This window comes from Notamacropus eugenii, chromosome 1 (genome assembly GCF_028372415.1).
Source record: "Notamacropus eugenii isolate mMacEug1 chromosome 1, mMacEug1.pri_v2, whole genome shotgun sequence".
Taxonomy (NCBI): domain Eukaryota; kingdom Metazoa; phylum Chordata; class Mammalia; order Diprotodontia; family Macropodidae; genus Notamacropus; species Notamacropus eugenii.
The window spans coordinates 715,188,445-715,241,374 of record NC_092872.1 but is presented as its reverse complement, the minus strand read 5'-3'; the positions used below and the strand labels follow the sequence as shown (position 1 = coordinate 715,241,374).

General features: G+C 39.9%; 1 protein-coding gene across 2 annotated transcripts; it reads left to right on the top strand.

Annotated features, from left to right (window-relative positions):
* Nucleotides 1-20,416: 20,416 nt before the first annotated feature.
* CMTR2 (cap methyltransferase 2) lies at nt 20,417-51,163 on the top strand. 2 transcript variants are annotated; one of them, XM_072636614.1, is made up of 2 exons: nt 20,417-20,562; nt 45,411-51,163. In XM_072636614.1, exon 2 carries the CDS (start codon nt 45,430-45,432, stop codon nt 47,716-47,718), a length of 2,289 nt encoding a protein of 762 aa, XP_072492715.1. In that variant the 5' UTR covers nt 20,417-20,562; nt 45,411-45,429; the 3' UTR covers nt 47,719-51,163. The 2 variants fall into 2 exon arrangements, with proteins under 2 accessions (XP_072492715.1, XP_072492714.1); XM_072636613.1 differs by lacking the exon at nt 20,417-20,562 and adding an exon at nt 43,830-43,958.
* The last annotated feature ends 1,767 nt before the right edge of the window (nt 51,164-52,930 follow it).

Below are 52,930 nucleotides of genomic sequence, written 5' to 3'. Positions count from 1 at the left end.
ATGGCTCTCTATGCTATCCATGCTGCCTTTCCTTATCTATTTCCCTTAGTGCCTAGCTTAGGGACTCTTACAGGGTTGATGCTCAATAAATGTTTATTCAATGAATGAATGAATGAATGGCATACATTTATTTTACTATTTGGGAATATAGTGTTGATGATTCCTCATCTCCATCTCACCTTTATCACCTCTATCCCACAACTGATTAAAATAACAAAATGGTCTGAGAGATACTGTAGGGTCCTGTGGGTGTTTAGAGGTTATCTTAATAGGAACTATTCTTTTAAAGGGACTGGATAATCAAAGGCCTGGAGCTGGAACATGGAGTTTTTCATTTCTAGGTCAATGGTTTGAATCTAGCTAAAGCAGTGCTGCCTGAAACCTGTTAGCATCTCACAGTGAAGTCTAAGTGTGATGGGTGTTAAAATGTAGTAGAGATCTCAGTTCAATCCCTACGATGTCTACACTATTATTTTTACTATTATTATTTGTTTTCTATAGTACTTTATAACTATACTTTGATGCCAACTGTCAAAAACAATTCTGTGGATAAAATCTGGACTGTCATCCCCATTTGACTGATAGGGAGGCTGAGGTGCAGGAAAGTGAAACATTTTGTTTAATGGTACACACAAGTCAGATATAGAGCTAGGGCTAGAACCCACATCTCTTAAATCCCAGTCTTTTTCTCATGCATCATATCATGCCACCAAATGACAGCTGATGCTCATTAGAACTTTTGTTACTGAGGAGCAAACAATGATAGGGCTGGGAAGGTTGAATTTTTCAGTTGCAAGATAGCTGAGAAAGTCTCTCTGGGTCTAGGCAATTTATGTGGAACAGGAATATGACCTTCCCCATCAATTATCAGCAGGTGTTTATTAAGGACTTACTATGTGCCAGGCACTGATCTAAGTGCTGGGGGTACAAAAAGGCAAAAAACTCTGTCTTTTCTCTCAAGAAGTTCCCATTATAATGGGGGAGAAAACACACAAACAACTAAGCAGAAACAAGATCTATACAATTTAAAAGTGGGGATGGGTGTGTTCGTCCTTCATTGCCGAAGAAGACCATGCCTTCAGATAAATGATGACATGACTTGCACTTGACTTTGTGTTGAGTGAGGGAGGGCTGTGCAGGTCACCAGCCTCACTTCTCCTTCAGAGCCATCTGAATCCAGTGACCAGATATTCATCAGGATGACTGGAGATGACCCAGGATGGGGCAATTGGGGTTAAGTGACTTGCCCAAGGTCACACAGCTAGTGAGTGTCAAGTGTCTGAGGTGATGTTTGAACTAAGGTCCTCCTGACTCCTACAATGAAGCCCTATCCACTGCACCACCCAACTGCTCCAGGGATGGGTAAGTTCAGAGGGAAGGAACTGGGGGTGAAAAGAAAGGCTTCCTAAGGAAGTTGAGATTTGAGTTGGGTCTTGAAGGAAGCCAGAGGGAAGCCAGGAGGCAGAGCAGGGGAGAGTGAGCATTCCAGGCATGGGGGACCATTAGAGCATATACCAGGAGCTAAGAGATGGAGTGCTTTGTGCTTTTGCTCTGAGGAGCAAAGAGACCAGCATCAGCACTGATCAAAACTGGTTGGGTTTTGATTCCTACCTCATGATATATCCAATGGAATTGCCTCATAAGCCAGGAAAGTTGTTGAAGGCCCTTGGAACTATTCCTACATTGAGAAAAGAAAATTCAGATAGGAATAAAGAATGACCTTTGGTTTTGGTCTGTCTTTACAGAGCTGGGGGTGGGGTGCAAAATAGCATTTTGTTACTGGTAAAGAAATATTGTATAAATGGAGGAAGATGAATTTAACTATGAACAATAAAAGTGGAGAATAGCCAGTAATGTTTGCTCCACTCACAATGATGAGACTGTGGCAGTAATAAGGTCTCTAGCTTAGTCACTTTCCATGTTCATATTACTGGATTGTACCATGAATATATACACACATGTAGACATATATAGTCATTGTGTATATACTCATATCAAGAGAGAGAATATTCAATAATGCTTTAATGGAAAGAGTAGTTGTGGTTATGGTGATAATTTTTAATTTTATCATTATGTTTACTCCAAGAACTTAACATAAGAAAAAGAAAAGCCCAACTTGAAAGGAAAGATTGCTAGCCTTGAAATCAGGAAACATGAGTTCCATTTCCTGCTCTGACACTGATGTGAACTTAGATATGGCACTGAATTTTCTCATCACAATTAATCATTAAACGTTTATTGAACATTTACTATATGTGAGGCTCTGTGCTAAGCATTATGGATATAAAGACAAAAATGAAATGGTTTGTCCTCAAGGAGATTATATTCTAATGGTGGAAACAATGTATGTCTATCTGAGCATCTACAGATTATATGTGAAATGAATACAAGGTGTTTTGGGAAGAGATACCTTGTATTCATTTCACATATAATCTGTGTGTTGGGGTGTGGGGGAACTGGGACAGACTTCCTGCAGAAGGTGATGATGCTTCAGATGAGTGCTGAAGGAAACCAAGGATTCTAAGAGTGCATTCCAGGCACGAGGGCAGTCGTTGCAGAGAGGAGATAAAGTCTCATGTACAGAACAAGGAGTAGAGGTGTAAGAAGTCTAGAAAGGTAGGAAGGAAGGGACCTCTAACAGCAAGCACCCTAGCATAACCAGGATGACCCACTAACATAGGTTCTTGGATCTGCTTTTCTTAAAGGAAAATAACTTTTAAGGGGTCAATAATCTTCTTTAATTACGTTCACTGGTTCAGGGGAAAAGTCAGCACCCTGAAACATCAAAGACAATACAAGCAGAGAAATCAGCATAAAGACCAACAGACAGGGCTATGCCTGCCTGAATCAAACAATATTGCCATACTCTTTACTTACATCACTTAATTGAGAGAGTCTTTACATCTGAGTAGTTGGGGGTTTGAACATATGGCTACTCAGCATCTCGACCAGGAAATCAAATGATCCTTCTCACAAGTGAACTCCCAATGCAAAATTCCAGTCACCCAGAATATATAACAAAGATTCAGCCCCTGACTGGCTGAGAGCCAGAAGGCATGACACCTGCATGACTTAGCCCAGCTGTGAATTATCAGGGTTTGAAGATCAATCCCTCAGATTTAGCCTGAGCTTGGGAAACTGAACTCCAAAAAGAAAACAATAAAAAATCCCACTTTGCTTGGGCTTTCAGGACCCCATTGGAAAGAGCTTTAAAAGTGGACAGAAGAATTTATATATACCCCAAGGAAAGAAGGACCTACTAGAATTGGTTGAGTTGAGAAAAGGTGTAGCATGATCAAACTTGCACTTTAGAAAAATCACTTTGGCAGTTGTGTGGTTGGGTTAGATAAGATTCCTTCCAGCTCTAAAATCCTATTGTTCTAAGCTAATACAAATAGCAGGTTTTTTTCCCCTCCTGTGCTGATATTTATTTAGACTGTGTTCCAAAAGCAGAAGGACCTTTTAATTCACAGGCAGGTCTGTACATGTTGGAAAATTGAGTAATTCTTAAACTTTGTCCCCACCACTTAGACAACAACCAATCTGTCATAATGGTTATTTGGCACAATTCACATTTCAGTCCACTACACACAAATACACATCCATATTCCCTGACTTAATAGAAGTTTTGAAATATTTGTAGTAGCTTTCTGTAGTCAACTGTATTCTGATAGCTGCCTGTCCTGTAGATAAGGAGGTGAAAAATTGTTATTTAACTTCACCTAGAGGAAAGAATGATGTTCTATCAAAACAAAATTGGACAGGCATATAGTGTTTTTTTTTTAATTACCTTACTTGGAACCAGGCTTTATGTTCTCATCCCCCTACTCATTTCCACACTTCCTTTTCTGAGGAACTGTCCAGAGTGCTGATCATGGCTCACTAGGAAGTGTTTAATAACAATTTTCTCAAAACCCTTCATAATCTAGTTCCCTCCTACTTTTCCGGTCTTCTCATACCTTATTCTGTGCCATGTACTCTTTGATCCAGTGACACTGGCCTTGTTGCTGTTCTGTGAACAGCAGTTCTATCTCTTGGCACCAGGCATCTTCTCTGGCTGTCCCCCATGGCTGGAATGCTCTCCCTCCTCATCTCTGCCTAAATTCCAATTAAAATCCCATCTTCTACTGGATGTCTTTCTCAAACTCTCTTAATTCTAGTTCCTTTCCTCTCTTAATTATTTCCTGTTTATCTTGTATATAGCTTGTTTGTATATATATATTTTGATTCCCCCATTATACTGTGAGCTCATTAAAGGCGAGGACTGATTTTGCCTCTTTTTGTATCTCCAGCACTTAGTACACTGCCTGGACATAGTAGGCACTTAATAAATGCTTATTCATTGTTGTTGTTTAGCCACCAATAAACCTTAACTTTGTTTTTGGTACTTGTCTTGTCCAGTGACCAAATGAGCAGACATACTACTAGAAGAACAGACCGGCATAAATCTCAACATTCTCACTAGAAGTGAAATCAGAAGACATAGGAAAACTGCAACTAAATGAAGGAGGGTCCCTGGTTTTACTTGCAGAAGTAAATAAAAGAGTTGGCAGTCAGTATTAAAATGTGTTCAAAGGCAACAGGAAACATGGTTTCATGGGGCATTTGGTCATCATCTCAAAACTGCAGTGCTCATGACAAGCATTTACAAAAAAGATCATCATGAAAATAATTGTAGCTTATGCACCAACATTTGTTGCAGAGGATGAAAAAGTAGAAAAATTCTATAAAGAGCTTGATTAGACCTTCCAAATTAAATCAATCTCTGCTTTAATACTCAGTGACTGATGAAAAATGCACATGAGGAGAATGGTGAATGATATTTTTGAAAATATAGTTCAAGCAGGCATAAAGGATTTATAGATTTATAAATTATATGAAATTCTCATGACTGTAGATCAGGAATGCTTCCTTTGATAAGAGTTTTGTGAGGTAGTGAGTATAATAAACACCAATAATTATGAAAAAGGAAATATTTTAACAGACAGAAAACATCTGATTACTGATGTGAGAGTCATTTCTGAAGTAGATGTCTGCATATAATCAGACCATTGGTTTGTAAGAGTAAAGGTCAAAATCTTAAGAAAAAATAAAAATGAGAAGACATGGTATACAATTGAGGCAACTCCAGTCTAACCTATGTAAACAATCTGTTTGTGCTTAAAAATTAGAAAAAGACAACAGACACCAACAAAAACAATTACTATTTTTCTTTTTTCTGTAATCATACTCGTAATTTTTATTAATTTTCAAATGCTTCTTTTCTTTTTATAATGAATTAATTAATCATTTTCAACATTTGCTTTTATGAGATTTTCAGTTCCAAATTTTCCCCCTTCCTCCCTTCTCCCCTCCCCTCCCCATATTAAACAACAATTACTATTGTTCAAGAAGATATCAACTACATAAATCAGCCTTCATAATTAGTATATTAAATGATCATGAGTTCCTTGAGTGGAGGGACTGGATTTTTTTAATCTTTATTTGTATTCCCAGTGCTTAGCACAATGCCTTGCACTTATTAGGTGATTAATAAAAGCTTATTGATTGACTAAACAAATTCAGAAACTGCAGTCTACTGCCAAGCATACAGAAATGGCAGCTAAGGTAATACTGGTTTAGAGTATAAACTTGTTTGTAAAATCTTTTGGAAGAAGATGGTGGAAGATTATGAATATTATCACCTCATAAAACAATGAGAATCAGGTAAAAATAAAGACATGTTTGCAGAAAACTTGGTCAGAATCCCAATTAAGCTATGACAGTGACAAATACCTTTGGTGAGCACATATACAGGAGCATTTAAGAATGGACCTGGAAAGAGGACAATAATTAGATAAAAATGGAAAAGATCAGTCAAGATTTCTATAGCAAATTATATTAATAACAATGGAACCACCAGATTTGGACCCTAACATCACAGTCCCCAATGTACTAGATGAGGAAGTAGAAGTGATGTTAAAGAAAACAAAGAAAGGAGTTTAATTGAACTAAATTAAGTACACACAGAAGAGTTCTATGCTATCTGTGACACAATTTGAAGGTTGTTGAGGGATGAATTCCCCAAATATCTGAAAGAGGTCAGAATACCAAGTGTTTGGTATGGACTCAAAAACATGGACTTTAATACTAGTAAGTCCACTTTAATGTGTGGACTTTATAATTATCTAAAAGATTGACTAAGGAAATAGCCATAACCACCAACCCATATGCCTACTTCCATATCTCTTTGATAGAAAATCTTGCAATAATAATCTATAAACATATCAAAGGCATTCTTGATTCCAGAGTCAATAGGCTATAATTAGAGTGACATAGTGAGATTTGTGCTTTAGGAACATCAATTGGTCATCTGCGTTGAAGACTGATTTGAGTGGGAGGAGACTTGAGGCTGGGAGATCAATTAGGAGGCCATTGCAATCATCCAGAGAGGAAACGAAGAGACCTTGAACTATAGTGCTCTCTGTGAATAGAGAAAAGGGAATGGATTTTTGAGATGTGGGGATAGAAATAATAAGATTTGGCAACTGATTGGATATGTGGGGTAAGGAAGAATGATGACTTGAGAATGACACTGAGGTTGTAAACCTGGATGACCAGAAAGACAGTGATGCCTTTTGACAAAAATAGGGAAGTTCAATAGAAGGGTGGGTTTTTTGGGGAAAGAAAGATAATTTAATGGCATATACAGTGTAGTACACAACCCATCTATGCCTAGTTGTCTTGTGTGACTCACTCTGTGCCACCGAAAGTAAAAAAGGAGGGGACAGGGCTCTTACTAACCAATCACTGCATTGGAGTAGAGAGGTGATCTGGAGACAAAGTCGTGTGCACTCAGAGTGTGTGTGTGTGTGCGTGTGTGATTTTGTCTGTGCAGTTGATGCAAGGGCCTGGATTGTGTTTAGCTTAGAACCATAGTAGGGGCTGGTGTGGGAATTGGTGGAGTGGTAAACTTTTGAGTGATGAATAGTTGAGTTGGAGACAAAGTTTGTGCTTAGCTGTGGCAGGGACAATGTAACATGAGCCATCTTCTCAACCTCTGACTGGTTGATTATATACCTCTTAGGGTCATGCTAAGCTTGTATTGGGTGGCAGGGTCCACCACTTCCATAGAGGATGTCAAACACAGAATACACATGAAAGGAGGATTTCTTATAGATCACAAGGTCCTCCAGATGCTCCTGTTTGCAGGTTTGCAAACTAATTGAATTAAGCCCCGAGACATCACAACATCTCCTAATTAATATTTACAATCACTCAAAAGTGCTAAGCGTAAAGCTCCACATACAAGAAACCAAGTAGATAAAGACTGATTTTGTCAGGATCAATTGATCAGTCAACAAACATTTATTAAGGACCCACTCACAGACCAGGTGCTGTGCTAGGCAATGTTGATCCAGGGACACAAATGAAATGCTCCCTGCCCTCAAGAAGTTTATATTCTATACGGGGAGACAACAACATACACATAAAAACACATTGGAAACAGATTTATGCAAAATATATTTTTTAAACTAGATTTACTGGAATAGGAATCTCCCAGTAAGCAAACTCCCTCTACCAATGCATATTGTAGCCTCTGCAACTCATAATCTTATTGAGTTGCCTAGGGTACCAGGAGGTACCAAGAGGGCCAGTGTGTGTCAGAGACAGGACTTAAGCCCAAGCCAACCTACATCTTTCTTCCCTTTCTCAGAAAAAGCTGCCTAGATTCATTTCTGCTACTTCGGCCCCCTTAATTTTCAGTTTTGCCTTCTGGGCTATGATCTCATCACTCAAATGAAACTGCTCTCTCTATAGTTATTAGTGAACTTATCATAGCCAAATCTGATGTTTTTTTCTTACTCTATACAACCTTCTTGGTTTCTCCTTGACACTCTTGACTACCCTCTCCCCTTGGATACTGTTCCTTACATTTTAATGACCTTCCTCTTTTGTGGTTTCCTACCATCTCCCTTGCTGCTTTTTGACTGATATCATGCAAGATCCAGCTATCGGTGTACACTGAGGTTCTGTCTTTGCTTCTCTTTCATCCTCTCTCTCTCTCTCTCTCTCTCTCTCTCTCTCTCTCTCTCTCTCTCTCTCTCTCTCTCTCTCTCTCTCTCTCTCCCTCCAGTTGGGTAGTACAGTGAATAGAGTGCCAGGCCTGGAGACTTCTCTTCCTGAGTTCAAATCCCACCTCAGAAACTTCCTTTGTGACCCTGGGCAGATCACTTAACCCTGCTTGCCTTAGTTTCCTCATCCGTAAAATGAGCTGGAGAAGGAAATGGCAAACCACATCAGTATCTTGGCCAAGAAAACCCCAAATGAGGTCATAGAAAGTTGGATATAACTGAACACAACCACATAATCTCACTTGTGACCTCATCAGTTCCCATAAGTTTAATTACTGTCCCTGTGCAGATGACTCCAAGATCTATATACCTACCCCTTTTGGTGATCCAGGCCTGTGTTGACAACTTCTTGTATTTTTCAAACTGAATGTCCAGGAGATATGTCAAATTCAACATATTCAAAATTGAACTTAACTTTCCCACCTATGCTCATTCCTCTTCTGAGCTTCCTCAGTTGTGTTGAGGGCACCATCATGTGTCTGGTCACCTAAGTTTACATCATTGGGAGTATCCTTGACTCTTAACTCTTTCTCATCTCACATAGTCACTAATTTGTAAAATTTTGCTCTTTCTACCTCCACAACATTTTTTACATCCCTTGCTTTCTCATTACTCATGTAGCTACCACCTTAGGTTCTCATCAGCTCTTGCCTGGGCTGTTGCAATTGCCTCTTAATTGATCTCCCTTCCTGAAATCTCTCATCTCTCCAGTTCCTTCTCTACATAGCTGCCAAAGTGAATTTCCTAAAGCACAGGTCTAACTGGGTCACTCTCTTACTTAATAAATGCCAGTGATATGCTATTGACTCTGGGATCAAATATAGACTCCTCTGTTTGGTTTTTAAAGCCTTTGTGACCTGACCACTTACCTTTCTAGCCTTATTAAGCATACTCCCCTGCCTGCACTCAAGTGTCTGGCCAAACTGGCCTTGCTAGTATTCCTCACAAATTCCATTCCTCCTTTCTTTAATTGCATCTTTGCCCTGAAATGCATTCCCTTTGCCACTTTGCCTGAGAATCCCTTGCTTCCATAAAAGTTCAAGTCCTTCCTTTTTCATGAAACCTTTCCTCATGCCCCTAAAGGCTCATGTCCTCTAAACTCCCTTGTCTTTACTCTGTTTATATTCACCCATATACATGTTGTCTCTCTTGATAGAATATAAGCTTTTTGAAGGAAGGAACTATTTCCCTTTTTGTCTTTGCGTGCCCACACATCACCTAGTGCTTGACACTATTAAGTGCTGGATTATTGTTGTTTGTCTTTTGTTTTTGAAGAGGATCAATGACGTCATGGAGAATATCGTGATTGTGAGTAATTTGGACTTAAGTGAGACAGAGCTGCCCAAAGTCCTCAGCCTCTTCCTGAGTTATTGAAGTCCAGTAGCAGGACAAAAGTGTCCTTGATATCTTCAATGTCTGACCAAGCTCTAAGCTCTCCACACAGCCTGCCTTCAGCCACCTTCATGGCATTGGAACAAATTTTTATCATCCCCCTATTCCACCAGGGAAAGTCTTCACATGCTTGGGGTAAGACATCCCCCTAAGTTGCCAATGGGTTTGAGGTCTGTTAGTTACTCTTCACCTGGTTTAGCCCATTTTCTGAGATTGTTTAACTGTGATGTGGTCACTGCACATGCTACAGCTTCTTGGAAGCACTGGTGAGAGTTGGTTGAAGGCAGACACCAAAGGAAGGTGAGCAGCCCTCACACCAGAGGTGCTAGTTCTCCTTGAACACCTCATATACCCCTTGTGGACTGGCTTCTGGAAAACTATATGCAAAATAAAAACAATGCAGTTTTTAGAGAGAAGCACAAGCAGCCATGCAGATCAGGAAAGGTCTTATGGAGGAGGCAGCTTCTGCATTGAGCTTTGAAGGAAACTAGTCAGTCTAAGAGACTGAGAAAAGGAGACGGCACATTCCAGGTATGGGAAAAAGCCTCAAAAGAATTAAAGTCACATGTCACCCAAAGTACAATGGTGAGTTGTATAGTAGGTGTTAATAGGCTGAAATGTATTTTAAATGATGAATTGTTCAGGACAAGTGGTGTAAGCTAAGGATATCATCAGAGGACTTGTGGGCCCCTCGAAGTGATATCAAGGGATAGACATCACAAGGACTCCATTGGGTGGATCCCTTGTGAAGGATTCAGAGGAAGATATGGACAAATACAGAATAAGAAGGTGTGGATGACTTGGGAGCCAATTCTATTGGTGGGATTCTACCTTGATAAGATTAAAGATTCGTCAAAGCAAAGCATTCTTGGTAAAGCTTTTCTTTTACAGAACCTTTCCTCCATCGCAGCTAAGTCATTGGATCATGGCATTTAAAGGTCAAAGGAACTTTAGTCTATGCACCCTACTTCTCCTTGTCTGTCTTCTACCTTTGTGAGTCCTACCACTCTGTGATATGATAACTCATTCATCCTGACTCAATTCAGGAACATTTATTTAAAGATCAATTTCTGGGGGAGTTTTGTTCTTGTAGAGTTGATAGTCTAGTGGAGAATGTTAGTGACACAGTGTATTCCCACAGCCTCTGGGACAATTTTCATTTTAAAAGAAGACTCTAGGAAATGATTGATACATAATCCCAGGAAAGATTACATAATGGTTGATTTTAGTTACCATAGAAGGTCAGTATAAGATCAACTTTGAATAGGGAGCTCTCTTTGTTGTAACTGGAATCACATGCATAAGTAATTCTACTCTACCAGAGGGAGGTTGACCTTGTGTGTTACACACCCAGTGCTCTGTCATATGGAATCTTTGTCCCTGAAGCATACTAGTCAACCTCCCCTCCCTCTCCACCTACTTTTCCTTCTCCCCATCCCCCATGTTGAGTGGGCTAAATATCCTTTAGGCTACACACCCAGGGCAATGCATGTTTCTTTCAGTCTAATGCATCCTCTGTAGAGGGAGCAGTTCTATACCCTTCTCCCTAAATGTTGGATTTGTCAGTGCAGAATTATGTAAGCACTGATTCCCATGGAATGGTGAGAATTAATTGATCTGATTTTATGGACCTAAGATTTACTTTTGAAGGGAGGGGCCTTAGCATTCAACTAGGGTAGGTGACCTGTAAGAGAGTTAACCTCAGAGGCTTGAGCTGCTGCCAAACTGTCACAGTACATAACCCCAAATGGTATGCTCCATGTGCCTGACTAGTGTGGGTTAGTGATTGAACCAAAGCATCAGCTTAAAATACATTCTTTTGTGCAGTGAGTATCCCCCACCATCTGGAGAAATACTTTTCTTACAAGCCAAGAAATTGCCAAGTAGTACAGCAGGCCTTCTGTGGCAGCAAAGCACACCTGTCACATGCCTAGATGCTGGTTCCAAGTAAGCCAGCCTAATAAAAATGCTATCAAATAGGGATAACAGAACCGTAGACCTGGTTCAGAGGTCATGCCTCCTTGCTATTTTCGCAATTCACACAAATGTTCCAGACTGAATATTTGAAAATAGTTGGGTGAGTGGCCCATAATGCATTAGTACAACCTTTCCCAAGGTCACCTGGGCATTGCAATATTTCACAATCCAGACACCTGACATGAGGCAGATGGCCCTATCCTTCTTTCATAATAATGTGTTTACTTCTCTTCATCTTCTGCCTGACATTTATAGAGTATCTGGTCAGGAGAACAAAGCAAAATCAAGGGAGGCTTGTCTGCTGTTGGAGCTGATGCAATCTCTTTCCTCCTGGAGCTGCCTTTTATGGGTTTAGGGTCTTGCCAGAAGCTTCTGCCTGGCCCTTTCCTCATACCTTCTTCTTCCCTTGAATAACGGCTTTCACGCAGTTCTTTGCCTTCCTCAAGGGTGTGCCCACCTTCAGGCTGATGGGCATGAAGAGACAGCTGTGATTTCATATCTTTGCCAGCTGAAAAGTGGTTTGAGGAATGGACACATGTTGGTACTCAAAAGGAGTGAAGTGTTAATGAAGGGAACAGGCCTGAGAAGCAGGGCCTAGAAATTCAACAAATATTAAGCACCTGCTGCAAACAGCACTCTACTAGGCACAGGAGGTGATAGAAAAGATAAAGAAAATGCCACCCCTGCCCTCAGGGAACTTCTGCTCTAGTAGAGTGGATGTGACACATAAATCTCTCCAGGACTCATTAAAAGAGAAGTTGAATGTTTTATGTAAAGTCTGAGGCAGGAAAAATAATTTCTGAGTAGAAAATCAGAGAGAGCTTGATGGAGGAGGCTCTCCATGGTCACCAGGGCTATCCCAAGGGTGTTGGGTGGGAGGCTTGGGGAATCACGACCACACACATACATGTTTACTTCATGTAACATGCATATGCATGTACATATGTCTGTAGGGGATAGGGACTGGATCTAAGATTTCACTGTTAAAGGGAATTTCTTGTGGAAGAAACTCCCTCCCTCTCCCAATGTAGGTCAGCCCCTTCTTGGCAGTTCATAGAATTAAACAGTCATCCAGGGTGCTGAGAACTTGAGTGACTGTCCAGGATTTCATAACTAGTATTTGTCAGAGGTGGGATTTGAATCCTGGTCCAAAGCCAGCTCTCTGTCCACTGCGTCAGGCTGTCTCTCAATTTTATTATCTTTATATAAATAGCATTAGTTATGTTAGTCTGTAGTGAGTCTCAATGAGTGTTTTGTAGCCCTTCAATATTAATGTGATATTATGATTATTGTCATATATTTGTGGTTCCCGTCACAAATATGACTAAAGGACCTTAGACTACCAAAATCATAGCCCCACCCTGGACATGGATCCAGTGTGGCCATAAATTAATGTCTTTATGTCATCAGCAACATATTAAACCAAATACTATTTACATATAGCTTGCCCATTCTGAGCACAACATCATTTCCATGTGTATACCTCTCAAATTCACTTTTCCTCCATAAAGACAAGTTATACTTTATCTCATCACACACATACACATACTCCTCTTTTACTTTTATTTATTGTGTTCTCATCATCCATGTGGTTTTCATCACTGGTCAGCAGCGGGAGGTACAGCCAATGGATCATTTACTATGTATGAGGGAGGGGATGACTGCTTAGCACATTAGGAGCAGGGGCTGGATATGTGCAACAAGCTACTCTTTCTGTTGAGCCACCACTGAGCAGAATCTTCTGCCTCTAAATATTTTAAAGTATTTTTAAATTAAGGATGTAAAGTATATTTCATTTCTTTCCTTTACCTTCACATTCCTATTCTAATACTTCTTTTCCTTCTCACCTTTCGTCTGCTCCCTTCAGCTTTTCCCCTATTCCACTGTACCTTTGATCACTGTGATTCTTGCTTTCTCCTCCTGTAATACCCTCTCCACTCTCCTCTACCAACCCAAACCTACCTAGACTTCCAACCTCCTTCATGAAGCTTTCTCTGATTACTTCAGCTCATCATGATTTTTCCCCTGACTCTGGATTGCTAATCTCTTACACCAAAAACAGACCACTGTGTTGTGGGTTATTCACCTGTTACCCATGTATCAGTCTTCTCTCCTGCAATGAGAATGTCCTCAGGGGCATGGATCACATTTTCTGCTTCTTTGATCTCTCCCATGATATTTACCACAGTATCAGGTACACTATTGAACCTCAGTGACTTTCATTTGGATTGCAAAAACCATAGAATCAAAGCATTTGAAGGGACTTCAGAGTTTATACAATTTCTACCTCAACAACACTGACAAGTAGTCATCCAGTTTTCACTTGAACACATCAATTGATGGTGAACTCACTCTCTATGATAAAGTAGTCTATTCTGTTTAATAGTAATAACTAACATTTATATACAGCAGGGAATCTTAGCCTGGGATCCATGGATTCCTTAAGAAGTCCATAAATTTTAAAAGCAATTTTGATAAAATGTATTTTAATATATTGGTTTCCTTTGTAATCTGTGTATTTTATTTTATGTATTTAAATTATTGTTCTGAACAAGAGCGCTTAAGTCACTTCACCATGGTCACATAGCCAGTAAATGCCAGAAGGAGTATCTGAGTCTGGGTCTTTCCGACTCCTAGCCTAGCATTTTACCCTGTTACTGCTTTGTCTGTTAGAAAGTTCTTCCTTTTGTTGAATTGAAATCAGTTTCCCTGTCTCTTCTGTCCATCAATTTTAGTTATTCCCTCTGAGGCTGGAGAATTTTCAGCTTTCCCTCTATATACTGCTGCCTAATTTCCTGAGAGGTCTTCACCCTGAGGCCTAACCCGTAGGGATATTGATAATCTACCCAAACTCATTTCTCTCTGATGAACAAACTTCTACCCAGTCATACCTCCTCCATCTCTCCATAAACCTTTCTTATTTCCCCCTTGAACCACTTGCTCAGCTGAGAACTTTGACTCATATTACACTGAAAAAATCAAGGTCAGTCACTAAAAGCTCCATCTCCCCTCCTTATCCTCATCTTACATCAAATGACTTCTGCACTCTCTTCACCTGTTTCACAGGAAGAGGTGACCTTTCTCCTTGTCAAGGAAAACCCCTATACATACACAAAAGATTCTGCTTTACCCCATCTTTTCCAGTAGATTACTTCCTCTATCATTCCCACTCTCTTACTTATCTTCAACTTCTCCCTATCTATTGGCTCCTTCCCTCCTTCTTACAAACATTTTCATGTCTTCCCCATCCTTAAAAACAGTCCATCACTTGATCCAACCATCAGTGTTGGCTATTGTCCTATATCTCTTCTCCTTTTTGTGGTTAAACTCCTTGAGAATTTACACTCAGTGCCTCCACTTCCTTTCTTCTCACTCTTAATTCTCTGCAGCCTGACTTCTGAGATCATCATTCAATCGAAAGTGCTCTCTCCAGAGTTATCAATGATCTCTTAATCGACAAATCTGAATGGTCTTTGCTCAGTCTCCATCTTTCTTGACTTCTCTGCTGCCTTTGAAACAGTTGATCATTCCCTTTTCCTTGATATTCATTTCTATTTGGATTTTTATGACTACTATCTCCTGGTTCTCCTCCTACCTGTCTGACTTCTTGTCAGTTTTTTAAAAATTTTTGCTGGATCTTCACCCAGGTCATGCCCATTAATTTTGGGTGTCTCCCAGTGCTCTTCCTGATTCCTCTGCTCTTCTCCCTCTATACTATTTCACTTGATGATGTCATTAGCAACCATGGATTCAATGATCATCTCTTTGCTAATGATTCTCAATTCTACTTATTTAGACTTAATCTCTCTCATGACCTCTAGCTTCATATCTCCAGCTGCCTACTGGTCATCTTGAACTAGACATGTAGTAGACATCATCCACTCAATGTATCTAAGACTGAACTCATCTTCCTTTCCCCTATTAAGACTCTTAATTTTCCTGTTGCTGTTACAGGCACCACCATACACTCAGTCTTGCAATCCCCTTGTCCATCTTGACTCATCATTTTCTCTCACCCCCCCCCCCCCAATATCCAGTTGCCAAGTCCTGTTGTTTCTACTCTCTTTCCTCTGACCCTGCCACCAACCTGGTGCAGATCCTCATTGCCTCACGCCTTGATTACAGCTTGCTGGTGGGTCAGCCTGCCTCGCGTTTCTCTCCCCGCTCCAATCCATTCTGCATTCTGTTACTAAAGTGATTTTCTTAAAACACATCTGATAATGTTATATTCCCCTTCCTTGCCCCTCACACCCCAAATCAATAAACTCCATTGACTTCCTATTGTCTTCAGAAACAAATAAAAACTGCTCTGTTTGGCATTCAAAACCTTTCATAACCTGGTTCCCTCTTATCCTTCCCGTCTTCTTACACCTTTCAGTTCAGTCATTTTTCAGGCATGTCTGACTCTTTGTGATCCCATTTGGGGTTTTCTTGGCTGAGATACTGGAGTAGTTTGCTATTTTCTTTTCTCCAGGTCATGTTACAGATGAGGAAATGGAAGCAGATAGGGTTAAATGACTTGCCCAGGGTCACATAGCTAATAAGTGTCTGAGGCCAGATATGAGCTCAGGAAGATGAGTCTTCCTGACTCCAGGTCAGATGTTCATCCATTGTGGTACCTAGCTGCCTCATTTACATCTTACTCCCCTACTATGTACTCTGCAATCCAGTGATGCTGACCTCCTGGCTGTTCCTGAACAAGACACTCAGTCTCCTGCCTCTCAATTTTCACTTACTGTTCTTGATGTCTGGAACTTTCCCTTTCCTTGTCTCTGCCCCACCCTGACTTCATTGGCTTCCTTAAAGCCATAGCTGAAGTCCTACCCTCTTCAAGAAGCTTTCCCCAATCTCCCATAATGGTAATGTCTTCCTTCTATTAATTATTTCCAATTTATTCTGTATATATCTTCTTTGTACAAAGTTGTTTTTTAATGTTCAATTTTATTATTATTTATATTATTATAATATATGATATATATTATAATATTATTATTAGGTCCACCTTTTCTCTCTCCCGTATCTCCTTCCCCAGCCCTGATCCATTGTGAAAGCAAGAACAAAACCTGTTACAACCACATGTAGTTAAACAAAACAAATTTTGACATTGGCCAGAATATGTATATGTATACACACACACATACTATACATATGTATGTATATATTCTCTATATATGTATATATAGTATGTATGTATAGATTCATATATGTATAGTATATATGTATATAGAATGCACACACATTATATATATATTTCAGGCTGAACTATAAGTCTATCACCTTTCTCTCAGGAGGTTGGTAGCAGTACACAGTTAGATTGAGAGCAGAGGTAGATTTTGCCTTTCTTTTTCTCCCCAGCACTTAGCATAGTGCCTGGAACATTGTAGATGATTAATCAATGCTTTTTGACTGACTGATTTATGATCTTACACATCACAGCTCTTCAGATAGTTGAAAAGAGTGATCATATCTTCCCAGTCCCTTAAAACATATCTGAGCATTGGTGATCATGGCACACATGGCAAGGGGGGAGGGAAACAACAGTGTTAATTGCATCACCCAGGGTTAATTGCATCTTCCCCCCTAACACCCCCCCCCACCCCCCCACTTGTGGTATCTTTGTCATCCTTAACTACAGGAAGCTGTCGCTAGTAAAACTCTAAAAAACAGAGAAGAGTTATCAGGATTAGTCACATTCATTTAGTTCATCCCTATATGCTAGCCAGTGCTACGAAACATTTTAAATTCCTGGTTTAAAAGGGACCTTTGAGGTCCTCTGTTCCAGGTCATCCCTATTCCAACATAGTGCAATGGAAAGCAGTCACAACTTGGAGCAACAGGAGCTGTCTGTGTGACCTTGGAAAAGTAACTGAAACTTTCCAGGCCTCAGTTTCCCCATTTGTAAAATGAGGGCATTTGGATTAGATGATCTTTGAGGTCCACTTTGACCTTAACAGTCTGGTCCTATGATTCTAAGCATGAATCTCTTCTACATTTCTACTTCTTCTCAAGCTTTCACACTAACAAGTAAACTTTTGAAAATAAAAGGGGTTCCAAAATATCAAGGGAACTATTGAAAAGAAATGGTAGGGAAGGTGGCCTAGTCCTACCAGATCTCAAATTGTATTATAAAGCAGCAATCATCAAAACCACTTGGTACTGGCTAAGAAATAGAGGGGTAGACTAGTAGAATAGGTTAGGTACTCAAGACACCGTAGTCAATGAATATAGCAATCTCCTGTTTAATAAACCCAAGGACCCCAGTTACTGGGATAAGAACTTACTGTTTGACAAAAATTGCTGGGAAAACTGGATAATAGTGTGGCAGAAACTGGGCATAGACCAATGCCTGACACTGTACACAAGAATAAAGTCCAAATGGATACATGATCTAGGTATAAGGACTGATACTATAAATAAATTAGGGGAACAAGGAATAGTGTATTTGTCAGATTTATGAAGAATCGAGAAATTTTTGACTAAACAAGAGATAGAGAGTATTATGAAGTGCAAAATGGATAATTTTGATTACATTAAATTGAAAAGTTTTTGCACAAACAAACCCAATGCAACCAACATTAGAAGGGAAACAGAAAATTGGGAAAGAATTTTTGCAGTTTAACTAGTGTCTGTGATAAAGGCCTCATTTCTAAAATATATAGAGAACTGAGTCAAATTTACAAGAATTCAAGTCATTCCCTAATTGATAAATGGTCAATGAATATGAACAGGCAGTTTTCAGAGGAAGAAATTAAAGCTATCCATAGTCAGAGGAAAAAATACTCTAAACCACTATTGATTAGAGAGATGAAAATCAAAACAACTTTGAGGTACCACATCATACCTATCAGACTGGCTAACAGGACAAAACAGGAAGATGATAAATGTTGGAGAATATGTGGGAGAGTTGGAACACTAATTCATTATTGGTGGAGCTGTGAAATGATCCAACCATTCTGGAGAACAATTTGGAACTATGCCCAAAGGACTACAAAAATGTGCACACCCTTTGACCCAGCAATATTGCTTCCTAGGTCTGTATCTCAAAGAGATCATAAAAATAGGAAAAGAAACCACATGTATTTATAGCAGCTCTTTTTCTGGTGGCCAAAAACTGGAAATTGAAGCTATGCTCATCAATTGGGGAATGGCTGAACAAGTTGTTGGTATATGAATGTAATGGAACACTACTGTGCTGTAAGAAATGATGAATAGGAAGACTTCAGAGAGACCTGGAAAGACTTATATGAACTGATGCTGAGGTAAAGGAGCAGAACCAGGAGAACTTTGTGCATAGCAACGACCACAGTGTGCAATGAATTTTTCTGGTAGACTTAGCCCTTCACAGCAATGCAAGGACCTAAAAAATTCCCAGTGGATTCTTGAGGCAAAATGCCTTCTGCATCTAGAGAAAGAACTATGGAATTGGATCACAGAATGAAGTAGACCATTTTCTTTTGTGTTATGCTTTGTTTTGTTTTCATGATTTTTCCCATTCATTTTAATTCTTCTATGGAACATGATTAAGGTGAAAATGTATTTAATAAAAATGTATGTGTAGAACCTATATAAGATTGCCTACTGTCTCGGGGAGTGAAGGGGGAAACAGAGGAGAAGGTGGGGGAGGGAAGGGGAAAATCTAAGATATATGGAAGTGATTGTAGAAAACAGAAAACAAATTAAAAAAAACTTTAAAAAAATAAAATATATGTATAGTATTGTAAAAAAAAAGAAAAGAAAAGGGGTTCAATGTGATGCTGATGCTGCTTATACACACAGGAAGTCGGATCTAAAATACCCTTTGGATATGAATTAGGCTTTTATAGAAAATGCTACCAGTACAATAGGCTGGTTCATCTAGGGCAGGTTTGGGGAACCTGTGGCCTCAAGGCCACATATGGCCCTCTAGGTTGTCAAGAGTGACCCTTTGATTGAATTCAAACTTCATAGAACAAATCCTTTTATTAAGGGAATTCTAGGATTCCTAGATTCTAGGGAGTATATTTGTTTAAAGCATCTATTAGTATTGTTTTCAACAAATGTTCCATTGCAACTATGAAAGGGTGGAATCTTTGATGCTAAGGCCGTGGAATCCTAGCTCCAGGGCTGGAAGGGACCTCAGAAGCCATCTGGTCCAACTCCCTCATTTTACAGATGAGGAGATTGGGGCCCAGGGAGAGGAAGCTCTTTGCCAAAGGTCATTCACCCAGGGAGTAAGCATCAGAAGCAAGATTTGAGGCCAGGTTCTGTGACTTCTAGAGTCAATGAATTTTTCCACTGTTGGCAACAGTACTTCATGAGTGTTCTGTTTAAAAGAAGAGCAGTGCTGGGCATGGTGGCATCAGTCTATTACTGCTGCATCAATTGAGGAGGCTGAGGCTGGTGGATCTCTTGAGCTCAGGAGTTCTGAAATGTGATAGGGCTAAAACTGATCTGGTGTCTGAACTAAACTGATATGGAAAGATACCTAAGAGCAGAGGGCAGAGGGGTCTGCCAGACTTCCTGAGGAGGGGGTAACTGACCCAGGTCGGAAACAGTGCAGGTCAAAATGTCCATGCCCATGAGTACTGGGGTGGGCCTATGAGTGGGTGCTGTATTTCCAGCCTGGGTAAAATAGGGAGACCCAGTCTCAAAAAAAATTGAGGAAGAGGAAGAGGAGGATGGAAGGAAGAAAAGATAAGGAGGGGAAGGAAATGAAGGTGGTGGTCATGAAGCCTGCATATATCAGAAGCAGGGCTTGAATCCAGGTTGCCCTGGCTCAAAAGCTGGTTCTATATCCTTTCTATCATGGTGTCTTGATATACTGCACTATGCTATGCTCTGTATGCTAGGCTACCTGATCTGGGTGGCAGGGGGGACTGACGAAGCTGTGCAACTGGGGTGGGAAATGATTGGAGTTTGATAGTTGGTTTCATCTTGTAGGATGCTGAGTTTATGGATATCATAAAGTCCAGGAGAGCAATCAGGTGGGAGATGAAGAAGTGAATTCCCTTCTTAAATGATGGAGGGTCTGGGAAGAGCTCTCCAATGTCCACCATCCACATCCAAGAAGGGTTGCAGAGTCATAGAGTACCTAGGAGATGTAAGTATATTTTTATATTACTTGAATCTAGTATATTACTATGCTATACTATTACTATAAAAAATAGATCTTGGAGGGGGAAGACCCTCAGGGTTTCTGGCCAAAACAGAAACAATTTTTATTTACATTCATTCTAAGCCAATCAGGGCCCAGACAGTGACCAAGTAGGACTTGTTCTGGGATCAGAGTGATTTGGGGTTAAGGCTGATCTTTAAGAGAAAAAAATAAAACAACAAAAAAAGTTTCAGAAATTAAAGTTTACATTCTTTTTGGGCAGAGCACTGGTAGGCAAGGGTGTGATACCCTATATGGAGAGAAAAGAAAGAGAAGAGAGTGTATAAAAGCGTATACAAAGAATGAAAGGAAGCAAGGAAGAAAGGAAGAAAAGAAGGAAGAAAGGAAGGAAAGAAGGAAGGAAGGAAAAAAAGAAGGAAAGAAACAAAAGAAAGATTCATGTTGCCCAGGAAAGGGCTCTACTCACAGACGTTGTTTGTTCTCAAAGAGGACCATGACATCAGGAAAGTGATGCCATGACTTGCAAGTGAATTGTATTATAATGAGGGAGGGCTGTGCAGAGTCACCAGCCTCACTCTCCCCTTTGGAATCATCTGGGTGCAATGGCCAGGTATTCATCAGGACAACTGGAGATGGCCCAGGATGCAGTGGGGGTCCTTAGCCTTTTCAAGTTGAGGTTTTAACAGGTCTCAGTTTGACTGAGGCAGTGCCCTTTCAGTGATTGAGACAAAAAATGGCCTCTTCTCTTTCTTTTCTCTCCACATAGGGTATCACACCCTTACCTGCCAGTGCTCTGCCCAAAAGGAATGTAAACTTTAATTTCTGAAATTTTTTTTGTTATTTTGGTTTTTTCTCTTAAAGCCCAACCTTAACCCCAAATCACTCTGATCCCAGAACAAGTCTTACTTGGTCACTGTCTGGGCCCTGACTGGCTCAGAATGAATGTGATTAACAATTGCTTCTGTTTTGGCCAGAAACCCTGAGGGTCTTCCCTTCCCAAATCTATTTTTTTTTTAAAGAGGCCATTATTTGCTTCAATTATTGAAAGGCTCTCAGTCTAACTGAAACCTGTTAAAGATCTCAGCTTGAAAAGACCAAGGTCTTCCCACTGCATCCTGGGTCATCTCCAGTTATTCTGATCCGTATTTTGCCACTGGATGGAGATGACTCTGGAGGAGAAAGTGAGGCTGGTGACTCTGCAGAGTGCTGCCTCACTTAAATCCAATTCACTTGCAAGTCATGGCATCACTTTTCTGACATCATGAACCTCTTCTAGAATGAAGGAAAAACAGCAGCAATTATTACTATAGTATTATAAAAAATGTTTTTTATTGTTGTCTTCTTATGTCATCGTGGTATCTCACTTAAAGTGAGAATGCTATAAGACCTTAGCCTGAAAGGGCCAGGGTCTCACATTGCATCCTGGGCCATCTGCATTCATCCTGATGAATATCAGGCCATTGGACCCAGATGGATCAGGAGAAGAAGGTGAGGTTAGTGACCTTGTACAGCCCTCACTCCCTCAAATCAAAGTCGACTGCAAGTCATGTCATCATCTTGACGTCATGGTCCTCTGAGAACGAAGGACAAACACAACCACAACATCATCCTTATTGCCATTTCCCCTACTCTTTCTCCTCCCACAGAGACATTCCGTATAACAATATTTTTGTAAAAGATGAAAAAAAAAATCAGCACAACTGTTCAGTACTTGGAAAAAGCCTGAGAACCTGTGCAATACGTAACACCTGTGTACCTCTCACCTCCATGAAGGAGTGGGTTGCGTTTGTCTCCTCATATCTATCCAGATAAAGGATGGGTAGAGTGACCAGATATAGATTAGGACAAGTGGAGAGTCCAGCAATTTTTTAATATCTTTACTTTTATTATTATTTAGCTTTATTTGTTGGCTTTCTAATTTTTAAAATGCATATTAAGGTCATTTATTCTTTTTTTTCATTTTTTAATATATGTTTGTAGAGATGGTTTTTTCCTTTGAGGACTGCTTTATCTGCATCCCAGAAATTTGGTATGTTGTTTCATCATTACCATTTTCTTTCACATAATTATTGTTTCTATGATTTTATTTTATTTTATTTTTTTTGTTGTTCAGTTGCTCAGTTATGTCTGACTCTTCATGACCCTATCAATCATAGCATGCCCTTTGACCTCTACTCTCTTCCAAAGTATGTCCAAAATCATGTTCATTGCTTTCATGACACCATCCATCTCATCCTCTATTATCCCCTTCTCCTTTTGCCATAACTTTTTCTCAACATCAGTGTCTTTTCCAATGAGTACTGTCTTCTCATTATGTGGCCAAAGTATTTAAGCTTAAGCTTCAGTATTTGTCGTTCCAGTGAATAGTCTGAATTAATCTAAGAATTGACAGATTTGATTTCCTTGCTGTCCAAGGGACTCATAAAAATCTTCCCCAGCAACACAAATGGAAAAGTATTGAATCTGTGATATTCAACTTTCCTTATAGTGCAGTTCTCACAGTCATACATTACTACTGGCTTTGGCTATATGGACTTTTGTTGGCAATATGATGTCTTTGCTTTTTAGCATGCTCTCCAGATTTGCACAGCTTTTCTTCCAAGGTGCAAGCATCTTTTAATTTCATTGCCATCTGCAGTGATCTTTGAATCCAAGAATATAAAATGACTTTGTTTCCATTTCTTCTCCTTCTATTTCCCAGGATGTAATGGGACTAGTTGCCATGAACTTAATTTTTTTTTTAATAATAAGCTTCAATCCAGCTTTTGCACTCTCCTCTTTCACCTTCATCAAGAAGCCTCTTAATTCTTCCCCACTTTCAACCATCAGAGTGATATTGTCTGCATATCTGAGATTGTTTTTCAACCTTAATTCTGGCTTTTGAGTCATCTAGCCTGACATTTCACATGAAGTACTCTGTATATAAGTTAAATAAATAAGGTGACAATATGCAATCTTTGTTGTACTCCTTTACCCATTTAAATCCAATCAATGTTTTCAGGTTTGGTTCTATCTGTTGCTTCTTGACCTGTATACAGGTTTCTCAGGAGACAAGTAAGATGATTTGGTACTGCGAGGACTTGCACATTTTGCTGTGATCCACACAGTCAAAAGGTTTAATGTCATCAACAAAGTAGAAGTAGATGGTTTTTTTGGAACTCCTTTGCTTTCTCCATAATCCAGTGAATGTTGACATTTTGGTCTTTAATTCCTCTACCTTTTTGAAAACCAGCCTGCTCTACTGGTAATTCTCTGTTCATGTATTGCTGAAGCTTAGCTTACAGAATCTTAAACATAACCTTGCTGGTATGGGAAATGAGCGCAATTATTCAGTAATTTGAATATTCCTTGGCGTAGTCCTTCTTTAGGATTTCGATGTAAACTGATCTTTTCCAATCAAGTGGTCACTGTTGAGTTTTCCAAATTTGCTGTCATATTGAGTGCAGCACTTTAATAGCATTATGTTTTGGGATTTTAAATCGCTCATCTGGAATTCCATCACCTCCATTAGCCTTATTGACTAAACCCTCTTGACTTCATTCTTTAGGATGTCTAGGTCTAGATTGTTACCATACTTTTGTGGTTATCAGTGATATTAAGATCTTCCTTGTATAGTTTTTTTTGTGTGTATTTTTGCCACCATTTCTTGATGTTTTTTGCTTCTCTTAATTCCTTTCCATTTTGTCTTTTAGCATGCCTATTTTTGCATGAAATATTTCCTTGACCTCTCTAATTTTCTTGAAGAAATCTCTTGTCTTTCCCATTCTATTTTTTTCTATTTCTTTGCATTACTTATATAAGAAAATCTTCTTATGTCTCCTTACTATTCTCTGGAATTCTGCATTCACTGCATTCATCTTTTCCTTTCTCCTGTCCTTTTTTGCTTTTCTTTTTTCCTCAGCTGTTTGTAAAGTCTTACCAGATGCCATTTTGATTTTTTACTCTTCTTTTTCTTTGGAATTTTTTTTTTGGGTTGTTGTTGCTGCCTCCTGTACATAGTTTTTCAGGCATTCTATCTACCAGATCTAATCCTTTAAATCTGTTCATCACCCTTACTTCATTTTTGTTAAGGATGTTATTTAGATCATTCCTATAGGGCCTGATGATTTTCCCTACTTTCTCCAATTTAAGTCTGAATTTTGCAATGAGTGGCTCTTGATCTTTGATCCATTTATTATTTGGAATTTCATTATTAAATCTCCATTTGATCCTGTATTTTTTGTTTGTGGTCCCTGAGACCACAAGGACAAGGATATTGTGTTATGATCTGTAAAAGATATATTTACTATTTCTGCCATTTTACATTTGTTTGCAATATTGCTGTGCCCTAACCCTATGGTCAATTTTTGTTAAATTTCCATGTAGTGCTGAGAAATATGTATATTCTTTTATCATCCTGTTTAGAAGATACTATAAGTCTTTTAACTCTAATTTCTCCAGTAATTTGTTAATCCTATATTTTCTCTTTTATCTTTCTTCCAAAACTGAGAGACATTGAAAACTCCTATCACTCTTGTGTTACTGTCTGGGTCTTTCTATTGCTCTGTTAATATTTGGTTTTTTTTTATGAATTTGAATGCTAAGGCATTTGGAGAATATAAGTTTATTACTCATATTGGTTTGTTGTCTATGATTCCTTTCACCACAATGTAGTTCCCTTCTTTATCCCTTTTTATTTTTTGGATGTTTGTTTTTGATTGCATGATTGCAATTCCTACTTTCTTGGTTTCAGTTGATGCACATTAAAAATTTTTCCCTTCTCTCAGTCTTATTTTGTGTAAGTCTTTTTTTTTAACATATTTATTATAAACAATAGATTATAGGATTTTATTTTATTGTTCAATCTGTTGCTCTTTTTCATTTTATTGAGTTGTAAACAGTGCATTTATATTTAAAGTTGTGAGTTATTTTTGTATTTTCCTTCATTTGTTTCTGATATTTTTTTTCAAGTTGATTTTCCCCCCTGCTTTTTGCTTCAAACACAGTACTATGTTCCTTTAGTTATTTTAGCTTATTCTTTTTTAAGGTGGCCCTAGTTCTAATATTTCTCTTCCCCTCACCTTTCTACTTCTTTTCCCATTAATTATCCCTTTCCCGTTAGTATTTTGCTTATTAGTTCTTTTTTCTTTTCTACTTTTATTTGATTACTAATTTTTGCTCTTAGTTTTTCCACTTAGTCAAGTAGACTTCGCTTTCTCCTCCCCTTTAACTGGTAGTGTTTATTAGTTTTTAAAATTTCCTTTTAGTGCCCCTTTCCAGGAAGATTTTCTCTTACCCCCTTCATTTTCATCTTCTCTTTCTATCTACTCTAGACCCTCATTGTCTAGTTCCTGGCCCCGAAATTGTCTAATCTCTGTCTATTTCTGCATTAATCATGGAATCCTCACTTCCAAGGTCCCCATTCTGAACTCTTTCTTCTTGGTAGTTCCTGCCACTGGCTTGTGGAGCTTACTCCACAGGTTCCTCATTTCCATTGTATTTAACTCTTGGAATAAAGACAATTCCTAGAGGTGACAGGAAAGATATTGCTCCACATACTTGATTTGTATTCCACCACTGATCTCTACCTTCCTTCTGGTTCCCTTCTTTTCTCCACTTGCCTCAAAATCTCTTCCCACAGTCCATGCCCTTCAACCTGAGGTTGGATGAGTGGCCTTTTCAGATCTTTTAGATAACATGCAGCACAAGGTCCCCATCTTCCTTCACAGAACATCTGTTGTCACTTATAGTAGCCTTCATCAGTGGAACCCCAACCTGGTATCTTTTCCTCCCTTTTCAATCCTTCTCTCTTCCTCCCCATCCACTTCCCTAGGTTCTTCTCTTCCTGAGCCCGCCAGGATCATTTTCCCCTCATTGTTAATGCTCAATCTGACTCATGTACATCATCCACTCCCTTTCTCCCCTCCTTTCCTTTCACACACCCTCCAATTTTGTAATGTTCCACAAAAAAATTGATTTGCCTGTAGGTAGAGTATCATCCAATTCTGTCCATAATGTTTTAGGTCTACCTCTTTACCGTTATCTACACCTGTCTTCTACCTCGATCCTTGTCACATTTAGAAACAAGTCTCTTCCTCATCTCTCTGTTCTCACTCTGTTGCTGCACTTGGGTGCTGTGTTTGTTCATCCTTCCCGCATTTCTGTTGTCTGGGGCATTTGAGAAACAAGCAATTTCTTCAGGTCTGGTTTTCTTTCTAAGAATGTTTCAAATGACTCTTTATTATTGCACATCTGTCTTTTTTTCATTTATGGTTAAACTCAGATTTGTAGGGCATGCTACTCTGGACTGCATTCTGAGCTCTATTGCTCTTCAGGGCACATTATTCCATTCCCTCCTACATTTTCTGGTGGGCACAAAATAGTCTTGTGTAATTCAAGTTTCCTTTCTTTTGTATTTGGAGGTCTTTCTCTTGATTGCTTACACAACCATGTGCCCTGTAGTTTGCAGCTTTGTTTTTTTTTTTTTCCTGGAGGGGATCTATGAATTCTTTCAATTTCATTTTCTATGTTCCTAAGTTCTGGGTAGTTCTATCATATTAATATAGTATGGCATGGGATAGGATGGGATGGCATGGCATGGCATGGCATGGTACTATATTATACTATACTAATATTATGTTTTTACTCTTTCTATACTGTTAACATTATTATAATATACACACTCTATATTACAGCTATTCCTATATTATTAACATATTATATCATAATGTATTATACTATGTTATTAGTATTCTATACTATACTATAACTAGACTAACTAAAATTATATTGTACTATACTATGCTATGCTATGCTAAGCTATGGTCTTCCTCTAGCTGAGATACGTGCCATATTGTTGGGTCTACCCAACCAAGGAAGTGGTTTGAAGGGAGACTGTCATTGGTGCCAGGCTCTGGGGATCAGGGGGAGACAGCTGTAGGAAGAGAAAGGGAACTACAGGTAGCAAGGTAGGTCCTTCTCACTCACCAGGGACCCTTCCATTGGTTGTATCACTTTGTCACGTTGCTGTCTTTGTCAATAAGGAACTTAGTAGAGTTTGACTTTATTACTCTTTCCCAAATCCTCCCTGCCCCACATCCTTGGGTTATTAGAAGCATCAGTACTTCATGACCCTATGGTTTCATGAATAGTGTTGTCTCATTCGCTGCTGCCCATCATTACCTCAACAATCCCTTTTCAATTTTATCAGCAGCCTTCAAGAGTTGCTACAGCATAAAATTTGCCACCTTATAGCCATTCTCATGATCTTCTCTGAGCCTTGAAAGACAAACATTGAATCTCTGAGTTAGTCCTCAAAACCCTTCAAGCCCGAGGGTCTCTCCCTTTATGGGTTTGGTACTCTTCAGTCATAGGCTTCTGCTAGCCAGGATCATCTCTAAACCAAGGATGATGAGGGATCAGAGAATGTTGATGGAGAATATAGGTACATTTACATCTATTCAGAGCCTAACAAGAAGTTTACAGATTTGACTGTGTACCCTTATGTGGCATTTTTCCTGGTGTATTAAATTTCTATCAATTCTGAACTGACCTTTGACCTTAAACCTTTCTTGCTCTACCCAAAAAAGGATATCTTTGGGCACTGCACCCCTAGCCACAGATGGCTATGAATGCAGAAAGATAGAATGGTTTGAAAAAGAGAGGAAGCCCAGGGTGAACCTCTATTTCTGCTTTAGCCCACTGTTCATCAAACACAATTCAATTGTTCAGACCCTTAAGAAGTATTGTGTTTCACTCAGTGACTCAAATTTTTCTGATTGTTCAGGTGTTGGCATCACTTTTGGTTAACTACTCACTTGCAGGAATGCTCACTTCAATCATATTTGACTAAAGCTCTGGGTTCAATATGGGGGCATCTCAAAAAATCCCTTTTTTTGACTTATTACTCCATCTAGGGTTTCCCCTGAGAAAAGAATTTGGCTTATTCTTTACCCCCATGGAATCATGTCCTTGGGATAACAGAGTAGGGCTCATTTCTAGTTCTCTACAGTTAGTCACAAGCACTTATGGAATGCCTACTATGCATCAGGTACCACCCCCTATCTAAGGGGAGGGAGAGAAAAGGAGGGGTAGAGAATGGCACCTCATTTCTTCTACCATACCCAAAGGGTAAAAGCACTTGAGATCATTACAAAATCAACCCTCTTTCCTCAGATCTGTAGAGTTTTCATAACTCACAGTAAAATCTCAGTTTATTTCTCCACATCATTTTGTCCTTTCCTGCCTCAATCTTGACTTTAGCACCTCTAATGACAGGAAACTCTTTACTTCATGAAACAGTCCAGTTGATTTTGGGACAATTCTAATTGTTAGGAAGTTTTCCCTTCTATTGAGCTAAAACCTACTTCCCTGTAACTTCCACCCACCAGCCCTTATTCTTTGGTGTGAAGGCCAAGCAGAATAAGTCTAATTACCCTTTTCTACATCTGTTGCTCTTCAGATATTTGAAGACAGAAATCTTGTTCCTTCCCATTCCCCTCCCTACACCAACACACAAACACACACACACACAATCAGTGGAATAGGTTAGGTACACAAGACACAGTAGTCACTGACTATAGCTATGAATTGTTTGATAAACCCAAAGACTCTAGCTTCTGGGATAAGAACTCACTGTTTGATAAAAACTGCTGAGGAAACTAGAAAATAGTATAGCAGAAACTAGGCATAGACCAACATCTTACACTGAAGTCAAAATGAAGTCCAAATAGGTACATGATTTAGACATTAAGGTGATACTATAAGCAAATTAGGAGAACAAGGAATAGTTTACCTGTCAGATCTATGGAGAAGGGAAGAATTTATGCCCAAATAAGACAGAGAGAACATTATGAGATGAGAAATGGATAATTTTGATTGCATTACATTAAAAAAGGTTTTGCACAAAGTCAATGCAACCAAGAAGGAAAGCAGAAAACTGGGAAACAATTTTTAGAGCCAGTGTCTCTGATAAAGGCTTCATTTACAAAATAGATAGAGAACTGAGTCAAATTTATAAGAATATAAGGCATTCCCCAATTAATAAATGGTTAAAGAATATGAGCAGGTGGTTTTCAGATGCAGAAATTTAAGCTATCTATAGCTTTATAGAGAAATCCAAATGAAAACAACTCTGAGGTTCCACATCATACCTATCAGTTTGGCTAACATGACAAAACAGGAAAATGATAAATGTTGGAGAAGATAATGGAAAAATTGAGACATTAATGCATTGATGGTGGTGTTCTGAACTGATCTAATCATTCTGGAGAGCAATTTGAAACTATGCTCAAAGGGATATAAAACTGTGCATACCCTTTGATCCAGCAATACCACTACTAGGTCTGTATCCCAAAGAGACCATTAAAAAAAGGGAAAAGGACCCATATGTACAAAAACATTTATAGCATCTCTTTTCATGGTGACCAAGAATTGGAAATTGAGGGGATGCTCATCATTTGGGGAATGACCGAACAAGTTGTGGCATAGGAATGTAATGGAACACCAGTGTTTTATAAGAAGTGATGAGTAGGCAGATTTCAGAAAAAACTGGAAAGATTTATATGAACTGATGTTGAGTGAAGTGAGAAGAACCAGGAGAACACTGTACCTACTAACAGTCACATTGTGCGATGACCAACTTTGTTAGACTTAGCTCTTCTGAGTAAAGTAAGGTTCTAAGATAATTCCAAAAGACTACTGATGGAAAGTGCTATCCATATCCAAAGAAAGAACTGTGGAGTCTGAATGCAGATCGACATACACTATTTTCTCTCTCTTGTTTTCTTTCTTGTGGGTTTCCTCTTTTGTTCTGATTCTTCTTTCACAATATGACTAATGTGGAAATATGTTTAATATGATGGTACATGTATAGCCTATATCAGATTGCATGCCATCTTGGAGAGAGGAAAAGGGAGAGATGGGAGTAAAATTTAGAACTCAGTCTTACAAAAGTGAATGTTAAAAACTGAAAATAAATAAATAAATGAAAATTCCTCCCCTCTCTAAGCACACAGTTCCTTCTAGCCTTCTAGTCCCTTTGCTCATGGATGTGACATAACCATCCAATAAGTAGACTTTCATTCATCACGGTGAAAGAGCTGAAGAGACACTTCACATTATCACCAGAATGTCTGTTAATTGTTTAGAGGAGATACTGATTCCCCAGGCATCCTTAGCCAGCAAACTTGTGATCTCACCAAGTTCCAAGTGATGAGAAAAATCCTTTTTCTTAGGGCTGCCTGTACCTCATTTCTCATTGCTCTGATGTTCTTATATCTGTTTTCCTGCCAAAATAAATCCATGTCCTCAGTGGAGGCCAAAACAATGGTGTCAGGAGCCTCAGATTTGGAGGTAGGAGAATTGAAATCTAGTTCCACCTGGTTCTGATAACTTTCTGACCTTGGGTCTCTATTTCTCTACCTAAAAAATGTGAAAAGTTCTTACCACCTCAGGATATGAAGCCTCCAGAAAGAAAATATGTTCTTTTTAAAAAGATCAGCAACCAAAGTCCCTGGCACCTTTTCTTTGAAGCAAATGTCTATTTTAATACTAAGGTATAATGCTTTGATATAAATGAGATAGTGTATGTGAAAGTGCTTGGTGGTTGGTTACCAGGTTATATAAATGTAAGTTATTATGATGATTCTAAGCTAGTTCATAGGTCTAAGAAGTTTTATTCCATTGAGAAAAATGGGGACATAAAATCAAACAGTAATGGAATTAAATGCCTCAGACCCAAACCAGTAAGAATAGGGAGTAGCCAAGTTGATAGAATAGGATTTATTTTTGCAGTCTCTTTCACACAAAGGTATCCCACCAACCTTTTGCGACCAATTATTCTGTGTGTGTGGAAATGCCAGCCAGTTATCCAGGCAGTGATACATCACACAGACAGCATCTGCAGATGGGTAAGGGTGGTGATAATTACCAGTGCCTAAAAGCTTTCAGTTTCAGCAGGCCAAAGCCCACAGCATCAGAGATTTGACAGGGATTACTCATTAGCCTCTGTCTCAAAAGCTCCGTTACGGCAGATAGTCATCTTTTGGACCATTCGACTCTGTCTCCTTTCCCCAGCTAGGGACGGTCTGCATTTCTGAAGTCCTTGGTATTTCTGGTAAAAGAGAAAAGTAGCATGGAAGTGGGTGTGTGTGACAATTGTCTGAATTAAGGAGGGGGTCTCTAGAGAGAGGAAAACCTCGGAAAATCATCCAAGGTTCATTCACAGGTCAGATAAGTGAGAACCTTACATTTCTGCCTCAGTAAATTTCCACTAACTTGATCATTTCAAAGTTCATTTATCTCCCAAGCCAACATTCTCATGCTGAGCTAAACCAACCCAGAGGGTAATTAGACATTTTTTCATGGGGCTTTGTAGAGTAACCTCCAATTCTTGCAGTTTATTGCTCTAGGGAGCAGAAGTGACCGGTGCCTCCTGGGAATTGTGTCTAATGGCTTGGAATCATGACACCATGGCTGGCTGACTTTGCTGAAGTCACGATATTCATCACTTCACCTTGATTAATACCTTGGGTTAGCCTGGAAATTCCAGCTATTTCCTTTGCTGAAGTAGAATTGGATGAACTCAGCGGGGGTCCCACAGAGGTCTTTGTGTACTGGGGATAGACTCTGCCCACCTGAGGCCTGCATTTTCACTGTGGGAAGCCCCCTCTCTTATTCCTGAATGCATGAGGGGAGAGCCATGGCAGCAGGAAGGGCCATTTTTCTTTAGATCTGGTAGGGAGGCTGCTGAAAACTCAGTACATATCAGTAGCAGCAGCATTAATAACATTAGAAATAACCTTAATAATAATATATAATAATATTAATGATACAATAATAATAGATAGGATTTCATTGTATAAACTTGATCATAGCAGGGGACTTTTAACCTGGTATCTATGGATTTGTTCTTCTATGCAATTGATTTTCTTTGTAATTCTAAGCATTTTGATTTATACACTGAACAGCTTTATTCTGAGAAGGGGTCAGGTCAGTAGGTTTCATCAGACTGCCAGAGAGTCCAAGACACAAAAAATGTTAAGAACCCTGTCATAGGGTTAAGAAATTATATCTTATTAAGGAGAAGTAAGAGGATATGAGGTTTAAAAATAGTATAAAACCAGAATCACCAAAGAAAGGACCAGCTGCAGTGATGGATTGATATAGATATAAGGGACCTTTGAGAATACATACTCTTAGACCATAGGATGGCAGAGTTGGGTCCTTAGAATATAGACTGTTAAAACAGATAATAAAAGAGCCAGAAGAAACCTTAGAACACAGATTGTTATACAAGAGGATTCAGAGAAGGTGGGACCTTAGAAGGCACTATTCTAGTTTATATAAAGTTAGAGGTAGCAGGGGTCTTAGAGGTTATTTAGTTCAATCCCCTAAGAGAGGGAATATCTTGTCTGAAGCTACACAACAAGCCAGGATTAGAATTCAAGACTCCTGTGGGCTAGTCTAGTGCTTATATGGGAGACAACATTTAAACAGTTTTGAATCGACATGGCATGCATGGGGTGAGTTGGAGTGAATCTCAGAGGGAAGACACAAGTCCGAGGGAAGGTATGAGTCAAAAGAAAGGCCTCTTGCAAAAGGTCGGATTTCAGGTGAGTCTTGGAGAAAGCCTGGGAAGCCAGGAGGTAGAGAAACAAGGAGAGTATTCCAGGCCTGGGTCAGTCAACTACTGAAGAAGGCTGGGCATGAGGTCATGGGGACCCTTGGGATTTCCTGATCAGGCTTCTGTCAGGTATGTTTTCTAGATCTGTTTGGAGGAGGGTTTTTTTTTAATGTGGGGAGAAAATTGTAACTGATGTGAAGAACTCACCTCACTTATCATTCATCAACTTGGCTTTTCCTCCTGGTCTCAAAATTAAAAAAAAAAAAAGTTTCATAGATCTCAGGTTAAGAACTTTTGATCTACCTCGTCCAACTCCCTCAGAAGCAAAAACGAAGACTCAAAGAAGGAAGGGAGCTGTCCAAAGGCCACAGGTATAGCCAATGGTCTATCTAACTCCATCAAATTTCAAAGAATGAAATTGAACTCTAGAGGGGCTTCAGTGACCTGCCCAGGTCACAGAGAATTGTTGGCAGAATCTGGTTTCCCCAGTCACAGGACTCCAAGTCCAGAAATCTATTGACTGTACCATACTATCTTTCCATCTCCTGGTCTAGGGGTTCTGTCCCTGACTGCTACTAATAATAGAAAATGATTTAGGCTTTTCTTGTATCAATTTATTTGTGCCTCACTACAACCCTGGGAGGTAGGTGCTTTTATTATTCCCGTTTTGCAGAGGGAAAAATTGAGAAAGAGAAACAGAGTCAAAGAGCTAGTGTCTGAAGCAGGATTCAAACTCAGGTTTTCCTGACTCCAGGTCCAATACTCTAACCCTTTCACCACCCAGCTGCCTACTCCATGTTTCCTCTTTTGTTGTCCAAGATCACATTCTCAGTTCTTTCTAAGCTCCATGCTCACTGCTTTGCCCTTCTTTTCAGGCAGCAGAGGCCTTCCTCCATAGCTACTGAAAGTTAGGCTTAACAAAGTAATGTTAAAGCATTTGAAATAATACAGTACAGTTATCAATATGACTTTTAAGAGAAAGATATTTGAAATAGATAGCATGCCATTAAGGTTCAGAGATCTGAAAACACAATGAAGAAACCATTTGGTGTCTCTCGCTTCACTTCCTCGGATCATTTATCTGGTTTATTCAGTGTTATAAAGGGAATAAGAAGGCCCTTCCATCTTAGGTGTCCATTCAGCATTCAGTATCTATTTTCTTCTGCTTGGATCAGTTTTTCTTCCTTGGGCTCAGCTTTGATCGAGGCAGCAGACTTTTCCCTCTCTATCATTTGGTAAGCAAGCTTAGAAAGGATACGTTAGTTCCTAGCTTGTATCCAATCTTCCCCTCAAACCAAGATTTGAAAACACAAAGCTTGCTTCAAGCAAGCAGACCCTCAAAATCATTAATTCAGTTTAGAAAGAGGCTTTGGGCATTTTCAAAACACCAAGAAAATGTGAAAGACTCTTTCCATGTGAATAATTTTGATTACATAAAATTGAAAAGCTTTGGCATAAGCAAAATAAACACTGTTCAAATCAGAAGGGAATAGTTTGGGAAAAAAAACAACCCAACTAACCTTCACAGAAAATTTCTCAGAAAAAGGTCTACTATCTAAGACAATATAAAGAGTGGATACAAATATATAAGAATTAGTAGCATTCCCTAGTAGGCCAAAAGACATGACTATGCATTTCCCAAGTGAGCAAAAACCAGTATGAAAAAATACTCTATCACATTTAATAAGAAAAATTCAAGTTAAAACAACTCCAAGATTTTGCCTCATACACATCAGATTGGCAAAGATGACAAAAGAGGAAAATAGCAATTGTTGGAGGTATGTAAGTGGGAAACAAGTTTTTATTAAGTGATTACTGTATGTCAGGCACTATAGTAAGTAATGGAGATAGATATAAGAAGAAGAAAAAAGACAGTCCCTGCCCTCAAGCTTACAACATAGAAAAGACAATACATAAGGGGAATGGGGAGAGGAATGTGCCTGGTACTGGAGTTTGGTGTTGAAGTCAATCAATCAATAATCAACTGATAAACATTTATTAAGTGCCTACTATATGCCAAACACTATGTTAAGTCCAGAAATCAGAAGCACAGCTGGGAGGGGAATGAAGGTTGGTTGGCCTGAGTCTCCAAAATGGAGACACCAGGAGAAATTCACCAGTTGAGGAAAAGGGTTCATATAGTGGATGGGTGTTCCAAGGTGAGGAGGCCCTAGGCACTGAGGAAGGTTCCAGGAGGAGACTGTTACAGAGGCATTGTGTTGAAGACTAGAAAGTAAGAAGCTTAAGTCATCCGTTTACTGGTGGAGCTCTGAATTGGTTTAATCATTCTGGAAAACAATTTGGAACCATACTCCAAAAGATACTAAGCTATAATGCCCTTTAACCCTATGACACTAATATTAAGCATGTATCCCAAGGAAGTTAAGGGCAGAGGGAAAGGATCTATATGTACAAGAATATTGATAGCAACATTTTTTATTGTAGTAAACAATTGGAATCATAATAGTTGCTCATCAATTTGGGAATGGCTGAATTGTGATATAGAAGTATAATGGAATTTTATTGAGATGTAAGAAATGAGAAATGTGATAGATTCAGAGAAATATAGAGAGGTTTATTTGATCTGATAAAGAATGAAATGAGCAGGACCAGGAAAATAATTTATATGATGACCATAGTAATAATATGAAGGAAAACAACTTTGAAAGATGTCAGAAATTTTATCAAATCAGGGTCAAATTATAACACAATGATGAGACATACCTTCATTCTCTTGGGGGAGAGGGGATGACTAGAAGAGTATGGCACCAGATATGGTGAATATTTTTATTTATTTTGCTTGACTACACGTATTTATTATAATGTCAGAGAAAATATTAATATGAATTTAGTACTCTGTGATTTAGACTCAAGTATGCCAGAAACAGCATTATTGACTTGAACTTTGATCTATATCAAGCTATTTTTTAGCTTGAAGAAGGAGAATGATGTCCAAACTGGTATAGTCCCCCATGCCCTCTGGCATAGTGCTCTGCCCCAAGAAAATTTAATGTAATATTTATAGGAATCTTGAACAAGGAATGTAAAAAACACAGTTTGGGATTAACATTCCAAAGTAGTCATTACTCAGATTTTTTTGGATCATTTCCCCCGAGGAATTCCTTCCTGTGATCAATATCTTAACTTTGAATTTTTAAAAAGAAGACACCGTACCCAGATAAGTCATGCACTAATCACTCCAGGTAGGTAGGAAGGCAATAATGCTATCTAGACAAGAGTTCAATTTGGTTATCACTCTAATTCTATTTCAAAGGAAGGTTCTAGCTTTTGTCCTTCCCACTTTCCTAAAGGGAAAGTTGGGGAAATGTTTTAGATTGGAGAAATAGTATTTCTTAGTATTTCAAGAGAAACTAAAAGTTGGTTTAAAAAAAAACCATACTGTTTTACAAGAAGGAAGGGCTTCCACTGGCATAATCTGGAGGAAGTGGGTTGCTGAATAGTGATACACATGGAATAAAAGAGCATTAGTAAAAACATTTTAAAGGGTGCTCAGAAGGAGATGGGAGATGCATTCTTAAATTGTTAGATAAGAGTATTGACCAGACCTGTCATTTTATTGGTGCAGGGAATTCCTAGGTGAGGCAACACCCTTGCCCATGCTGGTCAGCACCTTCTTTGCAACTTAAGAGTTGTCTAGTAGAGCATTGAGAAGTTAAGCCACTTACCCAGGTCTATGTATATTTCTGTAAACACACACACACACACACACACACACACACACACACACACACACACACACACACACACACACACACCCCAAAACAAAAAGAACCTCTGTTCATGGCAGAAGTTGACAGCTTGTTGTATAGGTCTTCTTTCTTGTTCTTACTGTTTTAAATGTTTGTGATTGCTGAATTCACAACAAAGGAGAACTTTGAAATAAAAAAGAATGAAATGTATTAGTATGCACAGAACACAAATATGAAATGGATCATTTTCTCCTTGGGTATTGTTGTCCCAGTGTTTTAATTTATTCCATTTTTATCGTCAATGAGCCAACAGGCACTAATTAAGTACCTACTATGTGCAAAGCAAAGTTTATCCAGGAAAATGTATGGATTGAGATGACAATGAGTTATCTGAACATGTGTCCTACCTGAGTTTTGCAAAATGCTTTCAAGATAGGCGTCACCTTGGAAGGACATCACATCAGTTTGAATTGCTGGGTAAGTCTTGCATTCCACTGCAGGTCAGTCAGCTCAAATGTAAGGTCAAAACAAGATTGGACCTATCAAATGAGAAAAGAGAAGCTACCTAAGCAGCTTTCTTCATTTATTGGTAGAAGACTGCATAATGTGGCCTGACTGAGCTTTTCATAAGAAAAAAACAAAAACCCATCAACGGGAAAGTGGTGCAATTGTTGATTTTTTTGTCTGGTGGAAGAAAATTATGACAAGGCAATGAAAACCACAAGTTATGGAAATATTTGTCCTCTTGAGGTAAGCACCATTCCCAGAATGAAAGCAAAGTCTGAGAAAAAGCACTTTTGCCAAATAGCAAAGTCAAGGACAACTTACCTGTTTGACCCCATACTATCAAAGGAAAAGATGAAGTCAGTGGCTCAGTGGGCACCAGGCAAGGTAGAGGAATCCATACCTTTTTCTTTTGAATATAGAATTGCACCCCCCCTCGCCAAAATGAGGAAAGCTCTTGAAGTTGCAGATTACCATCCCAACTTTTCTTAAGGTTCTTTTGTTCTTACATTTATATATCTGCTTAGAGCTGGAATTTGAAATGCATGCTTTGAACAGTCACACCTTCTTAGCACACCATGTGGCCAGTTTTTAAATCATAATGTTGAAAGCACATAGTGTTGAAAGTCTTGAGACCAATGTTCAAATCCTTTGCCATAGGATCCTGGGTAAATCAAGTAATCCCTCTGAGTCTCTTTTTTCCTTATCTATAAAATTATATGTTGTTAGAAAAAGATGGAGTCTTAGGCATCTTGCAGTTCTGACATTCAATTGATGGATATCAATTAATAAGAATTATTAGGTTATCTCTTGTGCCAAAGGCTGAAACGATCCCTACTCTCCAAGCATCTTACATTCTAGTAGGGGAGACAAGAAGTACATGTAAATATCTGTACAGCTTAAGTTTAAATTGATTAAATACATACTTATATACACATTACATTTAATAAGTAATTATATTTATTATATAAATATATAAGCATCCAACTTATATTTAATATTTTTATTGCTTATATTTGATAAGCAAATACATTTACATATACAAATCAATTATATTTAATAAATAAATTACATTAAATACATTTATACATGCAAATAAATTACTTCAAGTACAACTATATAGTAGATACAAAGTAGGCAAATACAAGGTGGTTTGGGAGGAAGGGCAATAGCTGTTGGGGACAATCAGGGAAGGCTTCATGCAGGAAGTGGTGCTTGAGTGGTGTCTTAAAGGAAGAGAGAGGGACTCTGTCTCTCAGGAAGAGGTAAAGAGGGAGTGTTTTCTAGGTACATGGGATAGCAATGCAAAGTAGATGGAGTACTATATGTGAGAGGGAGAGACATATAGAGAGTGACACAGAAGGAGAGAGAGAGAGAGAGAGAGAGAGAGAGAGAGAGAGAGAGAGAGAGAGAGAGAGAATGCAATCTGCCAGAGAAGATGAGAGGGGATGGGATGAGTGGTTGGCCTTGGCAAAAATGGCCACCTCTCTGTCAGAAACTGGGTGATGATGTCAAGGGAGGTTTTTGAGATGAAGAGAATGGGAGAAGAAGGAGTTCATACAGAATGGTTTCAATTTTCTCAGTAAAGCAAGAAGTAAGGTCCTCAATTAAATGGAGAGAGGGAGTGGAAGAAAGGGTTTAGAATTGCTTCTTTGGATAGCAAGACAGGGAATTAATTAGAGAGGATTACATTGCTGCATTGAGAGTCAGTTCTGGTTGGTTAACATGAATTTGTAAGGTATGCAGACACCATGATTCTGAGACTTCTCCCTACTGTGCCCTAGGAGCAGAGGCAGCAGGCAGCAAGAATAATTAAGGGCTGACATTTAGTAAGAGATGAGTAGTGGTAAGAAGAAGGAAAAAGGATGTCTAGAGTAGAGGGTAGTGTAGAGTGTTGATGGCAAACAATTGGTATGAGACTGGAGAGGGAAAGAAGTGAAGTCAGGCAGGAGTACTGAATGACCTAATAAAGTATTGAATGTTGGAGGGAGTAGAGGTTTCCATGAAGGTGAAAAATAGGTGTAGGATGGGTGAGGCCGAGGGAGAGGTATGACATAGAAGGTTATGATCCGATAGAAAAATATCAGAATTTCTAATTCAGGAAGGGGAATGTTTGTCAGTAATGAGGAAACGTAGTGTGTGAACACCCAGGAATGGCTGAGGTGAAGAAATAGTCATGAGATTTAATGAAACTGAGAAACTGGAAGGTTAGGGAGTTTGAGGGTTCATATTAAAATCTCCTAGAACAAGGGTAGATGTTGGGGAAGAGAGGAAGTTGGTGAGCTGGACATTTTGTGTTTCATCCCAGTCTGACAATCTGTGTCAGCTCTAACAGCTCACTTCTTCAGTGCTCAAGTTCCCTCATTTATAAAAGTGAGAATGGCAGAGTTCCAAAGGTTTCTTCCAACCCTGACATGCCATGTTCCACATTCTGTGTTCTAAGTTTCTTGCACAGCTGACATGCCATACTCTGATATTCTTCATTCTAGACCCCACTTTGGGCCCCAGTTTATTCCACTGTAAAATTGCTGCTATGTTTGTTCTTTGTTCTCCAAGATGACCATGATATCAAGGTGATGACATGACTTGCACTTGACTTTGATTTGAGTTAGGGAGGGCTATGCAAGGTCACCAGCCTCACTTTCTCCTCCAGAACCATCTGGGTCCAGTGGCCTGATATTCATCAGGATGACTCCATTGTAAAATAGAGAGAATGGGTTAGGTGATCTCCTGTTCTAACCTTCTGCCAGTCTAGGCATGAGTAGTTTGTCAACATGGCAAATAACTTTGGCAGTAACTGGGTCTCCCACTGTATTTCCTCATAAGCCTCTGCAAGGAAGGCTCAAGGACTTCCCATGCCTTCAGGGTTGTCTTCTTTTTGTGAAGTTCTGCCTATCTGAAGGACCATCTTAGGGATTTCTAAATTCAAAGATTTGTATTTCAACAATCTAACTGAACAGAAATGAGAGCCTAAGGAGGATGACTGCAGTGAGGAGGAAGGAGAGGAGTCAGGTGTAAGAGATATTTCAGAGTAACTGCACTCCTTGGCAACTGGTTGGACATGTGGAGCGACTGGAGTTCAGGAGGACTCTGAAGTTGGTGTGCTGGTACATTTTACTGGACTCCTTTCCCTCTCCTCTTTATTCTTCATAGTAAAGTATTGCTTTCTATTTTACTGAACTCCTTTCCCTCTTCTTTTTATTCTTCATAGTAAAGTATTGCTTTCTGCATTGTGAAGTGAGGGGGGCGCTACATTTGAAAACGAAGGTGGTAGAAAGAAAGAAGGAAAGGAAGCATCAATAAACTGAAAGGCAAATTTCAAGTCTAAGGGAGTGATCTTCAGAGCAGGCAAGAGACAGGCAGTACTGGAGCAGGAGGACATGGTTTTAACCAAGGATGCAAGGAAAGGAAACTTTTCCCCATGGATGGGCCTGGAAATGCCATTGGAAGGGAGTCTTTTTCAAGGAAGGTCCACAGTGAGGTTTGCAATACTCTCTCCCCCACGATAGTTCTCTGACATAGGTAATCAGTGGGTAATCAGTCAATCGATCAATAAGTATTCATTAAGTGCCTCCCACGGGGCCAGAGACATAAAAAGAGGCAAAAGATAGTCTTTGTCTTCCAGGAGCACAAAGTCTAATGGGGAGATAACCATCAAACAAATAGGTACAAACAAGTTATATGATAGAGAAATGGGGAATAACTGCGAGAGGGCAGTAAGATCCATAGAGGAGTGGGCAAGGGCTTCCTATAGAAGGGAATTTAGTGGGGATGGGAAGGAAGCCAGGGAAGATGGAACATTCCAGGCACAGGGAATGCCTGAAGGCGAGATATGGAGTGTATTTTTACTAGAATAGAAAGGAGGCCAGTGTCACTGCATTGAAGAGTATGTATCAAGGAGTGAGATGTAAAATGACTGGAAAAGTAAGTGTGTGTGTGTGTGTGTGTGTGTGTGTGTGTGTGTGTGTGTATGGAGAGGGGCAGGACCAGCTTATAAGGGCAAACAGGAGTCTGTATTTGATCTTGGAGATAATAAGGAGCTGCTGGATTTTACTGAAAGAGAGAGAGAGAGAGAGAGAGAAGAGAGAGAGAGAGAGAGAGAGAGAGAGAGAGAGAGAGAGAGAGAGAGAGAGAGAGAGAGAGAAAGAGAGAGAGAGAGAGAATTTGTGTGTGTAGGGTGATGGAGTAGGGGGCAGTTGGATCTGAGCTTTAGGAAAATCACTGGCTGCTGAATGGAGCTGGCAGAGACTGAAGTCAGATAGACCAATCAGCAGGTCAGCAATAATAATAACAATATTTACATAGCACCTACTATGTGCCAGGCATCGTGCTAAGTGCTTTAAATATCTGATCCTTACAATAACCCTGAGAGGTAGGTGCTATTATTATCCCCATTTTACAGATGAAGAAACTGAGGCAAACAGAGGTGAAATGATGTGCCCAGGATCACACAGCGTCAGAAGTCAGATTTGAACTCAGGTCTTCCTGACTCCTGGTCCAAAGCTCTGGCCACTACATCACCTACTGTTCAGGCAGGAGGGGAATGAAGGTCTGCACCACAGTGGTGGGCCCATCAGAGGAGAGGAGAGAAGGGTATATTCGAGAGATGGTTCAGAGGTGAGATCAACAGGCCTTGGCAACTGCTTGGATATAGGAGAGAGGGGAAGATAGTGAAGAATTCAGGAAGGCTCCTAGGATGTGAGCCTGAGGAACTGGGGGAATGGTGTTGCCCTCTGTGGGAATAGGAAAGGTATGGGTGTATGGAGCGGTCAGCAAGGGCTGCTAATTGTCCACCTGGCCCTCAGCTCTCATCTGTGGCTCCAAGAAACTGTAGCTTGCATAGCAAGGCAGTAAGCCACTTCGGTAGATGGCTAAACCAGGCTGAAGGGAACCCAGTGGTTTCAGACCCTTCGACCAGTTAGAGGGGTATCTACCCCAAGCATATGAAGACTTCTCCCAGAGGAACAGGTGGATGAGAACATTTGTTCCAGTGGCCAGGAAGACTGCTGAAGCAGGCACTGGGGACTTTGATCAGACCTTGATGATGCATCCCAGGCCATGGCCAGTCATCCAGACTTTTGTCCTGCCACTGGACTTGGATGGTTCTGGAAGAGAGTGTGAGGCTGATGAAGTGTGTGCCTTTGCTGCACTTCAATCCAGTTCACGCAGGGTCCTCTTCGAAAGGAAGGAGGGAAGGTGGGGAGGCAGGAAGGTCTAGGGCAAGAGAGGATGAGACGATGAGTTTCAGATGTCTCCTGGACACCCAGTTCAAGATGTGCCAGGGTTATCCCTGTTTTACATACAAGGGAACTGGGCTCAGCGGTTAAAGTAACTAGCTCAGGGTCACACAGCTGGGTGAGGGCAGGGGGCTCAAACCCAGGACTGGGGACTCCTGACCATCAGGAAAGTGTGACTGTTCAACTAGGGGCTTTGGATTCCTGCTTAGAGAACAGACATGCAGGCTCGTGGGGCCATCTCCGAAACCATAGCTAACGAGATGACTTCCCAAACCCTGTTTCCCAGCCAGCAAAGGAATTTGGTCTGAGTGCAAATCCTGCCTGTGGGAGCCTAAGCAAATCGCTTCCCTTCTGTTTCTCTCGGTTCCTTATCTGTAAAATGGGGCTGTCAGGAGGATAAAACGAGTCAATACGATAAGGAGATGTGTGAACCTCAGGTAAGGGATTGTCTGCCACCCCCTGGGCACTCCCCGGCTGGGTGGCCCTCATCTGTAGAGGGAGCCTAGGAGGAGATGGCGATGCCCTCCAGCGTCTCTGACGGGCACCGCCCAGGAGGGCACCTCCTTCTGCCAGGGGGGTTATCCTTCTCTCCCGTTCTGCCATGTTGTTGTCGCCCTCCTCCTGGATCTGACATCATCATCATCATCATCATCATTAATTACTATTATTATTCTCTCCCAATAATGCCATCATTAGCATCCTCTCTCAATTCCACCAGGACTGACACTTATTCTTCTATCCTCTCCCAGACCCTCCTAGCCACGCCCCTTAGTGACTCCGCCTCCATCTCCTCCCCCTTAGAGGCGGGGCCTGGGGAGGCTGGAGGGGACCAAGCGCTAAGACGCCTGCGCATGTCAGTTCAGTTTACGGAAGAAGACGAAGGAAGGGGGCGGTCTGCGGAAGGACGCCAGGCGTAGTGACGTAAGCACGCAGGAGCTTGACCGTGCGTGACCCCGGCGGCCCGAGGCCGCTTCCGCACTTCGGTTTCCTTCACCTGGTCCCTCCGCCTCTTTCCGGTCTGGTGGGGCCTGGGCCGGGCGAGCCCCGCGGGTCCCGCGCAATGCGCCCCGGCCCAGGCGAGCTCCCGGGCCCCGGTCCGTCCAGGGGCAGGAGGGCGCGGGGGCCGCCCGCCCCCTGAGGAGTAATGACGGGAGCGAAGGCCGCTCGCGCCCCCGCGTCCTCCCGGCCCCGCCGCAGCCGCCGCCGGGAGCCCACACCCTGCCGCCGGGCCTCGCCTCCTGAGGCCGGGCTGCGAGCGTGCATTCTGGGCTTTCGGGAAGCGGCCGTGACCCAACGGCTTGGTCCTCCTCGGCTTCCTTCCATCAGGTCTGTAGCCGTGACCATGGGCCGGCCTCCTCGGGCCTCGTCCTCTTCCTCAGTTTCCTCAGCTGTAAGATGAAGGCCTGGCACCGGGGGACCCCGAGTCCCTTAGAGTCCGGTGACCTTTGGAACACCAGGGGGTCGCGATTTTCCGCACAGCAGGGGGCCTGTCCCTCCCCTCCCCCCGCTTCAGCTTCTTCCGGGGCTCTGCGCCCTGATGAATCTTCTGTCGGAACGGAAGCTCCCTCGCTTTCCTCTGCATGCCCGGCCTTCGGCCCCTGCCTTAGTTACTGTATTTACTAAATGCTGTTTAACGGATGCAGACTCCCCAGGGGAGGGGGGGCAGACTTGGTGCTCCCCAGCCCGGCGGGTGGCCGTGGGGGGATTCGAGCCCCCTGCTTCCACCCAGATCCCTTCCCTGTGGTCCGCTACACCCCGGAGCGCCCCTTTCCTGTTGGACCTGGGGGAAACCCTGAACCCTCTTAGCTCTGGTTTCATCCTCGTACTAATTAACACTGTCAGGTTGTTGGCCATAAAGCCCTTTGTCAGCTTATTTACGAGTTCTCCATGTACGTGAGACTTGAATATAGAACCTTCCCAGTTAAAAACCGCCTCGTCCTTCACATTTTCTTGTAAGCCTTTCCTCAGTTTGCTCAGTTCAGGTTCTGTCCTGGAGCCCACAGGTGGCCGTGTTTTACTGTCCCATGCTCTACTTTGCAGCCTCCTTGTCGTTTCTGTATGCTGAACATCAAACCAAGGGCCTTGGGCGTGCCATGCCCTTAATCAATACTTGTGAATTGACATCTTGGCGGTGGTGGACCAGTCCAGGCTTCTGAATGACTGTGGACTTGGCCTAGGGCTACTCTTCTCACCCCTCCTCCTTCTCTGGTCTTTGGAAAGTTTACATTTTTCACTAAACTCAGGGTCTTTTTCTTTGAAGTGGAGATAGTCATTCCCATAGTGGTGCTAGATGGCAAAACCCATTTAGAGGAATAAAAGGATGGTTTACGGGAAGAGTAATTTAGGTATAAATACAAATTGTACTCATAAACTACATTTATTTTTAAAGAATGAATTAAAGTTGAAATATATCGCTGTGATCCAGATTAAAATATTGAAGATAGGCCATGCCCTTGTATCCTGACATTGTAATAATAATGGGTGTAGGAATGCATGTGGGATTTATGGACTTTCAGTCCTACCTTTTTATGGAGATTCTGAATTGTCACTAAGCCCTAGCGCTTCAGAGATTTGTGATTTTATCATAGTAGCTGAGAAGTGTTTGATAATGTGCCTTGGGATTTTCCCCAGATGTTTACATGCAGGGTCCACATTTATTACCTTCAAACTGAGCCTTTTAGCCTTTGCTCTTTTGCAACTCTGGGTAACTGAACTGGGTCACTGAAGGCGGGGAGATGATGGTTTGTTTAACTGTGTGTTTGTTTTAAACTTTCATAGGTTTTAATCTGATTTGAAAATGAGTAAGTGGAAGCCCTCAGGTGACCAGGCAGGAGGCCTCGAAAAGTTCAGTCCTGACGTTCTTGCTGATGTTTCTGAACTCTTTGCCAAGAAGTTTTCCTATGGCAAACCACCCAATAATGAGTGGCAGTTACCAGATTCCAATGATGTTTTCACCTGTGATCACATAGAGTTTAATTCCCTTCTTGTTTTGAAGAATTCCATGAATGAAGTCAAAAACTTACTGAGTGATAAAAACCTGGATGATTGGCATCAGCACACTTCCTTCACCAATAAAGCTGGAAAAATCATTCCTCACATGAAAAAGATTGTAAATGCAGAGCTTTGTACCCAGGCTTGGTGTAAATTCCACGAGGTATTGTGTAGCTTCCCCCTTATTCCCCAAGAAGCTTTTCAGAATGGAGAGTTAAACTCAGTGCACCTTTGTGAGGCTCCTGGTGCTTTTATAGCCAGTCTTAACCACTATCTAAGATCCCATAATATACCCTGTGATTGGAACTGGGTTGCCAACACCCTGAATCCTTACCATGAAGCCAATGACAACCTTATGATGATTATGGATGATCGGCTTATTGCAAATACCTTGCCATGGTGGTACTTTGGTCCAGATAACACTGGTGATATCATGACCCTGAAACATTTGACTGGGCTTCAGCATTTCATAAGCAACATGTCTCCTGTTCACTTGGTCACTGCAGATGGGAGTTTTGATTGTCAAGGAAATCCAGGTGAGCAAGAAGCTTTGGTCTCCCCTTTGCATTACTGTGAAGTAGTCACTGCTCTGATGACTCTCAGTAGTGGTGGCTCTTTTGTTTTGAAGATGTTCACCCTCTTTGAACATTGTTCCATCAACTTGATGTACTTGCTAAATTGTTCCTTTGAGGAGATTCATGTTTTTAAACCTGCTACTAGCAAAGCTGGGAACTCAGAAGTCTATGTGGTTTGTCTTTATTATCTGGGTAGAGAGGCCATTCATCCTCTATTGACTAAAATGATGCAACATTTTGGAAGTGAAATTATCAATAAAGCTCTTTTCCCTCAACATATGATTCCAGAATCTTTTCTTAAAAGGCATGAGGAATGCTGTGTCTTCTTTCACAAGTATCAGTCGGAGACTATTTCTGAAAACATTCGTCTGTTTGAGTGCATAAGTGAAGTGGAACAAGCTAAGCTGAATAATTTAAGGGACTGTGCTGTGGAGCACTTCATGCAAAAGTTCCAAATGAAGCGCCTTTCCAGAAATAATTGGCTAGTAAAGAAATCCAGTATTGGGTGTAGTATGAATTCAAAATGGTTTGGACAAAGAAACAGATATTTTAAAACCTATAATGAAAGAAAGATGCTAGAAGCACTTTCATGGGAAGATAAGATGGCCAATGGATACTTCAATCATTGGGCTGAAGAGCATGCTATAAGTAATGCTGGGAAAAATACTGTTTTAGAAAGTGTTTGCTCTAATCTTGAATATCACTTGTGGTATGTCTTAGAAGGAATGAAATTACCAAAAGTAAAGTGCTCTCCTTTCTGTGATGGTGAGATTTTAAAGACTCTAAATGAAGCCATAGAAAAGTCATTAGGGGGGTCCCTGAACTTAGGTTCCACATTTAGACAAAAGCCACAGATTTGCTATTCTTGCCATGTTCTTTCTGAAGAGCTGATTTTTTCTGAGTTGTTGAGCCTTACAAAGTGCTCTCAGGATGAGTCAGCAGAAGGACTAAGCAACCAAATCAAGTGTCTGGTAGTAGGTTTGCCTCCTCTTGATAACAAAACCTGTCAGTCTGTGGAAGTGAGTCTTTTGGAGTCTGCCAGTCTCATGTCATTCCACTGTTCGTTGCTTCATGATGGAGAACCCCGGTATCAGCAGGTATTTCTGGACTGCTTTCTACGTTCCCTACCACGACTTCAGACAGGGGATGCTTTGATCTTGCCTGTACTGTCATGTTTCACGAGGTTCATGGCTGGCATGGTCTTTGTGCTGCATAGCTGCTTCAGGTTCATCACGTTTTCTTGTCCAACTTCCTCCGAGCCTCTGAGTGCGTGTGCGGTCCTTCTGTGTGTTGGTTATCGGGATCTCCCAACCCCTGTGCTCCAGTACCTGCAGAATCTGAAGGAACTGATGAGCACGTTGCTCAGCTCTGATGCTGCCAATCAGGTTTTGCAGTTTGTGCCCATGGAAGTTGTCCTTAATGGAATGCTGCTAGAATTTTTATGGGATTTAAACACTGCCATTGCAAAAAGGCAGTTGCATTTGATCATTCAAGGAGAGCAGCAGAAGTCCACATTGTGAAGCTGCAGACAGAGCTCTTTACTTTATCTGTGGCTTCAGATTTCAGAATTCCTTTTTGACTTAGTTTAAAACCTCAGGGATTTTGGTTTGGGGACAGCTCAGATGTTTGCAACATTCAAAGTTTCTTCAGTTTCACGAACCTGTAACTTCTAGGTATATATATATATATATCCATAAGCTTAGGCTTCTCTCAGCTATTGGAAAGCTGACTGACATGAAATTCAGCTGCTAGACTTGGAATGTGTGTGCAGGAGTAGATAAGGGTGCGTGTCTCTGTGGGCGTGTGTGTGTGTGTGTGGCTAGGCGTGCATGAGGGGGAAAGTTTGGAAGGGTAACTTTAGGAGCTGTGCCTGTGTGAATTCATCCAGTTGAGCTGATTTCTTTCTCATAACAGGCAAGGTATATTAACCCTGCAGCACCAAATCTCATATTTTAAAGACTGAACAGAGTAAAGGTCCTATCCTTGGAGACAGGTGGTGAGTCACTTCTGAACAACTATATTTCACCATTTCAGCTTTGCTTTTCAAGGTATCCCTCTGGTCAGGTTTCCTGACATGTAACTTTAGGCAATAAATAGCTTGCTCCGTTATTCAGATATATGTAGTTGACTTGTAAATTCATTTTTCAGATGGGTATTTTGGGGTATTCTGATCAAAACTATCTAACTGAAATGGTATTAGGAACATTTGAGCCAACAATCATGTTTGAAGTAGAAAAGAAAAGATATTCAGCATGCCTCATGCTCACTTCTGTATTAAAGACTACCCTTGGCAGTGGGACAGAGTTTTAGAAACGACCCTTTGCAATCAGTGAAATTTAAGATTTTTTTTTTAGTGCAGATTTATATACTTCTCTCTATATATATCCTCACATTGGGAACTTGGAATATAGCATATAGGGAAGGAGAATGAAGGGAAAGAATTGTGGGAAAGAATGATGGTTTAGTGGTGGAAATATTTTACTGTTTTGGTGCTTTCAATCTCATGAAAATTCACTCATGGAATAGTTAACTGAACAAACTAATACTGGAGGGGCAGGGGAGGGTAGGGGAAGGCTTTACTAGTTCATTTTGCTTTCTCTTATACTTAAGTGTTAGGAAAAATAGGATTTCTGATGGAAAATATTGGATAAATCAGCACTAGTTAGTAATTATATGATCTCTGTCAATCAAGAAATTGAAGAATGTCATTTTTGGCATGTTCATTTAAGACATTTTTGTTGGTATATTAAAAATAGATGCGTACTCTGATGGCTGAAGTAATTTGATAAATAATATTCTGCAAATTTTTCATGTTCTTGCCTGCTATTTTGAGCTCCATTACAGATTTGTGAATAAGTCACTAGCAGAGAGAATTTTATTTTCATTTATTTAAGAATAGAAGAGGAAGTTTAAAAAATGTGACTCATGCAGACATTTTTCCCTTTAAGCAAAGCTTGGAGTGGTTTAACAGTGTTCTTTCATTTGCTGTGGCCTAATTTGTAGTCATTAAAATTTAGATTCTAAGATTGTAATTTACATGGAAGGACCTGCTCAGGGAAAGTGTTCTGAAGGGGAACAAAAAGAATATGGAGTTGATGTTGGTGTTTAGGATGTTACATCACTGCTTGTCTGGTAGCAGGAGTTAGGTTTGTGAAGGAAACTAATATCCTGATTAATTGCCAGTCAGGTTATGGAAGCACTTTTTCTAATGTAGGGGAACCTGATAGATAATTTATTAACAAGAGAATTAGAAACTGTTGGAAAATTATTTTATCTGGCAGCTCTGTGTGTTTAAATTTGTTTTTGCTACTTTAATAAGTTCTGTATTATTGATGTGTACTTTTTAAAAACCTTTGATTAGCATGATTAGCATGAAACAGCATGGTATAGTGGATAGCACTGCCTTGGGACCAGGAAGACCGCTGACACCTGTGTGACCCTAAGGGGTCCCTTAATTGGTCAGTACTCTGGGCAGCTCTCTAGGAAGATGGGGGTTAGGTCAAATCTGGTCCACCAGTAAGAATGATTTTTATGTTCTTAAATACAGTAAAACTTTATTTAAAGATGTAATAAACATTTTTAGCTCCCAGCTGTACCAAAAGCAGGTGGGCTGGCTGACCTAGGCAGTAGTTTGCTGACCCCTTCTCTAAGCCTGTAGATTTCAGGTAAAGTACTAACCTGCTTAGGTAGAGGGAGTTTCTTTATTTGCGTATTAACTTGTGCTAGTGAAAACTTAGGCCTAGGTAGTCCTTGTCCTGTCTCTTGAACAGTATGTGGTTGAAAACTGATACTTAAGGAACTTCAAAGAAGCTATTAAAAGCTTAGCTTTTTAATGAGCATGAATGGATCTTTTATTTCCTTCTTCAGGCACTTTTCATCTAATTTATAGCATTTAAATTCACTCCATCAGTGAGGTTCTAAAGTTAAATGAGTTAGATGCAGATCTAGCTTCTAATAATAATTGGAAGTGATTTCAATAGAAGGAAAAAAGGTATCTCCAGAATGAGAAGAAGAAAGTAAGAAATCAGTTATGTGGTATACAACAGATCAAAGGACACATTAGATAATGTCTATGAAGTGCTTTGTAAACCTTAAAGCAGTATGTAATTGTTAGCTGTTACATTTTATATGGGGTTGAGTTTTTAAATTAGTTAGTTACCCTTAGTGTATTTTTTGAAGAGTGGTTAGCAGACATAAAACTCCACAAATTTAATTTAGTTCCTTAGTAAATTCAAATTGAAAGGGAGCTGTTTGTAAATTTTGTTTCTCCATTATGTATTTATACTAAAGTATGCTACTCCTAAGGAAAAAAAATAATTTTAGAACTTGGATTTTTTTCATGAGTTAACATAATAATACTTAGATGATTTAGATGACATTAAATATTTTTCCTCAAATAAAAATCAGGAAATTATAATTTGTTGTGTGTGTGTTATTGTTAGTATATTTGGAGTGTGTATGTTATTTTCTTCTAAAATTTTAAAATTCCAGTTGGGGTATGCATATTATATTTTAGTTTTTTTTATTATAAATCTTGATATGTAAGAAAACTACTGAATGGGAAGAACAAAGAAAATGTATTTATTGATATTATTATTTTGTTCATTTTTGATAAGCATAAGAAATTTAAAAGTGTTAAAATAATTTTATCTCCTTCAATATAATTAACTGAATATTTGTATTAGTTCTGATACTTTGAGCCTATGGGACATGAATTTTTGACGCATACTTTGAGAAAGGAAAATAATTTAATTATAATCTGAATCAGATATGTTTTTTCTGAGTATCCCCCTTTTCAGTTTTCAGCAGAATATGCACGTTTAAGTGCTCTGTTAGTTGCCATAAAAAGGGCAACACTGAATTTATGTACAATTTTCCCTACAATTTTCATATCTACTATGTTGAAATGATATTTTTAATGAAAAATTATCTTTGTAAATAAACAATTTTATTTAATTTGCTGAAGCTTCTGGTTCTTTTTTCCATTAGTATTCATTTTTTATAAAACAAATAATTTTGAAAGTATAGTAGCAAATATACTTTTGCTGTCTACCTTTGGGAATTTCTTTCCATTCACTTCTCAACTAGGCCAGGACTGGAACCTACTTTTGCATACAAAGTTTACTGAGAAAAAGAAAAAGTAACAAAAAATTATTAGTGGGTTTTCTCTAGTATGGTGAATTTGTTTCAGATCTTAAGGTTAACCTTTTCTGTACTTCACCTAAATACCTCTGCTTGAATCACAGAATTTTAGAATTAAAAGGCAAGTGGGATGCAGAATTTATGGCACTTAGTCAATACCTGAATGGAATTCCCTGCATCTGACAAATGTGCACCCAGTTTCTGCTCCATAGATCTTCAGAGAGATGGAAACTATCACCTTCAAAACTACTACTATTGAAAGTACAATTCATTGCATTTATGAACAGATAGGATACCATGCCTAAATTTTCTTCTTTGCAACTTCTTTGGTTCTCATTTCTACCTTCTGGGTCAAACAAAACAGATCTAATCCCTCTTACACACAACAACCCTTCAAATAAAGAGCACAGTTATGTACTTCACTTTTTGCCTGTCCTGACTTCTCTTCCTCCTCATCCCCTCCTCCCCCCAGCTTTCTCTTTACCTGGTAAACACTCCCAATTCCTTTAACTGATGCTCTGAAGACATAAACACGAAGTCTTCAGCGTCATGGTTGTTCTCTGGATGTTCTTAAACTTACCAATATCTTTCCTAAATTGTGACATCTAGAATTGAACACTACTGCAGATACAGTCTGACAATGGATGAATACTTGGAGACTGTCACCTATTCCTAGAGACTAAGCTGTAATTAAATGCAGCTTAAGGTTGAATTAGTTTTCTTTGGCTGCCTTATTTTACCACTTCTATATTGAATTTGTAGTTCACTAAATCCCCAAATCTCTAAAAAAAAAAGTACTATTATTATTGTTATTCTGAACTTGACAAACTGACAAATAGAATGTGAGCTTAAGAGCAGGATGATTTGCCTATCTATGTATCCCCAGCACGTAGTACAATAATAATAAAATTACATCTATTGTGTATGGCTTGCATTTTTTAAAAAGTATATAATAAAGTCATTAATTTCCAAGCTGCTCTTCTTGTCTTTTTCCTAAACTTCAGTTCTGTGCTCTTACCATGTTTTTACAATATGCTGATTCTGACCGGGACATTCTGGTACCTCAGGTTTAAGATTAGAATAAAATGAAACCACTCATGTAACATTTAGCAGTTACTTAGACATAATATGGAAAGGATATTAACTGAACAAGCATATAGCCTTTATTCAAGTGAGTCCAGTCTCTTTGATTCTATAGTCACCTATAATGGTTCCTAGTCAGAAGCCTCATGTCTTGGGGGGGCCCTTTCTGTACTCATAAAGTAAGGTTAACAGCCTGAGCCAGGTAAGTCCCAAGAACAGTTTCAATGACTTTAGAATATAGCCCTCATGGCAGCACCTTACTTCTTGCATAGATGTATGAGGAACGATTACGTTTGTCAGGATTACTCACTGTAATCTGCTTTGACTCTGGCAGCTCTAGATTACCCTCAGATTCTCTCAGGATTTGGAGGGTACTCCTTGGGAGCAACTAGTGTGTGTGTGTGTGTGTGTGTGTGTGAGTGTGTGTGTGTGTGTGTGTGTGTGCGCGCGCGCGCGCACACACCAGTCATCCTGATCATCCATTGATTCATTTTCATCTAAACAATA

Coding starts and splice junctions, on each gene's coding strand:
- CMTR2 (XM_072636614.1), top strand. CDS start 45,430: ATGAGTAAGTGGAAGCCCTCAGGTGACCAGGCAGGAGGCCTCGAAAAG.